Source organism: Filicampus tigris, chromosome 7 (assembly GCF_054856515.1).
Source record: "Filicampus tigris isolate MCC_2025a chromosome 7, RoL_Ftig_1.0, whole genome shotgun sequence".
In the NCBI taxonomy this organism is placed as follows: Eukaryota; Metazoa; Chordata; class Actinopteri; order Syngnathiformes; family Syngnathidae; genus Filicampus; species Filicampus tigris.
This window is the reverse complement of record NC_141223.1, coordinates 25,383,459-25,445,000: the sequence shown is the minus strand read 5'-3', so window position 1 is coordinate 25,445,000 and position 61,542 is coordinate 25,383,459. Positions and strand designations below refer to the sequence as shown.

General features: G+C 41.7%; 2 protein-coding genes across 15 annotated transcripts in view; one reads left to right on the top strand and one right to left on the bottom strand.

The window, feature by feature from the left end:
• Positions 1-5,849: 5,849 nt before the first annotated feature.
• On the top strand, positions 5,850-22,887 carry LOC147145361 (N-acetylglucosamine-1-phosphotransferase subunits alpha/beta-like). Its single transcript, XM_086036080.1, has 17 exons — positions 5,850-5,947; positions 10,901-11,020; positions 11,442-11,644; positions 12,399-12,460; positions 12,549-12,683; positions 16,202-16,363; positions 16,435-16,644; positions 16,871-17,041; positions 18,005-18,128; positions 18,209-18,402; positions 19,318-19,514; positions 19,591-19,810; positions 19,896-20,000; positions 20,108-20,193; positions 20,269-20,367; positions 20,445-20,576; positions 22,875-22,887. The coding sequence occupies exons 1-17, from the start codon at positions 5,850-5,852 to the stop codon at positions 22,885-22,887; spliced, it is 2,331 nt and encodes a 776-aa protein (XP_085892206.1).
• An 18,188-nt stretch (positions 22,888-41,075) lies between these two features.
• LOC147145360 (C-type lectin BPL-like) overlaps positions 41,076-61,542 on the bottom strand; it is a 23,056-nt gene continuing 2,589 nt past the window's right edge. For 3 of the 14 annotated variants that reach the window (XM_086036442.1, XM_086036440.1, XM_086036441.1), the window contains 8 exons: positions 61,336-61,481; positions 61,148-61,260; positions 56,224-56,295; positions 43,266-43,337; positions 43,067-43,154; positions 42,478-42,691; positions 42,211-42,364; positions 41,076-41,168 (listed from right to left, as the gene is read on the bottom strand). In XM_086036442.1, the coding sequence (XP_085892568.1) occupies positions 42,219-42,364; positions 42,478-42,691; positions 43,067-43,154; positions 43,266-43,337; positions 56,224-56,295; positions 61,148-61,260; positions 61,336-61,416 (786 nt within the window). In that variant the 5' untranslated portion in view covers positions 61,417-61,481 and the 3' untranslated portion in view covers positions 41,076-41,168; positions 42,211-42,218. Of the gene's footprint in view, positions 41,169-42,210; positions 42,365-42,477; positions 42,692-43,066; positions 43,222-43,265; positions 43,338-46,056; positions 46,456-47,319; positions 47,464-51,057; positions 51,586-53,150; positions 53,230-56,223; positions 56,296-61,147; positions 61,261-61,335; positions 61,482-61,542 lie in introns of those variants that run through there. The other 11 variants (XM_086036444.1, XM_086036445.1, XR_015087546.1 and 8 more) reach the window with 11 other exon arrangements.

The window sequence follows — 61,542 nt, the reverse complement described above, 5'->3', positions numbered from 1 at the left end:
ATTCACTCTCACTCCAACCCCCCTCTCCTTTCAAGAAGAATGGTTGCTTCCAACTGAGCCAAATAAGTGAGGGAAAAAACGTCAGGTGCATTTTGACTCGAGCATCGCAGAGGGCTCACAGATAGTCAGGTGAGTTCCAAAATATTTGTGGTTGATCTCTTTATGTTTAACACGTTCAACTGGCATGTCAAGTGTGACAGCTTACGTGAAAAGTAGTTCGCACTTGAATGATGCACTGTGGCAGGGGGTAATGTAATCTCTATTACATCGAGTAATTGGCCCTTGATCTGACATTGCAGTTTTATCTGATCTAGGCTCTGTAGAGTGCAGTTTGCTGTATTTACAAGAGTTGCCAATTTAGCACAATATATGGGACATCAGGGCAAACACGGGACAGATGGCAACTCTTCTACTGTGCCGCATGTTCTTGAACATATCTCCATGTCCCCAATGCCCTGACATTTTCCCCTCTATTTCCTGGGATACTCTTCTCTTCTTTTCCGATCAGCATCTCGCCTCTTTCTGGAGCGAGCTCTAGCTGTTGAAATGAAATGTGCTGTATAAATAAAAATGTATTGTATTGTATATGGGCCATTCTACTGAATTGGTTCAAATTGTTGGAAAATGTGTGAAATTTGTATTTTATTTCAGAAAAACTTTTATTGTATTCATGTTGCACCATATCTAAGAGGCATAAATATCGTAAAAGTTCAGTCAATTTTCAAACAGTATTTTCTAGCTTTTCCGTAATATCTTGCCTGTCCCTAAAATGTGTCACTACCGAAACACACAATTACAGAAGAATAAAAATAAATCTACTAGCCCATTCATATTTTTTTCCATTCCCCCCTCTACAGAGTAGTTAATATAAATTAATATATATGGTTTTGACATCAAAACCAATCAAAATGGGTTTTGACATCAAAACCAATCAAGTGAATTTTTAACAGAATTTAATATGACTTTTTCCGAAATAAATCAAAATGTATATGCTATTTCTCATTGTAAAATGTATAAAGTTGATCATATTGACTTCAAAAGTCATCATTAATTAAAACAAACATCAAACAATCATTATCAAAAATTGTTGGTGATTATTCAATACTTTTTATTTTTGTTAAAACATCAGTTTTTTCGGTAGTGACTGCAACATTTCAGTAGTGACCATATTGTTGCTGCTGTTGCAGTAATACTTTGTGTGAGGGCAGCATTGTAATCACTTAACTAGTTTTGCTATATTTTTACTTTTAACGAATAAAACATTATTTTTTCCATTTGCTACTGCTTTGTGCTGTACTCAGGGTTGCGGGGGGTTGGAGTTGATCGCAGCTGACTTAGGGCAAAAGCAGGGTACACGCTGGACCGGTCACCTGTCCATCACAGGGCTGTTCTTCATTGAAAAACTGTGATTTCACCATCCAAATGAAAATTTAATTGGAATGACAAACATTTTTGTAACATACATTTCCCTGTATGTATGTTCCCTCTCTCTGTTTTTTGTATGTAGCCATTAATGAATAACATTAACAGTAAACATTCAGAATCAAAAACCAAGTGTACTTACACATGTATATACACACCAACATTTCTTTCTCTTTCCTTTATTAAATATTCTTTGGATTTCACTGTTTTTTCCTTCAATTTAAGATAAAATATGAAATAGAATATTGTTGAAATCAAATAGATCTATGTATGACATATGTATCTATGTACTTTATTATTTAAAACTTACTTTAGTCAAAAATAAACATCATATTGTCACTACCGAAACCATTATTTCACAACCGAAACCTTTCTCTATGTTTCGGTAGTGACTGTTTCGGTTTTATTTTTTCCCTTCAAATTAAGTTAAAATATGGAATAGAATACTGTTAAATCAGAAAAATATATGTATGACATATGTATCTATGTATTATATTATTTAGAACTTACTTTATTCAGAGAGAAACATCATATTGTCACTACCGAAACCATTATGTCATATCCATGTTCGGTAGTGACCGTTTCGGTAGTGACGTTTTATGATAGTTGTTGACAATACTCAACAACGCTAGGCACAATGTGGCTACCACAGACAATTTTGAGCATGTGTACAGAGAAAGAAAACAGTACATTTAGCATCAAAATCAAAAGTGCCCATTTTATTGCCGAAATGAGGTGTTCGGTAGTGACGGTCCTTAAAACCACATGCTGATTTTCAGACTTTGGAGAGCACATAACTGAATAATGCTGCCAACTAATTACTCGCCATGTGCCCAGTGATGAACATGAAGGTAATGTCTCTTACTGGTGAAATCTCTGGGGATGTAGCTAAAACCAAGCACTGCCTACAGACAAATACTCTTTCCGTTTCGGTAGTGACATGAAAAGTTGGGACAGGTTTTTTTTTTTTTTACATAAAAACGTCTAATTTGAAAGAAATGTACAAAATCAATGTAAATCTTTCACCATACATTTAAAAGCAACCAAAATGTTCAATTAAAATAAAGTATTTTTTAAATATGCAAAAATCTTCTACATTTTTTTTTCATGAATTGAAATTTAGGAGTTAGACATACGGCCACCTCCCAACAGGAAGTGACATATAAAAGATGACTTTTTAGAAATTCAGTTTAATAGTATCTCAATTAATACCTTGCGGTAAAATAGATCATAACAAGATATTACTAAATATGCACGGTCTGAACACTTCATTGTTTTTTAAAATTTGATTTTCATTGTGGGACAGCAATTTCAATCAATTCGGTAGAATGGCTCATATACAAATGAATGAGTTCCTTGTGCAGTGTGAACAGGACTTGACAGTTATCAACCGTTAAAAACACATTCTATCGCAATCTTGAGGGGACAAAATGCCGCATGGCACCCATAAAGTGAGGAGGAGGCAGATAGTAATGATGCTGAAGAAAAAAAAAATGCTAATCTAAATTAATTTGATTTTCAAGGTCAACTGTACAGTATAAAACACTGAACAAACATACAAAATGCTTCCACATTTCCACTCATGCTCATCGGCAGTCCAACCCGACTGACTGTAACGCTCATGATCAAATGCTTGTCGAGATTGTGTCTACTCTGTTAAGAAGTATCCAACAATGTGCTCTGTCAGGAGTTATGGCAGGGCTCCAAATGGTACGCAGGCCATTTCGGAGGCTGCCATACAGCTGCCTGTGTTGCCGAAAAAACGTTGCAGTCTGCTGTGCAGCCTTCATTCTTTTGATGCTGTGCCTTCATCATATGGCAGACGTGAGTCAAATCTGGTTTCATTTTCTCAAAATGTTGCGATGTGATTTCAATAGAAAGGAACAAATTAATTTAACCCATTAAAGCCTGAAGCCCCTCTTGAGACATCTCTCTAAACCTTCGGTCGTCTTTGGAGTCACCCTTGAAAACCTGACATTTTCGCCATCTACAAAATAATTAATATCTCAGCCCCAGTAGCAGATAAAAACATAATTCCAAAAGCATTTGAGAGCGTAGACGTGTGGCTTTCACACGGGCACGTGTTTAATAATCTTTACTGTTTCAATCGAAGATGCAAGTGAAGCACTATTTTTAATTTAAAAAAAAAAAATCGAGTGGTAATTTCCATGCTGTATTCTCTTACAAAAACGTTGAAATCGCTATTGTCTACAAACATATATCTTAACCATACATCATGTTTGGATGTTTTCAGGGCTTTAAAGTCCGCGCGCGTGTTGCCTATATCACTGCCGTGACGTGAAAATTCCGGATATGCTCCGACAACTCAAGACACGGTCAGATGTACATTCTGATACGTTTAATTGGCTAAGACAGTGTTTTTCAAACATTTTTGAGTCAAGTCACATCCCGTGGCATACCACCAGCTGAAATTGTGAAAAAAAAGCTTAACAATATAAGCTTTAACAATATAAGTGTTATATTGTTTATATAAGCATTTTTTAACATTGAAGAATGGCGTTATAGTATAATCTTGAATAGGAATTAAATAAAGAAAAATGTATTTTATCATGTGTCATATTGATACTTACTCAGTGTGAAACATGGGCCTGTTTGGATAAACACAGAGCTGACATCCTGGCTGTAATTGATGAAAGACACACACGAAGCTCTTCCTCCACAGCTCTCAGTCTTTACAGCAGTCAAGCTTGAAAAGCTCACCTCACACAGCCTGTTGTGGTTAAATGGGAGCAATGTCAAAATACCTTTTTTGGGCAGCATGGGGAACTCCTTGGCAGCTGCCAACCAAAAACTGTCCAAAGGTATATCAGCAAAGTTCGGCTTGAGACCATGATCTTGTCTCAGTTCAGTTAGTTCCTCCTGCTCCTATAAAGTCATGTCCTTTCCAACAACTGATGCTGAGCTGAATGGGTCCCTGACCCAGTCAGGGCACTCTGTGGAAGCTGAAGAGAAATAAAATGACTTCTTCTCCTCAAGAGTTTTCAAATGTTTAACTATTATCCCACACAGTGAAGCAGAATTAACATCTTGCCAATTATTGGCGAGTGGGCCATTCAAGATTGCCACTTTCCACATGTTGCTGCCAGATTTGCACCTTTGAAAGGAATCCATTTATTTTATCTGTACTTGTAAGCAGGTTCTCATTTTGGCCTTGCATTCGTGTGTTCAGTTCATTCAGATGATGAAAAATATCTGCCAGGTATGCCAGCCTTGCACACGACTCATCACTTGCAAGCAGCTTTGCATAGTTGGACCCCTCATTTGTCAGAAACACTTTTATAAGTTCCTCTCGCAGCTCATACACACGCGCCGGCATCTTGTCTCGTGACAACCATCGGACCTCCGTATGAAACAGCAAGGCTTTATGCTCCGCTCCCATTTCTTCACACAAAGCCACAAATATGCGGCTTTTCACAGGTCGTGACTTCACAAAGTTTACCATGGAGAGATTTTCACCACATACCAAGCACAACGGAGTTGGTGCCGTTGCATCTTTGGTAAAAGTAAATCCAAATGCAAGATGGCTTTCATTGTATTGCCTCGTGCCGAAACTTTGCTGGACGTTTTTGCATTCTTTTGACCTCCACTCATACTAGGGCCTTCATCTGCATTCGGATTTTGATTTTGTCCAGGGTCCAGTTCAGTGTCAGCAGCTTTCCTCTTCAAACACGTATCCATCACTGTCACCGTCGTCCTGCTATCCACCTGTCGCTGCATCCATGCGTCACTAATTTGCTTGTCTCTAAACAAAGACAATTAGCTACCTGCTGCTGCTGCTGCTACCGCCTACTGGTATGGAAGAGTACTACAGTGTAGTAACTACATGATTACGCTGCCAGGCGCTAGAACGCATAGGCACACAAATTAAATAATTTCACACCAGTGTGCCACGGCACAGTTTTTGAAAAACACTGGGCTAAGAGACCAAGTATTGGATTAAAAAAAGAAAATGACATATACGCTCTCCCGGCTTTAAAGGGAGAAACACGCAACAGTGCTCCCGGCTTTAGTGGTAGAAACGCGGTTATGCACTACTGTCCTTAATGGGTTAAAGGTGAGTTGCTGAAAAAATTACACAGTGACCAGTGCTCTCAATTGTTTAAACAATGTACAATATATATATATATATATATATATATATATATATATATATATATATATATATATATATATATATATATATATATATATATATATATATATTTGTTGTGAAGGGATATACAGTTTCAAAGTGACCTTCCAAAGCAAATGTTGTTGAAGTATGAGAACAATTTCCTAATTGCCATTTAAAAATAACAAAGGTACTCTACAGTTGAACACCAGTTAATTTACTGAGGTTTACAAGTGAGTTGAGGCGGTTAAAGTCTTCATCACGATGTAAGTTGTCACCAGACGTACTCTCATGCATGCAGCAGGTGCAACTGCAGAGTTTGGACCTGTTTCACCGGTTTAAGGAGGTTTCTCAAGAACACGAGGAGGAAAAATGTACATCATACCACAGCAGGTAAGGAATCAGCCTATGGCAGATTCTCAACTCAACTCACTAGAGCACTTCAACAACAATCACAGCGACAACAAAGTGTTGTGCATAAGATTAAACAAAAAACAAACCGCAATAAGTCAAATAAGAATGATAATAATGATAATAAGAAGAAGGAGCAGAGCTCCCTTCACATTGGGATTTTTTGGCAGAGGAGAGGTCCAGAGTTTTATTCCTTGTTGGACATTTTGTGTGAAGTTCTTTGGCAATGGTTGTTGGGTGTGCCGGGATGCTGAAGTTGTAATCTCTGGATAACATCATGTATAATGCTGCTCATATTGGCTGCCAATGCTCAAATTTGAATGTCAGCCAACAGCCAACGGAGGTTTTCTAACAGACGTTCGTTCACCCCTAGCAACAATCAATCTCCTGACCCATTTTGTCCTCTGTTTAGTAACTGCTGCCTGTCAGCTTCCACTGTGTGTTCTTCAAGTTGCAAATTGGTGGCTATTGCTAAAATAAGTATATAAGTATATATAATAGGTTTGCATGTAAAAATGACATCAGTACTAAAGTGCCCCACCCAAAAAACTCTAGTGATTTTACGGTCTTTTTTTGTGATTAGATTTACGACAAATTGCTACACCCCCTTTTCTGGGCGTCAGAAAATACAGTCTCAGCGTTCTACGTCACGGGAGGGAGCCAAGCGTGGTAATATTGCTCGCTTTGCCAGTTCTGTTGTCTCAAACGGCGACCGATCAGCAAATGCAAATGCACGTTACTACTCTTGTCCACTTCAACCTGTGAAAGTATAAAAGTGTTCTGCACAATAGTTTGGATTTATTAACATAGAACGTGATCTCATCATGATCACCTCCACAAAATCCAAAATACCGTGGCGAATGCTCCTCCACTTACATAAGCTGTAGCGGACAAGAGGATGAATGTGCACACGAACCAACCCCGACTGGTTATATTTCGGACATTTAGCTACGCTAAACTTGTGTCAACTCTCAGGAGGGAGACGGCGGCTTGCAGCAAGCATTAGGCAGATTGGAGCTTTACGCCCCCTCTCTTCCCTCCCCGTATAAAGGTAGGATAATTGGACGGCTAATAGCATAGCAAGAACTAGCTTCAGGTTGTTAAAACAAAAGGTGTTAGCACAACAACATTAGCTCCTTACTCGGGGTCCAGCCTACGTCGATCTTCATGTCGCGGGGTTGCCTCCCAAGCAGTCGCGTGCGTTGTCCGACACCGCTTGCAGCTGCCAGAGAGTGAGGGTAAGCCCTCATCGAATGAGCGTCAATGTTCAGCGAACAAAAAGTTCCAGCGAGGCTGACTCCATGACCAAGTGTGGCCGCATTGGAACGTACCTTTTCGTCTGTTTACGTTCCAAATTGGACGGCATGTTGTCGGTCGAAAAACTGGGGCCATTCCTCATCCAAATAAATGTGCGCGTCTACTCATTTCCACTTCAGTCTTTGTAAATATCCTGATTGGTGTTTAATGCCTTGCCCGTCCTAACCGTGATCAGCAAAGAAGCAGTGTGCTCTGTCCCAGCCTAAATCTATGTAGCTCTGCTCACTTCCACATTTCCTCATTCTCATATAAATCAGCCACTGAGAGGTTAATCCTTTTGATATGTTGAAGTGGGCATTAGTAGAGATGTCCACATACTTTTTGGTGCCAATTGATTGCCGTTTTTGGACGTTATAAGCAATGAAAGTACAAACTGATTTCCAATGGAGAGTTTGGAATCGTTTCCTCCAGTGACTCCGGCCGAACAAAGATAGAACAGTAGGGGGCGCGGCCATTGGCCTAATTAACGAGAGGCGTTAATCATGGAGTCACTTATTTCCTAATTTCTCCAAAATGAATGGATAAAATACAAAAAATGGCAACTCTTTGCCAGACACTGGTCGTGCGGGCACGTTGGCTTTTTGCTGGACGGCACGCTGTGATCCTCATTGAGGGAAGGTGGCACACCTTGTTGGGGTGCGGCCGCGCTGTGCTGGCTAGCTGGTGAGGCTCAAACCGTGATGACCACAGATCTTGGGGGTCCCCATGTGTGCCGTGGTTGGTCGGCGGGTGACTCAAAAGTAACAAAAGAAGAGCAAAGACTCTGACCCGGGACGGATCAGAGGGTTGCTGTTGATAAAGAGTTAAAGCCACTCTAAAGAAAAAGTGTAGGAAGTTCACGAGATGTTCTCAAGAGTCTGAGTTTGGAAGCGTTTGCCATAGTCTTGAGAAGAGTTCTTTCAGGAGCAAGAGAGCCTTGTTTTCCAGGCAAAAGAGAGGTCTTGTTTTTTTTCAGGCAAGAGAGAGGTCTTGGTTTTTTTTCAGGCAAGAGAGAGAGGTCTTGGTTTTCTTTCAGGCAAGCGAGAGAGAGAAGAGAACTTTGCACGGCCTTTTATAGGGAATGTGTGCATGTTAATTAAGGGGGCTGCACCCCCTCCTCTTTCGCGTCTGGGCAAATTTCCAAATTTGTGAAATAAAATTTCTAAAGCTTGGCACACGTGAGCTGAAAAGTTAAAATGCCTGTTGTGTTTTTTTTCTTTTACCCGTGAACAACCGGTCGGTCACATTCACATAATGAGCGCACAATATTGTTGTGGGTTTTTCTCTTTGAAAAAGGGGTCGGAAATCAAACAGAACTACAACTGCAAAATCATTCAAACATCATGCATTATGTGTTGTTTTCAGTTCATGTCCTGTAGAGGTAGATCAACACGAACACATTGGACGCAAATTAAAACATCATTTTAATTAGTCTTCTGTTGAAGTCCAGTTCAGTCCATCTTCACACTCGCCACTAGGGGTGACACGTGCTTTACTAATGTGCAGTTTGGTTGTTGAGATGCGTATTCCAGGGTGGGTGGTGACGCCTGGGGAATCTCATCCTGCTGGGGAATCTCATCCTGGGGGTGTGATGTCTCGGCCAAGCTGCCAGGGACGGCTTGATTGAATGAAACCACAGGGGGTCCGGCGTTTTATGCAGGTTTTGGCCTTGTTGTGACCCCCCTGCTGAGACAGCACGTCCACGCTTTTTGGGGTTGAAAGGGAAAGACCATGTGTCGGGCATCCTTTGGCTCCGGCAGGTCGCTCCAAAGGCTGGGTGCTGGCACTTCAAAAAGGGCCAACTAGGTGTGTTCCTGGACTGGCTGGGTCAAGCTCTGTACTCACTGGATCTGGCATCCATTTCGTTACAATGCTCTTGCAAAAAATATATAAATATGGGATCAGAGGAACAGCGTTTAGCTGGTTAGAGTCCTACTTAACGCATAGAAAACAGTATGTCCAGTGGGGTCAGTACAGATCCATAGTATTGTGTGCGGAGTCCCTCAGGGATCTGTACTGGGCCCAAAACTCTTCCTTTTATACATCAATGACCTATACTTGGTGTCTAAAAAACTGAAGTCTGTACTGTTTGCGGATGACACTACAATTTTGTGCTCAGGTGAAAATCCTGAAAAACATATGATTGAGATTACAAATGAAATAAACAAGCTACAAAATTGGTTTGCAAGAAATAAACTGTCACTAAATTTACAAAAGACTAAGATCATGTTCTTTGGAAAACGTGATGTAAACATACAAACAAGTTTTATGACCGATAATATAGAAATTGAAAGAGTTTATGAGCACACATTCTTGGGTGTAACTCTTGAACATAAAATTTCTTGGAAACCACACAGAAAGAAAGATAGAAACGAAAACATCAAAGATCATGGCCTTAATTAATAAATCCAAATATTATCTTGATAAGAAAGCTTTATATATAATTTATTGTTCACTGATTTTACCCCACTTAACTTATTGTGTAGAGGCCTGGGGAAATTCATACAAATGTAACATCTAACCATTATATGCAATTGAAAAAAACCCAATACAAATTATTAGCTCCGCAGGTTATTGGGATCATACAAATCCTCTTTTTGTAAAGATAAATATTCTAAAATTTGAGGACCTTGTTGAATTTAAAACAAATCAGTTGATGTTTAAAATACATACAAAATTGCTTCCAGTAAATATCCTAAAAATGTTCAGCAGAAGAGAACGAATCTACAATCTGAGGGAAAAAATGAATTTTAAAAAAACGTATTCCCGAACCACTCTTAAAAGTATGTGTGTTACAACATGTGGTGTACATTTTTGGAATTGTCTTGGTGAAGAAATCAAAGCCGCCAGAAACTTGGTGCAATTTAAAAAGCTTTTTAAAAATCACCTTCTGCGCAAATACACAGAAGAAGAAAAGCAATAAAATAAAAAAGAATCATACAAAAATGCAGCTTGTAGCCAACCTGTTTTTACACTTTACCTTACTCCATCATCAACATCATTTATATGACCATGAATGAAAAAAAAAATGTTGCAATCAGTTTTTCAATTGTATTTTGTCATATCATTAATAATTATACGACCTCTTTTTGCAGTTGCCTTCTGTTACATCATTAATTAATACATTGTATTATTTTTTCAATTATTATTGTAAACCATTGTTGGTATATGCAACACAGCATTGTATTTTATTTGATGAATGAGGGGTAGGATATTTATAAGTTCTTTGAACTTCAACCTACTCCTTTGAGTTTCAATTGAAATTTTATTTTGAAACATTTTGTTTTAAACAAGATGCTCAAAAAAAAAAAAGAAAACTTTAAGCAAGGCTCCCGGCAAAATTGTCCCTTTAAGCACAATTTTTCAAACATTCTTTTGCAACATGTTCAGATATGAAATTTGTGTTTTGAACATTTTGTGTAGAGCTTTTGTGTTCATGAAGAGATTTGAAGTTTATTTTTTTATTTTGGAATAATATTGTTTCCTGTTAGTTGTGATTCACGTTTATGTTGAAAAAATTGATAGATTTAGTGTGTTCAAAGGTGTTTACCCTGTTCACCACGCGAAATAAAGTTTTCTTGAGTTTTTTCCCCCCATGAGCGTATAGTCCTAGTTGCTCAATTTCTTCGCATCTTGCAGGGAATGTACACCCATTCCCATCGATCTGGTGTATACGTGGGTGAATGGCACAGACGTGACCCTGCTGAGGGATCTGATGGCGGCCAAACAACAATTGGATGCAAAACAAGCAGTTCCAAGGTGGGTGAGAAGTGCAAAGCTGGTGAAGGTGACCAGTTTGTTGATTAACATAACGGATAGTGAGACAAGCTGTTTTATCGATGTGTAATGGGATTGGGATTGATAAACAACCTGTGGAAATCGACAGTCTGGGAAGTTAACAAAATCATATACCAATTGTGTATACCAATTTGGAGTGGCCACACACCAAGCAACTAAATTCCTCTAGCGTGTCAACAGAGACATGCTCGGGAATCAACAATGGTATGTACTGTATGTTAGTCAAAAGTACAGTATCCTGAAGTTGTTGTGAAGGTACAGTGAGGACAGACAGACGTGGTTGACCCCTTCCAAGAGGGAAGTGCGGGCCACGGCACCAACCCGGTTGCCGGGTCAGCGCTCCTTGCAGGAGAGAAAAACTGATTTTCTTTCTTGTTTCCAGTGTGAAGCCAAAATGCCCCCTGTCTCAATGCATCATGGCACCCATGGTGGTGCTTGATCCCGGCCTACCAGCCAACATTACCTCTCAAGATCTACCCTCGGCCTTGCCCTCCTTTTCGGCTGCCAAGGCTCTGCTGCAGTTCACCAAACCCCTGCAACCCTACAACAAAGTCTCCGTGGTCGTCTTCCATTCACAGGCTGACGGTAAAGCTCTGCATCAGGCTGACGTAGGCGAAGAACTCTTAAGGATTGTATTATTACTAGAACAGTTAAGTGTTCTCTTGTCGAACTCATAGATAGCTCCATCATGAACGCAAAGAATAAAGCCGCCGTTTTGACTATAAAGTCCATGGTCCCTGATGACACAGTAAATTCAAGTCATGGAAGATGGAAGACTCATCCACAGATGAAATGTTAAAGAGCTACGAATAATCTTGGGCGAAATACTGTGACACAAGTGTTGGAAAACACAAAAACTTCAATCTCCAACATATCCACTGAGGAAAGAATTCCATATAGTTTCAAAAGACCTTAACAAATTTTCCTCCTCAATAACCTATGTACCCACAGAATTCAATCGTATGTCAGAAGAGTCAAATTCCAGCAGTGGCAGAGTACATGCAAGGGTTCCCAATGACGACACCAAGAACTTTAGGACCAGTCTCATACTAAACTCATATGCAACTAAAATATTGGTTCTTTTACATTTAATGGTCTCAAAATGTTCTGAAATGAGAACATACATTTTGTGTAATGTGATACTTCAGTGAAACGGTACTCGCCCATGTGCAACATTTGCGAAAAGGTATGTTGTTAGAAGGGTCTTGGGCCCCATTTTATCAAAGTTTCACCCCCATTCCAGATGGTGATCATGGAACTGAAACACAGAAGCTCTATTTACCCCACAACCTATAAGCTATGTTCATTTAGTTTCTCTTCTTTGTGGTTTGTCTTCCAGCTGAAAAGGCCTTGACAGACACGATCACAGGCGATAAGTTCACCATCTCCAAATGCTACCTGGTGAATTTCGATTCTCATGGACGTTTTTCTGAGCATATTTAGTGTCTCAGCATGATGTCACCACATGGCTGTATGTTGTGGTTTTCAGAGCACAGACAAAGAGGCTCCAGGTCAGATCCAAATGGAAACCCTGGCCTACCTGAGTGGCTTCCCGCAGTCCTTCAAGGTATCAGAGGAGCTGCGAGGCAAATTGCTGCCCACCATAACGACCAGGATAAATGCGGTAAAGCTATTTTGTTTTGTTTGTGGTGTCATTTTCTGACCAACGATGTTGTGACTGGTTGTTTACGTGTTGTATCAGTTGCTCTGCAGATGTTATGGTCCTTTTATTCTATGTTCTTTATGATGTCATGTTTATGATGGAGGCCTGAATCTTACAGTTTAAAAGTTTGAGTTACACACTGACACATTATCAGTACGTCAAGTGAGGATGCAAACTCTCTTCCAGTCCTTATCTCTGTTGCTACTTTGTATTTTTGTTGATAAAAACTTTTTACTCTTCAACTTCTGTCATATCTGCGTATGGGTCCAAACCCCAATCCTCACATGACAGAACGTACTGACCAGTCATGGACCCAGCAGAGTCAAGACACAATCGCTCAAGCCGAAGACATCACCACCTGCTCCTAAACATCCCTCCAATTCCAATCAGGGAGTGATTGTCTCACCGGCTGCTGCTTTGCCTTTTCACTGGGAACCTCTCGTGTCGCTCCTCCACGATGGGTCGCTCAAGCCGTCGCAAGTCCCGGTCTGCCTCCAACCGCCCTCAGCCTGCTGACCACCGCCAAACCCTTCGTGTAAACTCTGTCTTTTCTTCCATGTCCCTCTCATCTTTGCCATCTACTTGTCCTAATTTTGTACAGTCCCCTTCTAGTTTAACAGACGATGTTTTTTTTTTAGACTCAGATTTTTCCGACTGTGAAGATGGCCATGATTTGGTTAAGCTCCTTTCTGATTCTGATCCTGACATTGATTTTGGGATTCCTGCTTTTTCAAGCCCTCCTCAGTTTTTGTACGATGATGATCCCTTAGTTTCCGATTCAGATTTTGACACTGATTTTGGTTTTCCGAGTCCCTTTCCCAAATCACTATACAAGCCCTTGTCAGTTTTTGTCACATTTTTCTGATCCACTCCAGAACACTTTCCATCATACCCTGGCTTGGGCGCCCGGTTGGCCATTTACACGGGACGCCCGTGGGGTGGCCAACGTAGACGCCCGAGTAGAGGTTCTGGTTCCTCCCATAAGTCCGCTTTTTACAAGTCGCGTCATTCCGAACCGGTACCCTTAGTGTCCACGGCTGAACCCTTGCCTTCGGACCCTTCTTCGGGTGCCCGGTTGGCCATTTACACAGGACCCGCACGGGGTGGCCAACGTAGACACCCGAATAGAGGTTCTGGTTCCTCCCATAAGTCAGCCTTTTCCAAATCACATCCTTATGAACCTTTACCCAAGCCACTACACTCTCCGCCTTTTTCGACACCTCGTTCACGATGTACTTCTTCACCTGGTCCCGTTCATCTCGTTTCTTCTAGTTTACCTTCCTCACTATCTGTACTCCCAACCCCTCGTGTCTCGTGTGCGTCCCAACCTCTATGGTGGCAGGCTGATGAGGCAGGGCCCCTTCCCAGCGACTCAACAAATGCGGGCCCCCGTCCCGATGCCTCTGCAGTGCCAGGCCCCCATCCCGGCACCCTGGCAACTACAGGCTCCCATGCCGGCTCCTCTGCACCTGGTGCCACAGCAGTGGTATGCCCTCCTCCCGGACCTCGGCAACTACAGGCTCCCATGCCGGCTACTCTGCAGTGCCAAGCCCTCTTCCTGGCACCTCGGTAACTACAGGCTCCCATGCCGGTTCCTCTGCAGTCCCAGGCCCCCTTCTCGGCACCCCAGCCCTTGGATTCTGCTACAATGGCGCAAAGCCTTCGGCTGCCCGCTGATTCTGCTCCGGCAGCGCAAGGCCTTCGGCTGCCCTTTGACTCGGCTCTGGCGGCGCAACCTCTGCGGCTGCTCTTGGAATCTGCTACACCGGCGCAAGGCCTGAGGCTACATTCATCCACTGTGTGGCACCCTGGACGCCCACCGGACTGGCCCCGTCAAGACCCTCTCGTCTGGCCTCCGGGTCGCCCACCAGTCTGGTCCTGCCATGACGCTTTCGTCAGGCCTTCTGGACGCCCACCGGACTGGCCCCGCCAAAAACCTCTTGTTTGGCCTTCGGGAGGGATACTAGATGATACTGGCCTCCGGGTCGCCCACCAGTCTGGTCCTGCCATGACCCTCTCGCCTGGCCTCCCGGTCGCCCACCAGACTGGTCCTGCCAAGTACTTCTCGTCTGGTCTCCTGGACGCCCACCGGACTGGCCCCGCCAAGACACTCTCGTTCGGTCTCCGGGTCGCGCACCAGACTCGTCCTGCCATGACCCTCTCGTCAGGCCTCCTGGACGCCCACCTGTCTGGCCCCGCCAAAAACCTCTTGTCTGGCCTTCGGGAGGGACACTAGATTGTCCCTGCCACAACCTTCTCCCCTGGCCTCCGGGTCGCCCACCAGACTGGTCCTGCCAAGTACTTCTCGTCTGGTCTCCTGGACGCCCACCGGACTGGCCCCAGCAAGACACTCTCGTCTGGCCTCCGGGTCGCCCACCACATTGGTCCCGCCAAGACCCTCTCGTCTGGCCTCCTGGACGCCCACCGGACTGGTTCCGCCAGGAACCTCTCGTCTTGCCTTCTCTGGTCTGTTCTTGATTTTGGTTTTGCTATAGAATTTAGTGTCTGTTTAGTTACTTTAATTCTTGTTGTTTTAAACTTAAATTTCATTTTTGTTTTTGTTTTTGTTTTTTGTTTTTTTACCTTGTTTCTGTTGTTTTACATTCCTTTGAGGGCGGGGGGGTACTGTTATGACTGGTTGTTTACGTGTTATATCAGTTGCTCTGCAGATGTTATGGTCCTTTTAGTCTATGTCCTTCATGATGTCATATAGGTCTGAAGTCTTACGGTTTAAAAGTTTGAGTTACACACTGACACATTGTCAATACATCAAACCTTCTTTGAGTGAGGATGCAAACTCTCTTCAAGTGTTGTCAGTAGTCTGCTGTTCCCTTTTATTTTGAAGAGTTTTAGTTCCCTTTCCTGTGCTGGTTTCTGTTTTTGTTTTCAGGACCAGGCGTGTACTGGTATGCGGAGCTCACACCTGTTCTCCATCACTCACCCAGTATTTAGCCTCCGGTCAAATCTCTTCTCCTCGCCAGAATGTCTTGTTTCTTGCTAAGGAACAGGTTGTATTCACCTTCTGCTAACCAAGAGAGATCTAGAGTTGTTTCCTCCTGTCGAATTTTTTCCTCTGTTGTACTTTGTTGTTCCTCCTTGTGTGCAGTAGTGATTTTGTTTGAAGACTAATTCCTGGGTTAACCCAGTGCTTGATATTTGGACTCATTTCTTCTTTTGTTCTCTCACAGCCCCAAGTCTTGAGAGCTCAGCTGCTGCCACGCCCGCTCCTCAGTTTGTTTGTTACTTTGAATCTTTTTTTAAAGTTTGTTTGTTACTTTAACATCTGTCTGCTCTTGGGTCCTACCACTTCCAGCCCGCCCCGTAACATCCAGTCCTGATCTTTGTTGTTACTTGGTATTTTTGTTGATAAAGATTTTTTACTCTTGAACTTCCGTGTCATATCTGCGTATGGGTCCAAATCCTGATCCTCACATGACAACAATGTGACGTTAAGCCCTGTTTGTAAATGTGTTTCTCAGCTTGAGTTGTACCCGGAGGCCAGCATCGCTCTGCTCTACCTCAAAACTCCACAGGACTTGACTTTTCTAGTCCACAAGGCCAAACATAGTTTGAAACTGGATGGGAAGAGGCTGGCCATCAGTCCTGTATACTTGTTGTGGGACAGGAGTGCCATCAGAGAGGTTGCACACCACTCTTACCTCCAACACCGGTAATTAACATGGTGTAATATCGTCAAACCTTTTGTCCTTAGTTTTCACAGAAGCGGCCTGCCCCTCCCAAAAAAGAGACCAGGGATTCTCTCACAGCCAACCGCTTCGAAGACAATGGTGCACTCCTCCATTCCTTGCGCTCTGTCGAGAAACATGCTCCGTGGGTGCGGCATGTCTATATCGTCACAAATGGGCAGATTCCCTCCTGGCTCAACCTACAAAACCCCCGAGTTTCAATTGTCACACATCAGGTAATACTGGAGCCTCTCACACTTAAACCCCCAACTGCTCGGTGAGAACACTCTCTAGGGAAAATGTTTCAGTGACAGGTGAGAGAATCTAGTTAGTGATGTATTTGAATGCGCTCTCTTAGCTTGCAGTAATTAACATCTGTGCAATCTTTGTGTGTGGTGTATGGAAATGGTTTAGGATAATTTCTCTCAAATTTACAAGTAATGTATCTCCTCTGAATTATAGGAAATCTTTCAGAACATGAGCCATCTCCCCAATTTCAACTCCGCTGCTATAGAAATCAACCTCCACCGCATCCCAGGAATCTCGCAGAAGTTCATTTACCTCAACGATGACATGATGTTTGGCAAAGACGTATGGTTGGATGACTTTTACACGCCATCCAATGGGCAGAAAGTAAGCAAAATAGACAACCATCAAATATGAGCATGAACCTGATAACATTCGACCCTACCTTATCATTTCTCGTCACTTGGATGGTAACCTACAAGCTGTGTTTGTGCAGTTGACTTGAACAGTTTGGGACAAAGCGTTTGGTCCAAAGAAGCCAGTCTTCTCCAGTGCATTGATTAATTGAATAATATGATCCAATCTTGTTTTGCCTTAAAGTGTATGACAAAACCATTTTACCCATTACTGTATATTGTTTATGTAGAACTTATTGAAATTGATTCAGTTGCTCATTCAGTCGGTCAAGGTATGTTTACCGGCCTGCAGTCAATGGCATTAAATCAATAATGAGTGGCCGGTCAGTAGAGTCAACCACCGCGCAAAATACAAACGTAAAAAAAATAATAATAATAATAATAAAAGTAAAGCTGTGTTATATTTCACCACCAGATGGCAGCAGACCTGTGGCTGCACTCTGGTGCTTTTGCATATACGCTCTTCCTCTCCAAACACACCACTCTGAGTTGTCTTAGGTGTCAAAGTGAACACCTTGCTGCATGACCTTCTGTGTGGCTCTTTCTAGCCCATTTCTAAAATGGAGACTGTAGTGAAGAAAAAGAATGTTGACAAAGAGGGCTGTTGCTTCCAGGAAAAGTGGAAATTGTCATATTTTCTCACTGAAATACAAAAAAAACTGTCTGCTGATCGGGAAGAGACTGTGGCTGTTTAAGAAATTCAATATCAAGAGTCACTACCAGAACGAAACATGCAAACTACGACAAGGTGACTGGTAACAAATGCCGTGAAAAATTGAAGGAACTGGAAGCTGAATGGTCGGCTCGCACACGTTTTCACCTCATGAAATCTGTTCAAATCAAAGTTTAGACACCCCTGATTTCAATAGTTGAGGAGTTATTGATTAATCGATTAATTTTGTCACCTCTTTATCTGTTGTCCTCTTCTCTGCAGGTCTATCTCGACTGGCCTTTAGCTGCTTGTTCAAAAGGCTGTCCAGCAAACTGGATCAACAATGGGCAGTGTAACCAGGGCTGCAACAATGCTGCCTGTCAATGGGATGGAGGAGACTGCAAAGGTAAGGATCAACAATAGTTGTGGCGCATAGTTGTATTTTTCTGCCTTTAAATACATTGCACGTGCTTTTGATTTTTGAAGTCAGAAAACTCAGGTCTATAAGGAGCGCTGGCGATGATGGTGCTTTATCTCAAGCAACCAGCCAGAAGTCAATAGTGACACAAAAACCATCAAGCTTCTTCTCAAAAAAGAATGAGGCTCCATTGGGAATTAAGCCCCAACAGTTTCTCCCGTCTTACAAGGGTTTCCTCAAATACTTTCAAGAACTACTTGAGGTAAGTACGACCTATTGCAACATTGTATCATGTCATCTTAAGTGGCATACACTGGAAAGTACTTCACTGTAAAATAAGAGTAAAGCAGGGACGCCTGTAATCTACTGTTATTTTACAAGGTACACAAAGAATTAGCTTGTAATTTACATGTTGCGATGAATATTTAACAGTATTTTACTATGTTAAAAACAATAAAGTAAGATCAAATCTGGACCAATGGCCATCCATACCTCATGTTTACCATGACAGCAGGTGACATCCCCAAGCCCAACTATTAACAAGCTAGACATGACTTTTCTTGTATTTTACTCAAATTGCGTACCTTCTTGTGCTCGTGCTTCTACCTTAAGTCTATCACAAACACATCCAGCAACAAGCATCCACCACTATTTACCTGTCTGTACCAACAGAAAAAAAATGCAGCAGGTTAAAGTGCATCTCTGACAGCCAATTTGGAGGTATTGATGGGGAAATGGAGCAAAATTGTAAAGTTTGATAAATATCTGGTGTTCCCATCTTTGTGTTTAGTCTTGTATTCGCCAAAACAGCGCCCCCGCAATCCCCCTGGTTAATTTTAATGCAAGGTGATTAATAAAGAAGGGGAATGTATTTTCTGTCAAGCGGTGGTGGGAGAAATGTGGTGCCAATCTCCATCACCTGACAGAAAATACTGTTAAATTAGTTTGTCATTCTGTTAATTTACATATAGGGTTGGATATTTTATGGTATTTTACGATTAAAAAAAGACAGTAATATACTGTTCTAAAACTTTATACTTTAAAATTACGTTTATCTCCTGTTAATGTTATGTGACTGATTTAACTGTTAATTTACAGGCAATGGATGAAATACAGGGAGATATTGTCGTAAATTTACAGAAATTTGTTACAATGTAGTTTCCTTTTCATTTCACAGGAAGATGATCTACAAAGAGGGCTAACGTATGAGACGAATGGTGCCATGATTGGCCGAAAGTTGCACAACACGTTTAGCGATAAACTGTACTACGTAAACAGGCTGTACAACATAAAGTTTGGCGGCTTGAGCCGAAAAGCGATCTCACATGCGCCATATGTGATTGACAAGCTTGTGATGCAGGAGCTGCAGGACACGTGAGTGCTAACAAGTTCTAATATCAGGCCTTCTGAAGGGCTGACTACTGAGGCTGTCTTGCTCTTATTCCTGCAGATTCCCACAAGAATTTCAGAGGACCTCAAGCCACCGTTTGCGTCATTCAGAGGACATGCAATATGCCTTTTCCTACTTTTATTTCCTGATGAGCATCAAGCAGCAGGCTAACATGTCAGAAGTGTTTGATACCGCGGACCAAGACCACTCTGGCGTTCTGTCTGATAGCGAGATTCAAGCTCTGGCCATGAGAATCCACAAGCAGCCGCTCAAACCCGACGTAATCTGTTTTGAGATTTTTAGTGACAACCTGGACCAAAAGTTATTTCTATGGACTGAGACATCCGTTATTTGGTTACTTCTAGGACTTGTCAAGTTTGGAGCATCAGTTGATCGACTGCTCAAAAACACTTCCAAACGAAGTCAGACAGCTGAAACCCAGTCAGGAAGTCTACCCTAACCAAAAGATGGTCAGCATGTCTACGGATAATAAGACAACCCCTAATTTAGTAGTTACTAGCTTGCTCAAATAACATTTTAGTACATGATGATAATTCAGTGGTTTCCTCACATACAGGCTCAGGTCACCAAAGAACTCGTCATGAACTGTGAGCCTGTCATCAATTACATTCGCAGTACTTTTGCAAACCAGAAGAAGTACAAGTGAGAGCTCCTCTGAAAATGTGTTGAGATAAACATGACCTCCATTCTTCTGCTAGTAAGTCAACTTCTCAACAGATATAAGATCATGGGGCAGGAGGAGATACATTTCAAGTTGCTTCACAATAACGTGGCTGAGGCGAAACGCATATTTCATGATATTCATAAACGACCAAGGTGAGAAGACCCCCCTGAGCATTAATAACCAACTCAGTTCCTGGCCTTTTGAATAATTTCTGTATTTATTTCAACAGGAAGTTCATCTGCATTAATGATGACCTTGACCACACACAAAGCAAAGCTAAGGAAGTGCAAGAAAAGTTGGCAGAATTTTACCAATCTATGTTCCCACGCCCATCCCAGTTTGAACTCCACAAAGAAAACAGGTTCCTGGTCGATTATGATCATGGTCGAATATCAGAGCTGGGCAGTCCGTCCCCGGAGCGGACTAAGCATGGGCGGAGGTGGATTTTAATCCGGCCCACCAATCGTCCCTCATGCGTGTCACGTAGTCGCGAGGCGGCCATAGTTCATCTCAACCAACTCGGTGAAATGGGCAAATGACAAAAATTGCCTCTGAACACTTCAAATGTGCCACTAGTTACCCAACTACGCAGGAAATTTTTCAACATGAGATACAGAGCGAGTTCAACTAGTACAACAAGTGATGAGACACAGTAGCGCAAGCAGCGTCAAAGCTAGCAAACAAATATTGACATCTTGGTAAAGTTTAACAGCTGTAAAAAAAACAAAATTAATTAAAAAAAAAAAACAAAATAAAAGTAAAAACATACCAGGTATAACAAGCTCCTCGCTTTTTTTCCATGTCCCGGTACTGTCAGATGTCTACAAACTACAACGATAATCCCACACAAGACCCGCCGAGTGTACAGGACATGTGACGTAGTATTCCCTGATGCTGATTTACTGCCGCGAGGCAAAGAAGGAAAAAAGTTCATTTATTTAGCCGAGCCGAATGGACGGGTTTTCGATGCTTCGCTCTAAACGCATCATCCGCGCCTCTCCAGCACGGAACCCCGCCCACCCGAGCTAACTACAGTGACTTAAATTGAATCACGCCTCCAGGAACTCCCTCACCTGAACAAGGGAGCTAATCAGCAACCCGAAGGGATGACCAATGGAAGCGCTCCTTGGACTGGGCATTTCTGCCCATCCGGTCGGAGACTGACCTCTCTCACGTCATTGGCATTGACATATAAACAATGACCGCTGTTAAATGAAGCAGTTACACTACATTACATTCTCGACTCGCTCACTTCGTCTCCTTACACACATACGTGTGCTGGCAAGTGGTTCGTCAAAGCGTTAACTCCGAAGTGGGTGCCCATAAGGCAAGCGGATTTGAATCGTAAATTAGACAGCTAATGAGCTTGAAACAAACCTCTGCCGTTAAGCATTTCTCCCGCGGCGTAATGCATGGGAGTGTTAGCGTTAGAACCGCTCTGAAAGGATGAGGACGGACGGGGTCTGAGGACAATAATTTTTTTTAATAAGGACGGAGGGACGAGGCCGGAAGGGTACCCAGGTCGCGGACGGACCGGCAAAAAAGGGTCAAGTGCCCAGCTCTGTCGAGTATGATCAGATAATCCATAAGGTTATAGGGTTTAATTACCGGTATTCTGTTTGACATGTTACTAAAAATTAAATTGATGTGAGAGTGAGGAATTGGTAATTCTGTTGGTCCATCAATTATTCGTGTCGGATTAAAACCATCAATTACCCGTTCAAGTTGCTTTCTCTAGGGCTTGTTTTCCCAATTCACATTTTCATCTCCGATCACTATCACATCTCTATTAAATTTTGAAAAATGTTGGATATCAAAATATCGCTATCATTGGATAGATAATGTGTACCATGAAGAAAATGAGCACAATTTTATAAGAACTGGTTAAGGATTAAGGATTTTTTGCCACTTTTTCTCATGAATTGGTCCAAATTGACTTGTCCAGAAATGAATGTAAGTAAATTGGAATTTTGTAATATTTCTGATTTTCAAATATATTATGGTTTCAATATTTGCAATTTTAGAATCCAAAATATATTAAGTGAAGAGTGATATGAGAGACACTTGAAATCAACAATGTGAAGACCAATAGGTTGAGAACTTTCTCAAATTTGTCCAATTCTATCAAATGGTGACGCAAAAATGTTAATCCATGCGTTTGTTACGTCTTGCCATGATTATTTTGCTCTCTGGTCTTCCCATGACTAGTGTTAAAAGTCTGCAGCTAGTCCAAAATGCTGCAGCCAGACTCCTGACAAGGATGAGAAAGTTCGATAATATTACTCTGTTACTAGCCAATTTGCATTGGCTCTCAGTCCACTTTAGATGTGATTTCAAGGTTTAGCTACTTACCTACAAAATATTGCACGGCTTAGCACCTTCCTATCTCGACGACTTAGTGATACCATATGTTCCGCCACAAAACGCCATCCTTTTAAGTGATCCTGAGAGCCAAAAAGAAGTCCCCAGGTTCTAGAACGTTTTCTAATCGGGCACCAGTGCTTTGGAATGCCATACCCGCGGTTATTAGAGGCGCTACCTCAGTAGAAATGTTTAAAACACGACTAAAGACTTATTTGTACACTTCTGCATTTAGTTAAATTGATGTTTTGGCCTCTTTACTACCGCTTCTATTCTTTTCTCTGCCCCCTTTTCTCAGGCTTGGGAATTAGGTGATGACGACCGAATTGGAGGTTGCTGTTTCGATCCAACAGCAACTGACCGCTACAAGATTGGAGGCTGACCACATCCTTGGAGGCGCTGCTATGGAGATTTATAAATTGACCATTGGGTCCCTGCTCACTTCACCGATGTCATCTTCCTGCAGAACTTCATTTGATTAACTTTCACATTATTTTAACAGACACTGTACAGTGCCATAATGTAAACCCTACGTTGCCCACTTGGCATCCATTGCAGCGGGATCATCCTGCAAGGAGGATTCCCCCATCTGTGGTCCCTTCTCAAGGTTTCTAATTTCCCCCCAGATATGGGTTTTTTGAGTTTTTCCTTGCCCTCCTGGGGGCTAAGATCAGGGGATGTCGTGTATATGCTGTCGGCATGTGAATCCCTTTGAGATTTTCCTGTGATTAAAGGCTATATAAATAAATTTGATTTGACTTGACTTGAAATTCACACTGTTGAGATGGTGCTGAACAGGAATATTCAAAGTCCATGCTATAACTATTGTTATTATTATTACGTAACTTACATTTTGTCAAAAATGAGCAAAGGAACGTCTATGTTTGCCCGCGGTATCCAAATGACTAGCTCCGGCCCTGGCCGGAGACAAAGAAAGTTGGCTCATTCGCAGCTTGTGCATTGATGACGTGAGGCAGCGCAGAGCTGCAAGAACTCGTGTGAATTGCACGCCACAATGGCCATCGACACTTAAAACATACAGTGCGTCACGGTAATATGCTTCAATTGTGCAGAGATATTCTCACTCAGCATCAGGGTTCTTTTCCCCGGTCGGTTATGAGGGGGCGAGTGAAGAGGACGCGCAAAGTTTAGAGGAAACATTGGAAGGAACCATGAAGAAGGCAAGGCCTCAGTTCTGCCAAGGAAACAAAAGTGTATCAAAGCTGCCAGCGTAATCAAGCTAACATACAAAAGGACACACCAAAAACATGACCCAAGACTGACAACCTCGCCCATTTCCCAGGCAATCTTACCAGCTGCTGTTCTGCGTCATTGTCATTCTCCTCATCTTCTCTCGCAAGTTCTCTGCCGCAAAGGTCAGAACCCACGCAAAGTTAACGTACTTATTCCCGGGCCATCACTCACATTGCCCCCTTTTTTCCTGCGGGTGGCTGACTTGAAACATAAGCAGCAGAACACATGTAAAAAAAAAAGAAGTACAAGGAACCTGAGCTAATATGAAGGAGGAAGACCTTCCAATCCAGTGGCGAAGACCATGTTCCAGAAGAATCAACACACACGATCTGACAATTTTCGGTGGTGAAGGACCAACTGAAGGAAAGCCCAGATGACTGCGAATGCATCTTTTCGCCACTGGGACCATCTGAGACTCTGATTGTATAAGATTGTATAAACATGCTCAATGATTAAAAACTATGTATTATTATTATTTTTTTTTTTTAAGTTCAAGATTAAGGTTTTATAGCCTTACAGTTCACTGAGTGACATTGCGAGCCGCAGCATTTTGGACCAACTGGAGACGCTTGAGGGAGGATTGGATGACTCCAAAATAAAGAGCATTACAGTAATGCAATGCCAAGCTGTAACAAAGGCATGGATTACTATTTCTTAGTGCTGTTGAGAAAGGAAGGGCTTTACTTTAGCCAGCTGCCTAAGATGGAAGAAGCTGATGAAAGTTCCTTCCCCATGGCACATTCAACATCACACATTGACTTCGTTCACATTTGAAATTCAAATATTCTGCTCATACGTTCCATTTAACAGGTTCAAATTATTTCTATTTGAAGTTTAAATCACTCAGCTAATTCAACTCAACCTGGGAACGATTTTCAACAAGCCAAAAATTCCCACTCAACAAAAACATTTTCACCATTATTCACAAAAAAAAATTGTTTTTCTCCTCTACTTTGTACATTTTTTTGACCGATTCCAACTTTGACGTGTCCTGCTCAATCCAGGTCATTGTATATCATTCAATTACTTGTCATTCAATAACATTCCACATCATTACAAACTGTTCCTCATGATTCCACAATTTTCCATTCAGCCTCTCAGCCTTCACACGGAATTTCTTCAGAAATTGCTTTCTCTAGTTCATAATGGTTTAGGTAATGTACTGACTGAACGATCCTACTTAAACCGGTGGAGTGATGCATCATCCAGTGTGTACCTGTGTAAATGTGATGACATGGTGTCGCAGATGAGCCCTAACCTGTTTGACAGGCTTCATAATGATACTTGCTGGTGGTGTTTTCTAAGTGATTATATAAGTTGGTCGTGGTGCCTCTGGATCTGGCTACTGGCTGATAGCAAATTTTGTATCTGGCGCTTTTCTTTTGATCCGCATATTTTTTGTCGAATCCGAAAATAATAAAGACTCAAACAAATCGACTGAATTTTCTCGTCAGTTTTCTTTACCATCTCTGAAGTTCAGGAATCATACAATGATCAGATCTGGGCAGCTTTTCCATCCTCACGAATGCTCTCACCTGAGACGGGCGAGGGCAGAAAAGGGGAAAAGAAACATGCAGTCCTCACATTTATACTGTCTTCAAAATGTAAACATAATTTGGGTTGGTCTCCTCCCTGGCTGGCCCTGCCTATGGGGCTGATTTCACCAGCTGGTCCCGTGCTCAGATCAGGGCACGCAGGCTCTCAGACTCTGAACTGATTATGCGATGTGTAATTCCCAATTTGGTTTTTGGTTAACCTGTTGGCTAATATAAAGCCATTCTTATAGATTCAGATCCTTCAAGGCCCGGGGGATGTCCAGGTCAAATTTATCCAGGAAGCTTATCCAACAGACCTTAAAATTTAAAGCTGATGAGCTAAAGTGTATTATAACGTTGCCGTCTAGTAAAGCAGTAAAGTAAAGTCTAATAAAGTTTTGACGTCAGCTTTAATTCCGCTGTAAACCTTCGAGCATTTTGGCCCCGGTATGAAAATGTAAAAGCCCAGTTTTCTGTGTTCAACGTTGAGAAACTGACTGATAATGCTGCTAAAACAGTTATTGTCAGAATGTTCAATGGGACAGTTAACACAGATGACATTTGTTTTTGGCTGGGCAGGTATTGCACAGTAAAAAGTCAGGCTGTGAAGGCGAGGGATGCGGATGTCATTTGGAATTGCGCTTGGCGGGTACCCATTCAACAATGGCAGGACCCTCAGGGCTTCCAGGGCCTGAAACAGCTCCCATACATGATAGTCTTGGGTGAAAACCGAGGTTACATACACTATCAGGGTCAACCCAAGCTCTGCTGCAAGTGTGGTGAGCACGGGAACCTGGCAGAAGCACGTGAGCAAATCATTTGTGGGAAATGTAGATTAATTGTGCATACTTTAGAAGAATGTACCAATGGCAGAAATCAAATCAAATCAAATTTTATTTATATAGCACTTTTCACACACAAGATGCAACTCAAAGTGCTGAACATTAAAAACATCAAAATACAGCATAAAAAGAGAACCCGCTCCCACGTTCCCTCCCTCCCTCCCTCGCAATATAAACAAAGACAGACAACCACAAGCACACTTGCACTCACTCACTCACTCACTCACACACATACACAAACGCACACACATATAACCTTAAAAAGAGACATGGCAGGGCACAGAGAAACCATATAAGGAAAGAGTACCCAAGGGGAGCTCGTTCACGCTGAGAGGGATGACAGCCCATGGCCACGGGTAGCACCACCACCTCAAAGACCCCCGGGCCACGACAACCGGGGCAGCCCCTAAGCATGCCGCAGGGAGGGCAGCCACAACTCCCAGCGCGGAGGCCCCCCTTGAGGAAACACTGGAGGTAAAACCTAGATGAAGCTAAAGGAAAATGACAATGAAGCTAAAAAGACAAAGAAATAAAAGAAGCTAAGAACTATAAAACAATAAAATAGTAAGAGACTAAGAACAATTATTTAATGGCCAAACTAAAAAGGTATGTCTTGAGGTTCCCCTTAAAAATATCAACAGTCTCTGCAGACCTGACGTCCTCTGGCAGGCTATTTCAAAGTTGAGGACCAAAATGGCTGAATGCAGCCTCGCCATGCGTTTCGGTCCTCACCCTAGGAATAATTAAAAGGCGGGCACCAGAGGACCTCAGGATTCGCGAGGGTTGGTATGGTAAAAGCAAGTCAGATAAATAAGATGGCCCAAGACCATTAAGACATTTATAAACTAATAAAAATACCTTAAAATCGATCCTGAAACACACGGGGAGCCAATGCAGCGATTTTAAAACTGGTGTAATGTGCTCCTGCCCTCTGGCTCTCATCAGTACCCGAGAGGCTGAATTCTGCAGTAGTTGGAGGGAAGAAATACTCTTTTTGGGGAGACCAGAGAGCAGGGCGTTACAATAATCTAAACGACATGATATAAAAGCATGCATCAGCACCTCCGTGTTAGCCTGAGAGAGAAACGGGCGGACTCTGGCAATATTCTTAAGATATAAAAAACGATCTTGGTTACATTTATAATATGAGGAATAAAACTGAGCTCAGAGTAAAAAACAACGCCCAGGTTCTTAACACATTGTGAGGGTTTAAAATCTAGTAATTTTGGTAAAAGTCTTTCTCTCTGGCCTTCAGGGCCGATAATTAAAACCTTGGTTTTGTCCTGATTGAGTTGTAGGAAATTCTCTGCCATCCATGACTTAATATCTAAAATACAATTTAAAAGGGTATCAATAGGTCCTGTGTCATCAGGAGACACGCTAATGTACAGCTATGTGTCATCAGCGTAACTGTGAAAGCTGATGCCGTGTCTTCTGATTACATCCGCAAGGGGTAACATATAGAGATTAAAAAAGTATTGGACCTAAAATTGAACCTTGGGGAACCCCACATTTAATTTCATGGGTTTTGGAGGAACAAGTATCCATGCTTACGAAGAAACTTCTGTCTGTGAGATAGGAGTAAAACCATTTAAAAGCAGTACCGGAGATGCCCACCAGGTTTTTAAGTCCGTTTAATAAAATTTGGTGATCTACTGTATCGAAAGCGGCGCTTAAGTCCAGTAGCACCAAGACTGTGAGTTGTCTGCGGTATACCTTATATCATTTAAAATCCTTAAAAGGGCTGTCTCTGTACTGTGGTTCATCCTAAAACCAGATTGAAATTCCTTAAAAATTTTGGTTGTATTTAAAAAATAATTTAACTGAAGAAAGACCAGTTTTTCTAAAATCTTACTTAAAAATGGTAAGTTGGATACTGGTCTGTAATTGTTAAAAACGCTGGGGTCCAGATTGCTCTTCTTGAGAAGGAGCTTCACCACCGCCGTTTTAAAGGCGGCGAGGAAGACACCTGCCTGAAGAGAGCAATTGGCTATATTTAAAATCTGTTCCTCAAAAAATCCATAAAATGTCTTTAAAAGAGATGTGGGAATTGGATCTAGAAGGCAGGTTGTTGGATTTACTTGGGAGAAAAATCGACCAAGTATCCTTGCATCATGATACCAGGGCAAAACTTTCCAGTGTTTCCTCAGGTAAAAATGACTGTCCAGGTGTATTAAAATTTGTTTTGACAGGCTAAAAGACTGGACCTTATGTCATCGATTTTACTTCTGAAGTGGTCTGCAAAGTCCTCACAGAGAGCATCTGTTGGTCTCTGTGGGGACTTAATAAAATTGGAGTTGGTTAAAAGATCGAAGGTGGAGAAGAGAAATCTGGGGTTGTTCTTATTAACTGAGATGAGGTTTGAGAAATAGGAAATTCTTGCCTGTTTGACTATATTATTGTAGGATTTGAGTTGTTCACGTAATATTTCATAATGAACTGTAAGTTCAGTTTTTCTCCACCTCCTCTCTGCACTCCTGCATTTGCTTTTTGATGTCTTGACTGCATCATCTCTCCACGGGGGTACATTCTTTAATTTTATAGTTTTGGTTAAAAGCAGAGCCGCTAAATTCAATGATGATTTAAGATTCTTGTTAGAATTGTCAACAATAAAATCACATGGTGCAGGTAAAATGTCAGCAGGAGTGCTCTTTAAAATCTCGATAAAATTTGCAGCCACCTCAGAAAATAGGTAGCGTTTCCTCACTGTTCTCATCGGGGCTGCCTGATGATTAAAACAGGTCAACAAAAATGGTCCGACGCAGCCAAGTCAACAACAGAGGACACACCGACAGACAGCTCGTAGGTTACGACCAGGTCTAGGGTGTGACCTCTGTTGTGAGTTGGCTGTGAAACATGCTGTTTAAAATCCATACAGTTGAAAAGATTTAAAAATTCTCTGGACAGTGGGTCCGAGATGTCGTCAACATGTTTAATATTAAAATCGCCGGTTATTAAAATTCTGCTATAAATATAATATAAAATCGATACAAAATCTGAAAACTCACTTGATGGGGAGGTCTGTAAATAGTGACACAGATAATAGGGGGACTGCTATAAACAAATGCATAATGTTCAAATGATAAATATCTGTTAAAAATCATCTCTTTTGAGATAAGACTATTTTTAAAAATTGATGCAGTCCCATCTCCTCTTTTTTCATCTCTGGTAGAAAATAAAAAAATAAAATTCGGTGGGCAAGCCTCGGTGAGAACAACTGGATCTGTACCAAGCCATGTCACAGACAAAACAATACCTTGTAGGTTATTGTCTAAAATTAAGTCATTTATAATAAATGTTTTGCTTTGAAGTGAGCGCACGTTCACTACAGCCAGGTTAATGTTTGTGCTGGACGTGCGCTCATGGTCATATGGGTGATGAGTGTTGACATATATAAGGTATTCACTGTTAAAACCACATTGTTTGTGAGTGCGTAGGAAGTGTCTGCCTGTTATTGTCTGCATGAAAAAGCTGTCCGATGGGGGTGGCGATGATAGTGAGATGGTAGTGAGATCGTTATTGCAGTAGTTAGAGGTAGGAGATGAAGAGGGGAGAATGTGTGCAGAGTGATTAGTAAATGGAAGTCAGTTGGGGGTGGAGTTTATGATGGCATGGTGGATATTTGCAGCTAAAATTGAGCTGCCCAGAGAGTTCAGATGAACCCTATCTGGCTGGTAAAATGACTGGCGGTTCCAGAATAGGTTAAAATTGTCAAAGTCAAGGTAGCCACAAGTGCGCTGGAGCCATGTATTCAGGCCCAAAAGACGACTAAAGCGCTCGATGCCGCGAGATAGCGTCGGTAAAATGCCGCTAATCCAGACTGACAACCCGGACATTCTCAGCAAGGAAAAAACAGCATGAAAGTCTTTCTTAGTCTGCTCTGACTGTCGACGTACTGTCCCGTTCGTCCCGACGTGGATAATGAGCCGAAATATGGATGACGGCAGATTGTCAAGAACACCGGGCAAGATGTTCACTATGTCCCTAACTTTGGCTCCGGGATAACAGCGGGTGATAGTGCGGAAATAATGACTGCGTCGAATGATGCTGTGCCCAACTATAACGGTGGTTGGTGGGTGATGTGGAGAAGGAGCACCAGAGGACCCACCAGAGGACCCACGGCCTCCGGGGGGAGAACCCCAACCCCGTCGTCCAGAAGGATGCTGTCGGGGGCGGGTGGTAGCCACGGGCACCGGTGAGTGTCGCCGGTGAGGCGGCCCACTCGTAGATCGGGACACTGCGTCCTTCAGTAGCCCGATGCGCGAGCGGGCGGCCAGACCACGAGTGGATTTACCCACTCCGGAACTCCTGGCAGAGATCATCGCTGTGGGTGGTGGGGGATCCAAATGAGTACCTGGTGCGGAAGCAGCAGCAGACGTCTCTGACCATATTGTGTTTATCGTTAGGTCCATAAATATTTAAAAGGTTAAAATCCTGTACTATAAATGTTAGATGTGCTAACAGTGCTCGTCCATTTTCCACCACCGTGCTCCTTTTAACCACAATTTGGGAATTGTTTATTAAAATGGCCACCCCGTCATTCCGATTTTCATTTGAGACACTCCTTAATGATGGGTGTGGCCACATTTCCCCCCACTGTTTGTAATTTCTTAAAAAAAGGTAGACCACATTCTTGGATTAAAAACACATCAGACTTAATAGTTTTTAAAAAGGACAAGACATTCTGGGCTCTAATCCTCGATTTCACACTTCTAACATTTATAGTTGAGAAGGTGAGAGTCACAGGTATGATTTAAAGTTAAAACACAAAAGGGAGTATCAAAACCATTTGCTAAATTATTTCTCGAGATTGCAATTCCTCCTTCATCTGAACATTAGAAGAAGGGTTAGGTAGTTGATCATTTCTCCAAGAAACCTTTGGTGATGGTTTCCCACGCAACCTTAAATTCATAATATTGCGACTTTTGGGTGTTGATTGCAATCTAATATTTAAAAAGGAGAGCCTATTTGGTGAGCTGCAAGGGAAAACTCTGGGCTCATCAACCTCACTGTCTGAGCTCCAAAGCTTTCCCCTCTTCTCTGAAGTCAAGGGGGACTCAGAAGACCTTTCAGATGCAAGCCTTTTGGATTTTTGTACACAAGGGATCTGGGTGTCCTCACTGTCAGTCTGCTGTAAACTGGCTTCACTTGACTCGCTTGTGAGCATTTCTTGCAACATCCCACTTTCTTCTGAGCCCCCCATTGGTGGGGCTAACATGTGCCCCTCCCCTTGCCCCTCCTCACCTGTTCCCTCTCCTTTGCCAGCCTGCAAATGAAACAAAAGATGAGTAATTGCTGGGTACTATGGGTCATGTGGCCCAAAGTGGTCCAATAGCAAATCAGCAATAAATGTGTAGTGGACATGCCTAGTGGACACTAATTTTGTTTGCGCTGAACCCAATAATATGTTTAGGGCTACACGATAAATCGAAATTTAATCAATTTCGAGGTTTAACCTAGCGCAATAATCCAATTGCAAGACAGTGCTGTTTTATATTTAAAGTTTTATTTTTTTCCTCCCCTTTGTTGTTTTGAGTGATAGACGTATTAGCCAACCAGAATTGTCGATGCTTGGGTCTGAATGGTACTGGCCAATCGGTGTTGTTGGCCTATACACATTAGCGGTCTGTGCTAGGATGCCTACAGTCAGCGCGACCATAACACACTCCACGTGAATCTTGAGTTTTGCTATGACTGCCGTGTACCAAAGTGGATGTAATGGAAGAATGAACTTTTGCCGCTTCAGAGGAGTGGAGAGCGCGGCTCGTGCCAAAGAAGGACAGTACGTCTATTGTTTGGACATACTTCGGCTTTGACAAAAAAATATGCTTTGACAAAAGAAAAGCGTCAGATGCAAAATTTGCTATCAGCCAGTAGCCAAATCCAGAGGCACCACGGCCGACTTATATCATCACTTAAAAAACACCACCAGTATCCACCATCAAGTATCAGTATGAAGCCTGTCAAACAGACAGATGAAGGGGAGGCAACAACTAGCGGCCATTCACGTGCTAAGAAAACACAGCTAACACCACCAGTTGCGTTATGAAAAAAGTCTGCATCGGCACAAAGAAATTATGACGACTATAACTCGTTATGTTGTCAAGGTAATTATTCCCCTAAATACTTTGTGTAAGAATAATAATGTATATTATGATTAATGTGTTGTATTATTATTATTAGGCTTCTTAGCTCTATTATCTTAGCTTATTAGCTTTAGCTTTTTCCATATCTAGGCCATATCAGGGGAAGGTTTCAAAAGCCTCATGCACACAGTGGATAAGCGATATGCCATTGCATCCCGGAAATTCTTTCTTTCTTTCTTTCTTTCTTTCTATTAACTTTTGAAATTTGAAATTTAAAAACACTCACAGAGGATAACACAAATTTGGTAACAATATGTAAACTACAATATATAATATATGATATAAAACAAAAACAATGGGGAATTCATAAGTTTGAAAAACTCGGCATTTCCATTCAAAAACACAAAGGAGCATAAGGAGTAAAAATCGAAACAATAGATATTTAGCAATGTCTGTACACATTTTCCTCGCATAATTACTTGTTTCTATTTTCTTAAGGCACAGGAAAAACATTTTAAAGTCAGTCATAAGTCGTGAGAAGGTGGGCTTACTAGTTCTCCATTTGGCACAATGTTAATCAAATCCGAAACAGAAAATTCGTAATCATCCATAAATAAAGTGAACAATATGACATAATTCAAATTGTGGAACATTTGTAATTTTCAATGACAACCAAATATTCATATCAGATCAAACACATTGAGAAATAGGGCAAAGAAAAAAACAAACGATCCAGAGTTTCGTCATCGTTATGACAGAAGGAACAGTTCTCGACCTCAAATTTGAATATTTTCTTAAGAAATTCAGCCACGGGATTGCCCTTATTTATGATTTTAAAATGTGTTTGTTTGACTTTGGCAAAACAGGCCATTTTTTAAATAGTTTGTAAATGCTTTATTTGTGGTGACTGACTGCCAAATCATACCTCTGTCGAGCTGTCCCTCTACCATAATCATGAAATATTTGGGCTTTAGAGACCTCACCAATTAACTTTTTTTTTTTAAGTAACATTTTTCATTCAACAAAATATATTCTTCATTCTTCTCAAACCAAATATATTTAAAGATGGATTTTCTATTTTTTGTAATTACTCTATTGTTCCATAAAATTGACTTCTGAGGAGAAAGGTTGTGGGCAAATATCATTTCCCAGAAAAAAATAATTTGTTCACATGTCAACACAAAATCCAAACCTCCAATTTTCTTAAATAAAGACCTTGGACTGTGGAACCACATGGAGTTGGGCTACGACAGATAAGATTTGATCCAACTCACTCTATTTGTACCAGTCTTAGATTCAAATTCTGGAGCTTTAATACCACCATTGTTGTATTCCTTAACAAGCTGGGAACTTTTATTATGATATGATTTATTCCTCCACAAGAACTGGAAAATAACAGTGTTAGTTTTCTTAATGTGTCTATTCTAGAGGATACGTATGAGAGTGACAAGGGTAAATCAGTTTTTTTTGATAGCGTAATTCTGCCCAAAATAGTGTAATGCAGTTAACCTGTTAAAAAGCCTCAAACCGTACCTACTTATTTGTTTTAGTTTTTCCCAGCCAAGGTTTGGTCATTGAATGCAACACGGCTACGTGAGTAACGTTTATGATAGCGAGTTGTTGAATTCTTGTTGTTGTATGGTACACGCGGCTCACTGCATGGACATTGCTAAAATGCTGTCTGTGCCAGAGCTAGCGGCCACAACAACAAGTTGTATCATCCTGACGAATCACCAAATGTTGCGGTGACTTTACCCCTTGACCTTCAGTCTGGCTACTGGCAGATTGCAGTGGATAGAAAAGATCGTGAAAAGACGGCATTCATCACCAAATGGGGCCTTTATGGCAATATCAGATTGCCATTTGGACTATGTAACGCACTAAGTACATTCCAGAGGGCAATGGAGCTCGTCCTCAGTGGGAAACCCTCCTCATCTACCTAGACGATGTCATTGTTATCGGCAATGGAGTGGACCAAAGTTTGGATCTGCTCGAGCAGGTTTTTCAGAGGTTCCAAAACTTTGGACTAAAATTAAAGCCATACAAATGCCATCTGCTCCAAGAGGAAGATCTCTTCCTGGGCCACATCGAGAGTGGTGAAGGAGTCAGCCCTCATCAGAGATGTACAGTAGTGGAACCCCGCCGGCCAACCTGCAGGAGTCGCAAGCTTTCCTTGGGCTATGTAACTACTATCGCAAGTTTGTTCCAAATTTCGTTGAGCTGGCAAGCCTTCTTCATGACCTTCTCAAAAAAGGGACTGAGTTTCAGTGGACTGACAAGCATGAAGTTGCTTTTACACAGCTCAAAGAAAAGCTGATACCTGTACCCGTATTGGAGTATCCTCAAGCTAAAGGCTAAAGATACAGATGCCTCGAACAACAGTGTCGGAGCTGTCCTGTCACAAATCTAGTGGGGAGAAGAGCGAGTTCTGATCTATGCCAGCAGCCACCTTTCGCCAACTCAGCAAAGGTACTGTGTCACTCGTCGTGAGCTACTCGCCGTTGTTCGTTTCACTCGCCAGTTCCGCCACTATCTACTCGGTAGAAAGTTTGTAATTCGGACTGACCATGGCAGTCTCACTTGGCTTTTTCGGTTCAAATGCCCGTAAGGACAGCTGGATGGAAGAATTAAGCCAACATGATTTCTACATTGAACATCGAGCTGGTAAGCTACACGCTAACGCGGATGCCATGTCAAGATTGCCAGGAGAAAAGGTAGGCAAATGTGATTGTTACCAGGCCGGAATCAGTCTGTCAGACCTGCCATGGTAGGGGTGCACATACTGCCGAAAAATTCACGAAGAATGGGCCCAGTTCGAAAATGATGTTGATGATGTTGTGCCACTCGCAGTAAGGTGCATTGAACCCCAAAGTGACACAAATGGTCAAGGCACTCTGTCAGTAGATCATCCATCTGTGGCGAGCCCAGAAGTCAACTGGCTCGAGTCCCTTTGACCGGAGGAACTGGCAACACTTCAGAAAGCGGATCCTGCCCTCGCCACTCTTCACACCTGGAAGGAAACCGGTACTCTCCCTGCCAAAGATGAAGTAATGTTTGAGAGTCCTGCTGTGAGGAAGTTCTGGCTCTGTTGGCGCCAAGTTAAACTTAGACAAGGAGTTCTCTATTACTCCTGGGAGAGAATTGGAGACCCAACCTTGCTACTATTAGTTCCCACGTCCATGCAAAAAGAAGTCCTACAGGCATGCCAAACCCTCCATACTCTGGCCACCTGGGAGAAGCCAAAACCCTGGAGCGTGTGCGTCAAAACTACCATTGGTATGGCATGGGCGGAGATGTTCACCTGTTTATCAAGAGATGCCCACACTGCAGTGCATGTAAGACTACAGGACCAACGAAAAAGCAAAGATGAAGAGTTACCAAGTTGGAGCACCCCTGGACCGTCACTCTGATATCGCTCCAAAAGAAAATATAAAACTCCACAGTTATTGCATCGATCCCTGGAGATTTTCGTATTGATGTCATTTTTACATGCAAACCTGTTATATAAGGTTTGATGTTAAGATCATCCAAGTCTGGGGAATCCACACCAGGGAATTCTGGTGTGGACGAATCATATTCAATCTCAGAAACCCAGCGTTGAAAGTATATGACCTTTAAATATGATAGGTTAGGCATAGAATTTTTGAGGTCGTGTAACCCAGCTGTAGTTTTATTGTACAGGTTGGGTCATTGTCATAAAAGTACACAAATATAAATGTGTTCATTTTATTGTCATTGTATCTTGTGCTTTTGTTTCTGTTTCGTGTGATGCCGCTTAATTGTTGCGATGCCGCATTTCGACAGTTTTACGACACTACCACGATTTATGTTAGTGCTCTTGCGAGAGAGCTCAGGCCAGAGTGGAGAAGCTGTTGAGGAGCACTGTGGCTCGTGCTCATGTTCTCCGCCTTCGCCTCGTATTGTCTTTGTTTTCCTATTAGGTGAGCACTGATGTGGAATATCCCTATTGATATTAGTATTGTAATATACATGGCGCACTTGTTAAAATGTGTACATTTATGTTGCTATGAAAATCGCTGCTAATGCTTAGCGCTGGTTAGCCGCTATGCTAAGCGGACTCTTTGTTTTATGTATTGTATGTAGTTTAAATATTGTTGGGCTTCAAGAAAGGAGTATTTCATTGAGTATTTTGTTCAAGACATGTTCATCCAATATATGATATACTGTGTTTCAAGACCACGATTTATGTAAGTGCTCTTGCGAGGGAGCTCAGGCCACAGTGAAGAAGCTGTTGAGGAGTACTGTGGCTCGTGCTCGTGTGCTCCGCCTTCGCCTCATATTGTCTTTGTTTTTCTATTAGCGTGATGAACTTGTGCTGCTGCAGACTGAGGTTCTTGAGGGGATAACCGCTGGATCTTCAACTTTCTGTTCGCTCACTCCAGGCAACCACTCACATTCACACATACACAAATATCTTTTGCACACATACATAAGAGCTCTGCACAGTATTTATTTTTATTTTTTTTGCTGGCCAGCCTTTATTTTTTGGGGGGACTTTGAGGAATATTTCCTTCCTAATATTATTTTCTTTTGCGCGCGAAGACCGTGTCGGCATTTTTTTATTTTCATTGATTGTTAATGTTGAAGGTTCAAATTATTTACAAATTGTTTGTTATTAAAGAGGTGAGGTCAAATTGCATTTCTGTCCATTTATAATTTGAGAAAATAAATTGGTAATAAACTGCTATCAGGACTCATCTTATTTCTACTTGTTGGTTACAGTAGCATAATCAAGTAATTTTGGTATCAATAATACTTCCCCAAATAGAACAAACACTCAGTATAATATGTATCATAATATTAAACAGAGCCTGTGATGAGCTCCCACTGTCTATGGATACAAGCTGTGTCAAGTGTCAGTAATAGGCATGGAATTCAACTGGCGTTATGGTTTGAAAAAAAAAAACCAACAGCCCGGAAATTAAGACTTACTGACTACGGCGCTTCGTTTTGATACGTTGCTAAAAGTACAAAGTAACCTTTCCCTAAATTTGACATTTTCATCACCTCCGTGACCTGATGGCTTGTACCACAAAGGTTATTGAAAGGTGTTTATAAGTGTTAAGCGCTGCTTAGGAGATAACTCTTTTTTCCTGGGAGTTGTATTTACAAAACAAGATTTTCGATTTGAACTCAAGAAAAGATTTTAAACCCACAATTTAGATTCGTACTCACAAGAAAAAGATTCAAACACAACTTTGATTTGTACTCATAAGGAAATAATTAAAACCTCAATTTTTACTATTTCGGATACGAATCGTTAATCAATCAATCAATCAAATTTATTTATATAGCACTTTTCATACACAAAAATGCAACTCAAAGTGCTGTGCAATAAAAATGTCAATCACACATGCCTTTTTGACAGCTATACCCCAGACTTGGAAGGAGTCATGCAAAGTTGCTCGTGTTGGGGAAACGGTCAGAGCCGCGTTTGAGTCTGGTTGGCTGCAGGTAACTAAGATTTCATGGTTCTTGTTCCGATTCGAAGAACAGAAACCTGTGAGTTGCGTTCTCTATTTCAGTTGGCCGCTGCTGCTCTCAACTCAACTGTATTAATCCCTAAAATAAGATCTCAATTGCGTTGTCCTTTAAATCAACTTTCATTCCTGCTAGTCCTTAAAATAAGCTCTGTATTGGTGTCGCCCTTTCAAATAACAAAGTTAACATTGACAACATTTAAGAGAACCATGGCTAGTGATTGTAGGTGGTTGTTTTGGGTTCTTTTTGTTTGCTCGTTATTTTTTGTTTGTTTCTTTCCCTCTTTTGTTATGCTTGGGGGAAATTATTTATAGTATGGTTTGTTGAACTAATCTTGAGTTTGCAGTGGTTTTGTTTTTGTTTTGTATTAAAACCGATGGTTATTACTTCACCTACATTTTATGATCTGCAATTAGAAATGTGAACTCAAATTGTAAAATATCTTTTTAATTTAGATTAAAAGAGATTAAAAGATTAAAACATATATATCTCAATGTAAAACTTTAAGAAATTGTTATATTGTTGCCACTACTTTTGCTTGTTCCTATTTGTTGCCTACCTGTACCATCTAAAAAAAAAAAAAAAGAATTAAAGGGGCCTTGCCTCCGCTCTCAGTTACAAAGGGACACATTTATTCGGATTAAAAGCCTGAGCGGAATAAAAACGCTTCATGTAGATTCCATTCGGAATATTCTGACCAGGGCCGGAGCCAGAACGTGGCTAAAATCAGGGTGGGCCTGAATATTTCTCTCACTGAGCACAATCCTCCTATCCCGACACATCCATCCATCCATTATCCATACCGCTTATCCTCACGGCGGGCGTGCTGGAGCCTATCCCAGCTGTCTTGGGGCAGTAGGCGGGGGACACCCTGAATTGGTTGCCAGCCAATCGCAGGGCACACAGAGACAAACATCCGCACTCACAATCACACCTAGGGGCAATTTAGACAGTCCAATCAACTTACCATGCATGTTTTTGGAGTGTGGGAGGAAACCGGAGTACCCAGAGAAAACCCATGCGGGCACGGGGAGAACATGCAAACACCACACAGGGAGGCCGGAGCCGGGATCGAACCACAACCTCTGGACTGTGTGGCAGACGTGCTAACCAGTCGATCACCGTGCTGCCCTTTCCCGACACATCTTATATTCAAATGAATTGACAAACTGAAGTTCGGAACTTCCCCAGACAACCACAATTATGCCATTCTTAATGTTAAATAAAATGAAAAAAACACAACAAAACACAATTTCAAAAATAATTTAATAATTTACAAAAAATTTCAATATTTTTTTCAGTCTGTCAATCTGGGTGGGCCTGTGCACACCCAGGCCCACCCGTGCCTCCGCCCCTGATTCTGACCCGATCAAAACCATTCCGGTCAAGATTTTATCCCCAACAAGAGGGGCGGTTTATGTTGCTTGATAATACGTGTAAATGATTACACAAGTCTGCCCAAAAAGAAACATATTATTATATTGAATTTGATTCAAATATATCCGTTTAATTTGGTTCGCCCCTGACACCCGGAAGTTGTCGTCCGCTGGGCGGATATTACGTCGCGCGTTCAATACGGAAGCGGCGACGAGGAAACGAGACGAACGGTAAACGAGAGGGGCGGAGCCAAGATGGCGACTGATGCGGAAGCAACTTTTCGTGGCTGAGTGAAACTTACATTTCTATCACTTACCATGACCACTTTACACGCTGATAATGTGATGATAGTCTGACAGTATTACAAACTCCGGTTCTCTCGTGAATTTCAAGTTAATTACATTTTTATCGATACGAGGGTGGCTTTGTTGCATAGCTAAGCCAACAACAGCTACGCTGCTATCGCTACTTGAGCGTCGCATTTCATCAACATGAAACAAAACGAACAAAGGAAAAAACAAAAAGATACAGGAACTGTTTGCAAGGAAGGAATGACTTTTGAAGTTCCCCTAAGTGCTCAAGTGACTCAAAAAAACTTGTCACCAACTCTTGCAATGGTCAATGCCTCCGCTGACCATAAATACGCAGTCTCTGGTTTGGATGCTTGTAGCCAAAACGTTTTGGACGTGCCACTCCCAGTCTGCTCCTGACACGCCCGCGAAACCAAAAGAGAAACGGCACAAAGCTGAAATGTCTATAAATGCTATCTAAAATGTATCATATATGATACAGATATGTATTTAACAAAAATTGTGTATGAATTTCATAAGACCATAGTAATGTTTATATAAGAAATCACTTAATTACATATATGTATCTAGTAAATTATTCATAAGTATTGTAGGCAATTTGAATATGTTTAATATGTTCTACATATGTTTTATAGATGCTATATAAAATGTTTCATATATGATACAAATGAGTATTTAATAAAACTTGTATATTAATTTTATAAGAACATGTTAAAGTTCATATAGGAAATTGCTTCATTTTATATATTCATTTAGTAAATTCTTTATAACTATTTTAGGCAATTTGAATATGTTTTTACTATGTTCTACATATGTTTCATAAATGCTATCTAAAATGGTTCATATATGATACAAATGTGTATTTAATAAAACTTGCATATGAATTTGATAAGAACATAGTAAAGTTCATATAGGAAATGACTTCATTTTATATATTCATCTAGTAAATTCTTTATAACTATTTTAGGCAATTTGAATATGTTTTTGATATGTTCTACATATGTTTCATAAATGCTATCTAAAATGTTTAATATATGATACAAATGACTATTTAATAAATATGGTGTATGAATTTCACAATAACATAGTCAATTTTATATAGGAAATCACTTCATTTCATATATTCATCTAGTAAATTATAACTATTTTAGGCTATTTGAATATGTCTTTAATATGTTCCACATACGTTTTTATAAATTCCTAAATCTAATCTAAAATGTTTCCTATATGATACAAATAGGTATTCAATAATACTTTTATATGAATTTTATGAGCACATATTTTGAGTTCATACTGTATAGAAACTCACTCACATTTAATATCTACATCGAGTAAATTATTGATAAGGCTGTTTCAGTATTTATTTTTTATTTTTTTTAATAAATTAGTAGTATAACTCCCTCCAAATTCTTTGTAAGAGTTTAATTCTATTACTACTTAATACACGATAGTATTACTGCAATTTACCTTATGCATTTAAGGTGCATTATATAAAGAACGTATGCAATTTCAATGAAATACTCATACCAATTTGTGTCAAAATTCTCATTTAATAGACTTAATAGTCCATAAGAACAAACACATTTTATGTTGCACATCTAACACAAATGTGGTTAAACCAGCGACGAGGGGTCAGGGGAGGCAAGTGAGGCAGGTTCCCTATGGCACCATTTGCTGGACGTTCGCTGCAGGGAAAAAATAAAATATATACATATGCTAAGTGATGTTCCATTTTAGTTCTATGATTCGTACATTCCATTGATCTTCTTATTCACTCCAGTACTTATCAATTATTTCCTCATTAAATTAGCTGCATGTGCCGTATTTCCTATGGAGGATGGGAAGAAAGTGAAGTGAAGCATTGCAGGTTCGGTGCCTCGGTTACCATTACAAGTTTGTCTTCCTGTTGCCAATAAAAATGCTGTATCACACAAGTACTGCACATGCTGATGTTCAACAGACTGTAGAATATTCTTCATGAATGTGTGTAACATATTTAGTCAATCTAATGGACAAAAAAATAATTAAAGTGCACGCTTGGCTCAAGAATTTACAGAGCCACCACCAGCATGTGACAGTAAAAGCTGCAGCATACCAGAAACCCATAGACTACATAACCACAAGAGCAATCCTCATCTGGTCGGTGGTGTGCAGACCTAGCTGCCAACTTGAAGTCCACGGTGATCACCTTCCATTCACTTGTACTGGGGGAAGTGTGTTTGGCGCCAATAAATTAATAACTCGTCAAATTCATTTTTGACCATAATGGAAATTCAGCAGCAAGCTGAATTCCGCAAGAAAACCTTGAGAATCCATATTGTACCGAGCCTGCTGATTTTCACTGGACCTCACCACTGGTGGTCCAGACCCATCAGAAAGCAATCTGACTGGATTTGAATTCCTGTTGCTGTGACTGGCAAAAAAAAATGTTTGGTAGGCGTGCACAAGTTGCCACATTGCACAAATAGTGCGACGTATTGTACTGAATATCCCGCCTTTACCAAGCAGATCACTGTCCCACGGAGTCCCAGATCGATACATATCAGTCTGGCTTTTGTAAGGTTAATTTTGGGATTTATATTTTTATAATGTGACTCCAGCAAAGTAGTGCCACCAGTCATGAACCTCAAACATGTCACTGCATCAAATGTGGCAAGGTCCCAAACGTATTTAGCCAAAATGGGTGAACACTGACATTTTCACTAGAATAAAAAAAAATGGTGGTACCTGACAGTTTAATCCTGACTGTTGTCAAGCAGCATCTGTTTTTCAAAGTCGAGATTTTTAGATTTATTCTTCCCCCTCATTTCGGACAGCTTTGAGTTGATGACAGCGCCTATATGTGACGGCATGACGTGAGGCCATTTGCTTAAAGTTGCTCCTGTAAGACACAATGTATTGTCTATAGTGGTTTGAAATTGACCAGCCTATACAATGCGCACCTGCATCAACAAAATCACTTTAACACAACTTTATAACTGTTAAGAAACTTACTATACATCGCATCCACTTTGGTTTTGTCAAGAGCCTGATGACGTGGTCCTGAGGAATCCCTAGATGTTCCTCGTAGGTTGCTGACAAGGAGCACGTCCATGGGAAAGACAGCTGTTAGAAGCATTCGTATGAAACAGGAGGCAGAGTTGGCATTTTCAGCCACAGCCCAAGCCAGCTTGTCAATGTGGACATTTGTCCCAGGAACAATTTCTACCTATTAAAAAAAAAGGTAATTTTTCAAAACATTATCTCAGTGGCCAGCAAAGGAATACTTGACTCAACTTTTCTTATAAAGCGCTGTAAAATAATAATTGCTGCATACAAAGTACTGTACATGTAGTCAAATCAGTCATACAATAAAGACAGTCCAAACAAATAAATACAAGTAAATACAACAAAAACAATAAAACATATACAATACAATACCCAGTCTCATGCTGAGTCAAAAGCCATAGAATAAAAATATGTTTTAAGTGGGGACAATAACCATCAGACCATCAGAATTGAAAAAAAAAAAACCAATGGAAAATCGCTCTGCATCTGACAGCTTACAAAGAAGGAGAGGGAAAAAGTATTCAAATAAAACTACCTGTTCTATGGAAACCTTGGCTGGAACATCAGATGGAGAGGGCTTTTTAACACTTGCGGATGAAAGTTGCCCTGCTTCAAAGTCAGAGCTGAGGGAAGATGAGGAAGCATGGGACTTGAGGACAGTCTTGAGCTGAGTAATCATATCTGGTATTTCTGTAAACACAATTACATTTTAAAGTGAAGCGATACTCAATTACTTGCACAAGCTGTTACGCAGTGGTGGGCACGTCAATCTGTCAGTCATCATGCAGTCATTATTTGAGGGCGACCTAGTCCATCCGAGTTGCCGGCGACAGCCAATCGGTGTCGAGAACATACGTACTATGTCACATGCAGGTACCACACAAGCAGAAATGCAGCCAAAATTGGTAATAAAAACAAACATCCATCCATTATCTATACCGCTTATCCTCACAAGGTTCGCGGGCGTGCTGGAGCCTATCCCAGCAGTCTTCAGGCAGTAGGCGGGGGACACCCTGAATTGGTTGCCAGCCAATCGCAAGGTACACAGAGACAACAAACAACCCCACTCACAATCACACCTAGGGGCAATTTAGAGTGTCCAATAAGCTTCCCATGCATGTTGCGTGGTGGCAAGCGGAGCCGCTAACCATCCTCTGCCCGTCCGCGGTAGCTTCCGCGAGCCCTCTGCCACCCACCTGCGCCACCATCCACGGTCGAATATTTTACCATATTTACCGCCATTGAGAGTTGTGTGGTGTTAACCGTCAGGACAAGACTTATCACAGTGACTCCCTAGCAGGTAGGGTTGCCAAGTCCCTGAATAATAAATAAGGGACACCTCATCGGCAGGGACGGTTGACCTGACTGCCTTCAACGAGGGATGGGCTTATCGATAACATATGGATATTCCAATCCAGAGTGCTGAATTTTAAGTATTGATCCTCAAGATAAAGTAGTGATATTTGCAATTAATTCATATATATCTAATACATCTATTAATCTATCATTTAGAAGTTTGTATTGTTAACCAATCAAAATATTCACTATGTGTTGCCAAGGCCAAAGAGCTTTCTGCCTTGGCAGAAATGTCTTTGACTACTGCAGAGTAAAACACTGAGCAAGACATGTCATAGTTGAGGCTCAAAATGAGCTCACCTTTAATCAGTTCAGCAGAATATTTTCACATATGTCAACTTACTCTTTACTATATTTATAGTTAAAGTGTAGTATATCGACTACCTGTACAGTGAAAATTATACATCTACATATATATGTTTGAACTTTTGTTAATGAAGGCTGTGTGTATTCTTTATCTATTATTCATCAATGTATTACTTGTATGTATTATCAATCTCTTGTCAATCAATTGTACTTGTTTATTCCACCCCAAAATTATTACATGTAGTTTGCCCAAACAATGCCGACATTCATTGCACAATTATTAAAATAATTATTTTCATGGGTTACTCACATGAGTACCAGGATCAGTTCGGTTCAGATCGGTCACGGATTTAGAGTCACGGATCGGATTGTGTTTCGGATCAGCAAAAAAAGAAAAAGAAAAAGAAAAAAGGTGATTAGAACTTTGACCTCATTTATTTTATAATACACATTTACACATAAAAAACCCTAACTCCGAAAGTAAGCCAATTAAGTAACAGCTGTTGAACTACCAGCCAGGCATTTGTTGCTAATGATAACAGCTGCTAGCTACTAACGCTGGAGACTTGTGCCGTATCATACAATGACATCGTAATTAACTCGCGGTCTGTTAGCGTCCTAAATTATTGACTGAATTTGACTTCGGGATGGCCTTGCGTTGACTTAGGTGGCAAACTGAGACGTCAGAAACGGAAGTCAAGTTAGCTGTTACGTCACCATGTAGGTCAACTTTAAAGTAAAAGTGTACTAAGGTATCAATGACGCAATGCATTATTTGGTAAGCTTTATTTTGAAATTAGCCTTTGCGGAAGTAAATGTGGTCCAGCGTGTCGGCGCATTTCTATAGTGAAGCGATTCGGAAGGAGGTAGAAATAAAAACAATATTTGGGGGAAATTATGAGGTGAGACTTTTCTATCTCCTTGCATGGAGACATCACTAATGATGATGTCACGTCATAACCATGTGTGAAAAAAGAAGTCTGAACCGTAGATGAATTACTACTATCACCATAAATTTCCACTTTATGCTTCATGTTTCAAGTGGGATTAAATTAAAGTAAAATATTAAGTCAATAGTGTTACTCAAAACAACTTTGCAGATTCGACCCCCCTGCTGCCAGCACTTTCCGTCTGCCCACGTGGACCGCATTTTGGCCTCCAGATGACGTCAATGTCTGATGTATGCGACCTGGCCATTCAGACCGCGGTCGCATTGCTAAAAATCGGTTTCGTATCCGATTTAGGACCACATGTGAAAGCGACCAGGTCGTATTTGAAAAAAATCGGAATTGAGCCATTCAGACTGACATAAAAAAATCAGATACAGGTCGCATATGGGCAAAAAAAGCTGATCTGAGTCGCATTCGCCTGCGGTGTGAACCTAGCCTATGATTATACTTTTTTTCATTAGTATTATTTTTTACTGGTAGCATGTCCACCTCACGGTACGGAGGTTGTGGGTTCAAATCTGGCCCCGGCCTACCCCTCCGGGTACTCGCGCATTCCAAAAACATGCATCTAAATTGTCCCTAGATGTCAATGTTTTTTTTACCCCTCCGGGTACTCGCGCATTCCAAAAACATGCATCTAAATTGTCCCGAGGTGTCGATGTTTTGTCTTTTTGTGCCCAACGATTGGCTGCCTACCAAACAGTGTGTACCCCGGCCAATGCCCGGAGACAGCTGGCATAGGCTCTATGAATGAATAAACCAGCCACCAGAGGGTACTGCAACTGCACAAACGAAAAACATTTGAAGACAACACTTTTTATTCTTGTTCAAACACGTTTACATTGTCAATTGAAAGATAGAACATTACTTTTCACAGAGAATGTTTACATCGTCAATTCCAAACACATTCAAGTCAGTTCCTTGGAAAGATCTCATTACACCATTTTGATTTAAATTACCAAGTAGGTTTGCATAGTGGATTACCAAAATTGTCATTCTAAACATTCCTGGCACTTCATTTTTCACGCATCTTCTTAATTGATAGCACAAGAATCAAAGTGTTGCCTCAATGCCATAGAGATGTGGAAAAAAAAAACATTTGAATTGAGCTGATTGCTGTTCACATAACTATGTCCAGGCAGGAAGTGGTCTGACAGTGATGTCGTCACATCAGCTGGACGCTAGCCAGAAGAACTTCCCACACCTCCAGCAACTTGACGTTTCGCTGGTCCTGAACTTCATGCTGAAAGTCCAGCTCGAGATCGTCGTTCAAGGTCAACTTAAAAGTGTTGACGTCACACCGGATGACAATCTGGACAGTGAAATGACAGCAGGATCGATAAGCATTCCTCAATGAACCAATATACTTTCTACATGTAAACCCTGGCGATTTTTTGCATTTTAGGGATGTATGCGGTATTTTGCATTTTAGAGATGTGAGGCCTTTATCTCATTATAGATGGTCACTGCAGAAAAAGGTTCATGAGGAAACATTTTGAAAATATTGAGGTCATTGAATAATTTGACAGGTTAAAGTGGGCAGAAGTGCAAATGTTCACATTCATTTGGGTGCAGATTGGCTGACGTAGCGATTAATGTGACCTTGAAGTCGAGTCCGGGTCCAAAGGGGCGTTGTTGGGGAGCCGTTTCGGTCTGGTTGACACCCCACTGTTTGTCCATTTTGATGTTGAGCATGACAGTTCTGTTTTTCAAGTCTAAATTCTGGTGTAACACCATCGCGTTGTCGTCGTGTTTGCGCTCTAGCGGGTTCACGATGAGCCTGCCGCACAAACGCGTTGTTGCTGTAATTTCATTGAGCATGTGTGTGTGTAAGGCGGTGGGGGTTTATTACCGCTCTGCTTTGGGTTTGGCTTGTCCTCTGATGACAATTCTGCGGTTCACGCTGAGACCATCGTTGAGCGTAGCTTGGAATTTGGAATAATGACTGTACGATGAGCACATTCTGTACAGCTCAACTTTTTCAAGTAAAATGTGGCCATTTTCCCAGATGTCCTCAATGAGCTCTTACTTGCATAGTCATTGTTTTTGCCCATGGAAAAAAAAGAAAATATGCCACTAATCCATTTCGGTGCATGTTTTGAATAAAAAACAAAAAAGTTGATTGGAAGGGTAGTAGGAGGGCCGGTATGACCAGTGGGTTTGATAGGAGGACCAGAAAGGAGATTGGGACAGGTAGGACAATCGTGACAGGTAGGCAGGATTGTACATTGAGTGGGACATTTTGGACATGTTGGAGGAGGGCCGGTAGCTGGAGTGGGATCAGGACATAAAGGACAAGGAGGAGGACATAGTCTCTCATCTGCACGGATACAATCCATTTGAAAGGAGAGTGCATATTTAGAAGACATGCAAATGTTCGTCATGCATAAAGTGCTACATTAGTGCACTGTGCTACATGGTGGCCAATGACCACTAGGTGACAATTGGGCCAGTACAAATATCATAAATGAGGACAATGAAATCAACACATTCTTGCTTTTTTTCCACATTTAACGTTAAATATCTTGAAATATTTGGAGTTTTATCCACTTCGTATTGATCAAAGTAATAGGTGACTTGAGCTCGGCCGCTGTGGTCTTTTTCCTGGCTCTGCATCTTCCTATGTATTTGTAGCCAGGAGTCATATGAGCTAGGTAGAGCTGGAACCATTTCAGACAGCTTAGACCATCTTCCGCATCAAGCAGAAAGGGGCTCCACAGCTGTGTCTCGATCTTTCTGGCATCCAATAAATAGTTCTACTGGAACTATGCAGTCTTCTGCTAGTTACTGTTGGTCTAATGTCGTGAGCATTACATTTCCGAGGGCGAGCAATAGGATTTTTGTTTCAAATTTCAATTTAATGTGTTGTGGTAAAAGCCAGAAGGAACAAGTTTTATGTGTTTCAAATTGATAAGTCAGGAGGAAATTGAAAGCCAAAAAAACAAGATCATCCCAAGCTCCAGCAACGACATGCAAGATCCTCACAAAACATTGTGAAGCTGAGTGAGATGCCTTGTTGGCATGCCAAGCCACATTGGAGGAAAAGTTAGCTTTGGATAAAGCCAAAAGAGAATGACTTTGAAGACTGAAACCGCAGATGCTTAAGTAAGTCCATCCACTATCCAATCCACTTCATCTTCACGAGGGTCGCCGGGGTGCCGGAGTTTATCCCAGCTGTCTTCGGGCAGTAGGTGGGGTACACCCTGAACTGGTTGCCAGCCAATCGCAGGAGTATGCGAATCAACAAATGACCACTGCTGCTGTTGTGGAGAACTCATTTTACCCCAACAAAAGGAACAGCCATCATACATTAATGGACTAGCTTAGGGGTGGCCAACCACTCAAAGGCAAAGAGACACATTTTTGATTGTTACTGCAAAGAGCCACAGCATACACATAAACTTCTCAATCCCGTCCCCTCACTCCCCAACACGCTTTTGCATGTTTTGACGGACTCATGTTCATTGTCCTTTTTTGGACCATAAAATGATCTACGCAAGTTGATACGAGTGTTTCACAAATTTGGGGAACAACTACGTCTACTTTTCAGCCAGACCTTTATGTGAACAACCTGTGTTTGAGAAGTTAATTCCTGGTTGAGGGAACTCAAGTGCCGCTAAAGATTTGAAGCCTTGAAAGGTTCTAATGATACCCAGGCAGAATGGCTTGCTATTTATTTGGTAGGCCAACACTACTCAAAATTTTTTTTCCCCTCCTAGTCAATTGTGTCAAAGCGTGTTATGCACGCACTTGATATCTTAATTGAAGAATGTAATCAGTTCCATCACCGCGTTCATACAAGCCCTCGCAAACACTGCACTTGCTCACTTTGTGTAAAACGGGTCAGCAACTTTGTTTGGCCGCAGGCACATTTTTTTTCCTAACAATCCTATCGCGGGTTGAAACTACATTTTCATCAGACAAACCTGCTGGAAGCTCTTAACCCTTGTATGATGTTTTATTGTTACTCGGCCAGTGGTGATTGGTCTGGTACAGAGTTTGGGGTTTTCAAAACAACACAATCCAACAATTTTCTGTTAAAATACTCAACAGGTGTTTACTGCATCCCCATTGCAAGTCATATGAAGAGCAAATATTGTTAATATTTGCCCTTTACTGTTGTTAGATTACATTTATGAATTAATGTGCTACCCCTTTTTAAAGTTAATTAAAAAATGAATAAAAAAGAGGCGGCGCGTTGGTCGACTGGTTAGCACGTCCGCCTCACAGTTCAGAGGTCGTGGGTTCGATCCCGGCTCCGGCCTCCCTGTGTGGAGTTTGCATGTTCTCCCCGTGCCTGCATGGGTTTCCTCCGGGTACTCCGGTTTCCTCCCACATTCCAAAAACATGCATGGTAAGTTGATTGGACTGTCTAAATTGCCCCTCGGTGTGATTGTGAGTGTGGATGTTTGTCTCTGTGTGCCCTGCGATTGGCTGGCAACCAATTCAGGGTGTCCCCCGCCTACTGCCCAAAGACAGCTGGGATAGGCTGCAGCACGCCCGCGACCCTTGTGAGGATAAGCGGTAGGGATAATGAATGAATGAATGAATAAAAAAGACAATCCCTTAACAGTGTGTCATTACCATGAGGAGGAGGTTTCTGATATGCCTTGGGTCTTTTTTTTTTTTAATAAAACCGAACGCGGGTCCCATGTTTTGCAGCGAAATATAACCAGGACACTAGCAAGGAACTTTTAGCACCATTCCATGCTAACCCCCTCACCATATACGCAATGAATGGGGTTTACGGTGTGCTGCGCCCAGCTAAACAATTTTTTTAGCCTTTAAGGACTTCAGGAGCAGCAAGCGGGTTGGCCAGGCCTGGACTAGATGAAGTTCAGGATGTAAAGAACAAGCCCTGCTTTCCTGCTATTTACCAGTCAAAGCGCATCCGCCACGCCAACTGCCACATCTGCGCCAACCATAACTGCCACAATCGCCGAGTAACACAGTGGACTCGTCAACAGTCAGGCAAAACCAAAATCATGCCACTGAAATGCTCATCAAGTAAGAAATGCTTGAATTGCTCCCATCTCGAGACATTGCAACCTTTGCAGGTGATCGCTTGGGTACCTGCGCTTCATTCGATCATTTGAAAGAATTTGAAATTTTTGAAAGAAGCCTCACACTGGGAAATGTGGAACTACTGTACTCAAGTCCACAGATATCTGCTTCTGTCTGTCTCTTCTGAGGCCATATCAGCCAGGACTGAAAAGGGCGCTTGACTTGTAGGATCTGCCAGTGACTGCACCCAACTCTTGCATATTCAATAGACTGAGGCAAAAAAGGTAAGATGACTTGAGCCAAGGCTGACAAGACAGAGTCAAAAGGAGAAACAAGGGGTTGAAAGAACACTCAGCAGTGCTCTGGTTTCTCTGAATGAGGAGCACATCGGGGCTGGTGCCCTCTCCATAGTGCCAATGCATCTTATACGTCATTGATCGAACAGAATCATCCAGGGAGTTCAGCTACTGTTCACACAAAATCGCTGGAAGCAAATAGAATAATGACTTCCCTAGAAAAAAATTATGAAGGCTGATGAAGAAAAGACTGAAATGTCGATTGAGGATGGATGCTATTATACGCCACTTCCATTCTAAATGGACGATTGCAAGATGCCAGATGATGGGAAAATGGCAGATCAACGTGCCAAAACTTTTAAAAGCAAGTCCAAAAAGAACCAAAATTCTCTAAGGACACCAAAGCATTTGTTTAGTACTCGGGTAACCGAGTCTGGTCTTTGCGAACACCTATCCAGTCTGTTTTAGATGATTCCCTCCTCCAACACACCTGATTCAAATTATCAGCTCATCAGGAAGCTCTGCAGGAACCTGATAACGTTCCTGAATGTTTGAATCAGGTGTGTTGGAGGAGGGGAAACATTTAAAACAGACTGGATAGGGGCTCTCAAGGACCAGACTTAGGCACCCCTGTTTTAGTAGTTTATTATGCCCCCCACTGGCCAGGTATGGCTACTGCGTTTAGAGGTGTTGCTAGAGGTCTTGCTAGGGTCACGGGTTCAAAGCAAGATTGGCGTGTGGACAATGAGAAGTGCCTTGGCCTGCTTACAGCCTCTCGGCGTAGGTAAGGTTTTTCAAAGCATTAGTTGACATTTTACATTTCCAGCTAGAAAGATCGGGATAGTTAATCAACTCATCCATAACCTGGTTCCTGACCTCCTCGCTGAGATGTGTGGTCAAATTGAATTTTGAACATTGGAATCTTGGGGAAAAAAATGGCACAAACCCTTGACGCATCCTTGCGTTGCTAACACAAGACAGACACAAATCAACAAGGTGTGGACTCACCCAAGGAGAGCTTGCAGATGCATGCCTGGTGGGCTGCACAGTCGTAGTTATACCAGCGACCGTTTATTTTTTTTCACATCTCAGCACATTGTATTTCTTGTGACAGGGTCGCTGGCTGATTTTTATCCCAGAACCTGAAACAGGATGAGCATTCACACAGAGCTGGTGCCAAAGTACCGCAGCAGACAAAAGTTCGCCTTTTCGCCACCTTTGCCTTTCACACACAACCCAGCCGACGAAGGAGCAGCTGGTGTTTGTGCACAATTAGGCCACGCTGGCGCCAGCAGCAAATACTGGCAAGTGACAATGGCCTTGTCAATGTTCAGGTGTTGTGCCTATGTGGTTAACTCCTGAAAAAAATCGTATGCCCTGCGACGGGAGTGTGCATGCACTGAGTGAAAGCTGTGCAACGTTATTTCCTCCTAAAACTGCTGGCTTGGAAAATAACCCAATTTTGGTCAAAAATGTTAATGAACTGCTATACTTTTGGTCAATTTGACAAAACTGTCTGGGTTCAAACAACCCAATGTTGGGCCAAACTGACACAAGTTGAGGGTCGGTCCATTTTTTTGCTAATTATCATAGATAACAAAAGCAGTTTTATTCTTTATTTTGAATATTGTTTTATTTTACTTGTTTTCGAAGGCAACGTTAATTTTTCTTTGAGTTGAAAAAAGATAATCCCTAAGAATTAAATGATAGAATTATCTAAACATTGCTTTTTACTTATACATGTTCCTGCTAATATATGTTCCAGCTCGATTATGACTGTGACAGGCATTGTTTTGAGGCGTTGTCACTCTGGCCACCGCACTGAAAGATTTCTGGATATACCCCTGGTTGCACCTTGTGGTACGATGACGAAAGATTTTTTTATTCTGATATATCACAAAGCCAGGTATATGCTTTATTTTGATTATTATTTCGTAACTTATTTTCAAGGCAACATTATTTTAAAGCAGGAGCATTTATCCGCAGGAACACGTGGAATCGCATATGAACGTGGAATCGCATATGAAAAAACAATGTTTCGATAATTTAGATGATTCCATTTTCTTTCCTGTGGCTTTGCTTTTGTTTACGCTCTCATATTTTACTTCAATCTCACGGACAGATTCACTTGCTAACATTCAATCAGAGTGATTAATTGTCAGACTGCCAACGCCATTTTGCATACTCCGATCAATTCGCTCATTCAAACACAAAAAAATAAAAATTCAAACAAAAAAAAATACTTTGGTTTGTTTATGATATTATTATGAGGGTGTGTGTAAGATCGTTTTAGGTGTGCATTGCATGAAACCATGACTGTGATGCTATGCTAAATAATGATATCTCAGCCATGTTGTTTGCTTGCTATGGTGTGAAAGTAATAATTTTGATTTATATTGACTGTAAGAATGAAATGCTATTTGCATGAATCTGCTTTTCAGGTTTGCTTTGGGGTGATTATACTGCATTTTTTTTAACTTGTGGCAAAATATCAAAGGGTCCAAGGTTACAGCATCCATGTGAAAAAGGCACAAAATCGTATATAATCAAAATTTTCCTAGCTCTATCCCTGGGTGCACCGAAATTGAGGAGCAGCAGCAATGTACGGAAACAACAAAACACAACCCCAAGAAAAAATTCAACATTAAAGAATGTACGTAAATGATATATATTAGAATGTCTTAAATATAATTCATTTATCACTCACCTCTGGCACTGTACCAGCAGCTTTTAAGACCGCTGTTATTCGACCTCTGCTTAAGCGGCCAAACCTCGATCCGGAGAACCTGAGTAATTATAAGTCGGTTTCAAATCTGCCGTTTATTGTGAAATTCTTGAAATATTCGTAGCACAACAACTTAATGACGACCGTATATGGCCGCTAATAATCGATTTGAAACTCTTCAGTCAGGATTTAAAGCCCATCACTCAACTGAGACAAGGCTCTAGCTAATGTGACTAATGATCTTCTCCTAGCTATGGACTGTGGCACCTCATACCACTCTTACTCGATCTTAGTGCTGCTTTTGACACCGTCGATCATAACATACTGTTTAGAATGCCTTGAAGCATGTGTTGGTATCTCAGGCTCAGCACTTTCTTGGTTTGATTCTTACCTCTCAGAGAGGACGCACCGTGTAATTCATGGCAATGCGTCTTCTGAGTTTCAGAATGTTACATGTGGAGTCCCGCAGGGATCCGTACTAGGACCGCTATTGTTTAGCATCTACATGCTTCCGTTTGGTGATATTATATGTAAATATAACATTAGTTTTCACTGCTACGCTGACGATACCCAATTATATATGCAGCTCGAGATAACAAACCCGGCTAATTGCTGTAATTTAGAGGTGTGCCTTGCCGAGATTAAACAATGGATGTCCCTCAATTTTTTTGCATTTTAACTCAGATAAAACAGAGATGTTGATAATTGGCCCTGCTCGTCATCGGCACGGATTTAAGGACACCACTCTGAGTCTTGATAAATGTACTAATACCCAAAGTATTATTAAGTATTGTATTTTTCCATCTCCATAATATTGCTAAAATTTGTCCAATTCTATCAAATAGGGATGCAGAAATTTTAATCCATGTGTTTGTTACGTCTCGCCTCGATTATTGTAAAACTTTTCTCTCTGGTCTTCCCATGTCTAGTATTAAATGTCTGCAGCTAGTCCAAAACAATCATATTACTCTGATACTAGCCAATTTGCATTGGCTCCAGGTCCACTTGAGATGAGATTTCAAGGTTTTGCTACTTACCTACAAAACATTGCACGGCTTAGCACCTTCCTATCTCGTCGACCTAGTGATAGCATATGTTCCGACACGAAATCTTCGGTCACAAAATGCCAGCTTTTTAATCATCCCGAGAGCCAAAAAAGAAGTCTGCAGGTTCTAGGGCGTTTTCTATTCGGGTACCAGTGCTTTGGAATGCCTTACCCACGGGTATTAGAGGCGCTAACTCAATAGAAATGTTTTAAACACGACTAAAGGCTTATTTGTACAATTCTATATGTCCGCTTCTATTCTTTTCTCTGCCCCCTTTTCCCAGGCTTGGGAATTAGGTGATGACGACCGAATTGGAGGTTGCCGTTTTGATCACACAGCAACTAAACGCTACAACATCGACGGTTGACCACTTCCTCGGAGGTGCTGCTATGGAGATTTCTACATTGCCCAACTGGGCAGGGACCCACTTCATCGATGCCATCTTCCTGCAGCACTTTGTTTGATTGACTTTCACATTATTTTAACTAACACTGTATAGCAGGGGCGGCACGGTGGTCGACTGGTTAGCACGTCCGCCTCACAGTTCAGAGGTCGTGGGTTCGATCCCGGCTCCGGCCTCCCTGTGTGGAGCTTGCATGCTCTCCCCGTGCCTGCGTGGGTTTCCTCCGGGTACTCCGGTTTCCTCCCACATTCCAAAAACATGCATGGTAAGTTGATTGGACTGTCTAAATTGCCCCTAGGTGTGATTGTGAGTGCGGATGTTTCTCTCTGTGTGCCCTGCGATTGGCTGGCAACCAATTCAGGGTGTCCCCCCGCCTACTGCCCGAAGACAGCTGGGATAGGCTCCAGCACGCCCCGCGACCCTTGTGAGGATAAGCGGTATGGATAATGAATGAATGAATGAATGTATAGCAGGGGTGTCAAACTCATTTTTGTCATTGGCCACATCATAGTTATGGAGTCCCTCGGAGGGCCGTTACGATTGTGAACCCATATAATTGCGTGGTCGCCTTACCGTATAGACACAACAAATGGTTGGATAACTAGTTTTGAAATTAGGAGCCAGGAAAGGTTTGTTCAACTCATTTTAAATGTATTTTAAAGGAGGAATTGGTAATAAATTATTGCAATATCTCATGTTGTGTTAACCGTGAAGACAATTTCAAAGAAACATATCAAATCGACACATGATTTGCCTTCGCGGGGCACATAAAATGATGTTGCGGGCCGGATCTGGCTCCCGGGCCTTGAGTTTGACATCTGTGCTGTATAGTATCATAATGTGTGTTCAATGTTGCCCACTCGGCATCCATTGCAGCTTAATCAACCTGGAAGGGTGATTCCCCCATTTGTGGTCCCTTCTCAAGGTTTCACTTTTTTTTTCCCCGGATTGTTTTTTGGAGTTATTCCTTGCCCTACTGGGGGGTTAAGATCAGGGGATGCCGTTTATATGCTGTCAGCTATGGGCATGTGAACCCCTTGGAGACATTCCTGTGACTAAGGGCTATAGAAATGAATTTGACTTGACTTGAATTAGAATGTAGAGTTAGGGTTTTTTTTCCTGTCGCTAATCACGTTAGGGCGGCACTGTGGGGGAATGGTTAGCACGTCTGCCTCATGGTGCAGAGGTCGTGGGTTCGAATCCGGCCCTGGCCTTCCAGTCTGGAGTTTGCACGTTCTCCCCGTGCCTGCGTGGGTTTTCTCTGGGTACTCCGGTTGCATGTTACATGCATGGTAGGTTATTTGAACACTATGTGCCCCTAGGTATGATTGTGAGTGTGAATGTATGTCTATGTGTGCCCTGTGATTGGCTGGCAGCCAGTTCAGGGTGTACCCTGCCTACTGCCTGAAGACAGCTGGGAGAGGCTCTAGCACGCCCGCGAACCTTGTGAGGATATAATGGATGGATAACAACACTGCTAAAAAAAAAAGACACTTGAATTGATCTGGTAAATAAATTATAATGTTTCCACATACCCCCTGCAATGTGCTCGCGCACTTGTTATTGCTGCGCACTACAAGTCTACAGTTGAACGTGAGTGACATACTTGTTTCCAGAGCTGCGCATTCTGCCTATGACGGATGCCCATTTTGTAGGCGATAAACGATAGATGGGAAACCTAAAAAAAAAAAAAAAAAATTGGCGAATTAAGCATAGTCGGAAGCCCTATTTTTCCCGTCTGTGTAATCGTCTATTTTCGGGTCTTTTTTTTTAAGACGACAACGAAGAAGAAACTGTGTCACTGAGAAGTAATCATGCATGGCAAGTTAGCTTTCGATTTTGACATCAACAAGGACCTTTGGATAAAATGCAACATGGGATTCTACTTACGGGGGAAGTCAACCCAAACATATTTTTTTCAAGAATATGTTCTATGCACGGCGGTCGACTTGTTAGCTAGTCCGCCTCACAGTTCAGAGGTCGTGGGTTCGATCCCGGCTCCGGCCTCCCTGTGTGGAGTTTGCATGTTCTCCCCGTGCCTGCGTTTCCTCCAGGTACTCCGGTTTCCTCCCACATTCCAAAAACATGCATGGTAAGTTGATTGGACTGTCTAAATTCACTACCATCACTTACAGGCCAATACCAGCTGCTCACAGTACCACCACCCTCACTAGCTCCCCCTGCAGGCCCTCATTATCATTACCACTATCGAACAATTTTCCCATTGAAACCATCACCGGCAGACGCTTCCCTTGCACACACAAACAACGTGGTTTTAACAGTGGTAATCTAGTATATGTTAATACTGCTCATTCGTACCACCACGAGCGCACGTCCAGCACAATAATTAATCTGGCCGTGCTGAACGTTCGCTCCCTTTTAAACAAAACTTTTATCATAAACGACCTGATTTTAGACAATAATTTACATGGTATACTTTTGTCTGAGACATGGCTTGGTACAGATGCTCCAGTTGCTCTCAACGAGGCTTGCCCACTGAATTTTAACTTTTTATTTTCTACAAGGGATGGCAAAAGAGGAGGCGGGACTGCATCAATTTTTATTAATACTCTTTTATCAAAGGAGATCATTTTTAGCAGCTATTTATCGTTTGAACACCATGCCTTTGTTTTTAGCAGTCCCCCTATTCTCTGCATTACCGTCTATAGACCTCCCCATCATTCCACTTCTTTTATTACAGAATTTTCAGAATTCTTATCCATTTTATATTCCAGTTATAACAGGATATTAATAACTGGCGATTTTAATATACACATGGACAACATCTCGGACCCACTATCCAGAGATTTTTCAAACCTTTTAAACTGCTTGGATTTTAAACAGCACGTCTTGCAGCCAACTCACAACAGAGGACACACCCTGGATTTGGTTATAACCTATGGCTTGTCTGCTGGTGTGTCCTCTGTTGTTGACTTGGCAGTGTCAGACCACTACTGTGTCTATTTTAACATCGCCAGTTTTAACCATCTAGCAGTCCCGGTCAGAACAGTGAAGAAACGCTACCTATCTTCTGAGGTGGCAGCAAATTTTATCGAGATCTTAAAAAACACTCCTGCTGACATTTTACCTGCACCCTGTGATCTTATTGTTGACAATTTTAACCTACATCTTAAATCATCATTAGATTCAGTAGCTCCACTTTTAATTAAAACAACAAAAACAAAGACTGTACCCCCGTGGAGAAACAATGCTATCAAAATATCAAAGAGAAAATGCAGGAGTGCAGAGAGGAGGTGGAGAAAAAGTAAACTTACAGTACACTATGAAATTTTATGCGAACAACTGAAATCTTACAATAAAACAGTAAAACTGGCAAGATCTTCCTATTTCTCAAACCTCATTACAGTCAATAAAAACAACCCCAGGGTTCTCTTCTCCACCTTTGAACTTTTAACTAGTTCTGATTTTAATAAGTCCCCACAGAGACCAACAGATGCTCTCTGTGAGGACTTTGCAGACCACTTCAGAAGTAAAATCGATGACATAAGATCCAGTCTTTTAGCCCGTCAAAACACAAGTTTTAATAAACCCGGACAATCATATTTACATGAGGAAACACTGGAAAGTTTTGCCCTGGTTGATGCAAGGACACTTGTTCGAGTTTTCTCCCAGGTAAACCCAACAACCTGCCTTTTGGATCCAATTCCCACATTTCTTTTTAAGACATTTTATGGATTTTTTGAAGAACAAATTTTAAATATAGTCAATTGCTCTCTTCAGACAGGCGTCTTCCCCGCTGCCTTTAAAACGGCGGTGGTGAAGCCCCTTCTGAAGAAGAGCGGTTCTGACCCGAGCGTTTTTAATAACTACAGACCCGTATCCAACTTACCGTTTTTAAGTAAGATTTTAGAAAAACTGGTTTTCATCCAGTTGAATCATTTTTTAAATACAAATAATATTTTGGAGAAATATCAATCTGGTTTTAGGATGAACCACAGTACGGAGACTGCTCTTTTAAGGATCTTAAATGATATTAGGTGCACTGCAGACGTGAGAAAACTCACAGTCTTGGTGCTACTGGATCTAAGCGCTGCTTTTGATACAGTAGATCACCAAATTTTATTAAATAGACTTAAAAATCTAGTGGGCATCTCTGGTACTGTTTTTGACTGGTTTTATTCCTATCTCACAGACCGATATTTCTTTGTAAGTATGGATACTTGTTCCTCTAAAACTCATGAAATTAAATGTGGGGTTCCTCAAGGTTCGATTTTAGGCCCCTTACTTTTTAATCTTTATATGCTTCCCCTCGGGGATGTCATCAGGGGACACGGCATCAGCTTTCACAGCTATGCTGATGACACGCAGCTGTATATTGCCGTGTCTCCTGATGACACAGGACCCATTGATACCCTTTTAAATTGCATTTTAGATATCAAGTCATGGATGGCAGATAATTTCCTACAGCTCAATGAGGACAAGACCGAGGTCTTAGTTATCGGTCCCGAAGGTCAGAGAGAGAAGCTTTTACCAAAACTACACATTTTTAATCCCTCACACTGTGTGAAGAACCTTGGCGTCATTTTTGACTCTGAGCTCAGTTTTATTCCTCATATTAAAAATGTAACCAAGATTGGTTTTTATCACCTTAAGAATATCGCCAGAGTCCGCCCGTTTCTCTCTCAGGCTAACACGGAAGTGCTGATGCATGCCTTTATTTCCTGTCGTTTAGATTACTGTAATGCCCTGCTCTCTGGCCTCCCGAAAAAGAGCATTTCACCACTGCAACTACTGCAGAATTCAGCCGCTCGGGTGCTGACGAGAACCAGAGGGCGGGAGCACATTACGCCAGTTTTGAAATTGCTGCATTGGCTCCCTGTGTGTTTCAGGATCGATTTTAAAGTACTTTTATTAGTTTATAAATGTGTTAATGGTCTTGGGCCATCTTATTTATCTGATTTGCTTTTATCATACCAGCCCTCGCGGATCCTGAGGTCCTCTGGCGCCGGCCTTTTATTTATTCCAAGGGTGAGGACCAAAATGCATGGCGAGGCTGCATTCAGCCATTTTGGTCCTCACCTTTGGAATAGCCTGCCAGAGGATGTCAGGTCTGCAGAGACTGTTGATATTTTTAAGAGGAAGCTCAAGACACACCTTTTTAGTTTGGCTTTCAACAACTTTTAAATAATTTATCTTTTCTTTTGATTGAAGATAATTCTATGTTTTGCTTTGAATGTTTTAAAGCACTTTGAGTTGCATTTTTATGTATGAAAAGTGCTATATAAATAAAATGTGATTGATTGATTGATAAATTGCCCCTAGGTGTGATTGTGAGTGCGGATGTTTGTCTCTGTGTGCCCTGCCATTGGCTGGCAACCAATTCAGGGTGTCCCCCGCCTACTGCCCAAAGACAGCTGGGATAGGCTCCAGCACGCCCACGACCCTTGTGAGGATAAGCGGTATGGATAATGAATGAATGAATGAATGTTCTATGCAGGCTCACTAGTTGAAACAAGGCATTCTGGTTAATATTGCGATTGTGGAATATGAGAAATCCACCCGTTTTAAGCCATTCCTGGGGGTGGCCATTTTGTCACTTGTGTTGCCTGAAAATGACATCTCAAGTTGCTCAGGGCTCAGAAAATGACCAATCATGGCTCAGCTTCTGAGAACAGGTGAGCTGCGATTGGCCGTTACCTGAGCCCTGAGCTACTGTGATGTCATTTTCAGTTGACAGAAGTGACAAAATGGCCGCCCCCCGAGATGGCTAACAGCGGGTGCATTTTGCTGCTTAACTCAAATTCCACAAACGCGATATTAATTAGCGATATTAATTAGAATGCCTTGTCTCAACTAGTGGGCCTGCGTAAAACATATTCTGGACAAAAAATGTTTGGGTTGACTTCCACTCTAAGCTGTTTTAAGACAAACCTTAACACTAAACATTTATTTGAGGATGTTTCGTCATCCGTGCTCTGAACGCTGAGCACGCTCTGTTAAAAAATGGTGTTCATTTATTAGCATGTTGATGAGACTGGTGAGATACAGCAAAGGAAATGCCGGGTGAGACTGCGTTGATGCTAGTATGATAAATCCACCCATGCTCTCATATGTGACCGGGACCTGTGTTTTTCTAATGTTTTTTGTCGAAGTTAGTAATCAGAAGCCCGTTTCAAATTATAGTTGGACCGGCCTATAGTTGATTACTATTTCATTGGTTAACTTTGGCCGCCTTGCCATCACGTCGCATGCATGAGCGACGATTAGTGGGACAAACTCGAATCCACCTGCTTAGTCCGTCCCTTTTTTTAAAAAAAAATTGTCATCCCCGTCCTCCATCCCATAAATTAGCATCCATCCGGGACGGAGGGATGCACCGTTACGGCCCCGGGACGTACGGAATGCCCAGCTCTGCCAATTTTCTTTCCAAAAACTGCGTGCAGCAGTAACATAAAGTTGTCGCTGTCACCATCATCCTCATTACTTTGGATGAACAATTTGAGCAATTCAATGTTGCAGTGTCATGCGGCTTAAGTTCTGTTGTGTTTTGTTACTGGAAGGACACTTACGCGCGATTGTCATAGAAAGGAGTTCCGTCTTTCCACTCCCACGTGTCATTACGACCCTTACGCCATACGCCAATCCAGGTGTACGCATGCACTAAATGCGAGGTCTGCCATGACTGCAAGAAAGGGTGGGAGAAATAGTGAGACTGGCGAGAGAAAGTGTGTGAGGGAGAGAGCAAGAGCCGCGTCACCTGCTCATCTACGTCCCAAACGCTTGCCAGGTGGGCTCCCTTGGAGACACAGTCGGACTCAGCCTCGCGCACCAACTTCATGGTGGTTGAAATGAAGTAACAGTGGCTCCTCTTGCTGTACCAGTCAGTTGGACATTTAGACAGCGCTGGGACAACAAACAACAACGATGAGAGCAACACTACATCCAGCACACGTGACCTATTTCG

Excerpts from the sequence above, each read along its gene's own strand:
- LOC147145361 (XM_086036080.1), top strand. The coding sequence starts at position 5,850 with ATGCAGCAGGTGCAACTGCAGAGTTTGGACCTGTTTCACCGGTTTAAG. Across the intron at positions 11,645-12,398 it reads CTTCCATTCACAGGCTGACG|CTGAAAAGGCCTTGACAGAC; the intron begins GTAAAGCTCTGC and ends TTTGTCTTCCAG. Across the intron at positions 16,645-16,870 it reads TTTCAATTGTCACACATCAG|GAAATCTTTCAGAACATGAG; the intron begins GTAATACTGGAG and ends TCTGAATTATAG.